Source organism: Hyperoodon ampullatus (assembly GCF_949752795.1).
Source record: "Hyperoodon ampullatus genome assembly, chromosome: 12".
In the NCBI taxonomy this organism is placed as follows: domain Eukaryota; kingdom Metazoa; phylum Chordata; class Mammalia; order Artiodactyla; family Ziphiidae; genus Hyperoodon; species Hyperoodon ampullatus.
Window position 1 is genome coordinate 34,163,865 of NC_136925.1, and position 72,089 is coordinate 34,235,953.

Consider the following 72,089-nt stretch of genomic DNA (forward strand, 5'->3'; position numbering starts at 1 on the left):
CTCTCTGACCATGGCAATGTCCTGTGTTACACTGGGATATTTCTCCAGATGTGGAGATCATGGAGTATCCCATTTCTCATTTATTCCTAGCTTCTTATTGTTGGTCACAAGCTATTTCATATATGGACGTTGTGTTCAGTGGAGGAAAATAGGGCTTTGGTTAAAGATTGAAAGTGAAGAAGAAAAACTATCTTAGTTTTAGAGGTAACATGATGATATATATCAAAAATCCTAAACAACCTATATAATTATTAGAATTAGTATGTAAATTTAGCAATATTTTATAATGGAGGGAAACATTTAAAACTGTAAATTTATATGTACTCTCATAAACAATTGAATGTAGAATTATTATATTAGAATACCATCTAACCCAAAAATAAATTTAATGGGATGTTCACAGTTTCTACACTGAAAGGTACAAAACATTTTTGCTGAGAAAAGCTGGGTAAAATCTAAACAAATAAATGGAAAGAGATATCATGATCACAGACCAGAAGGCTCAATATTGTTAAGATATCAGTTTTCCTGAAATTGGTTTACAGATTCATTGTATTCTGAATCAAAATTTCAAGGGGTTTTTTTAAGGAACTGACATGCTAAACCTAAATTTTATGTGGAATGTAAAGGAAATAGAAGAGATAAACAATATTTTAAAAGAAACAAAGTTGGATGAGTTTACTGCCTGATTTCAAGACTTACCATAAAGCGATAGTCAACAAAACATGGTTTTGGCATAAGGAATGACAAATGTATCAATGGAATAAATGAGAGAGGCCATAAATAGATCAACATTTACATAGTTATTTCAGTTTTATCAGAAGCACCAGGGCAATCCACATATAAAATGATTGGGATCACATTTTTATTTGAATTTCTTCTATTTGGAAAAATATTTAAAATTTGACAGTATCAAATGTTGTAAGCATATGGTGAAATAATTTCTGTAACAACCTGATGGCAGAGTGAATTAGTATAGTCATTTTGGAGAACAGCTGGTATTACTGAGGAAAAAGAATAGAACTATCTGGCAAGACAGACTCTAAGCATGTGACAGTGATTTCTTCTGAAGGTGAAGAAGTGAAAGGGCACTTGTCAGCTGTGAGGGAAATGTTCCAAGGGGACTTGCTTTATCTGTTCTATACAACTGTAAAGGAGAAAGTATGCATATATTAGAATATTTAAAATGCATGTATGGTAAAGATAGACTGGAAATAAATATTAAGTTGTTTATTCTATTGAAATATGTGTATATATTGACTGTTGGTAGTTTTCTGTATTTAGTTTAATTATTACACCACCCCCAAGACCTGCAATTGCTGCAGTCAAGCCTCAAAAAGAATGCATTCCGGGCTTCCCCAGTGTCGCAGTGGTTGAGAGTCCGCCTGCCAATGCAGGCGACACGGGTTCGTGCCCCGGTCCGGGAAGATCCCACATGCCGCGGAGCGGCTGGGCCCGTGAGCCATGGCCGCTGAGCCTGCGCATCTGGAGCCTGTGCTCCGCAACAGGAGAGGCCACAACAGTGAGAGGCCTGCGTACCGCAAAAAAAAAAAAAAAAAAAAAAAAAAATGCATTCCATCTTGTTCCTAACTTCATTGGTCTTATTCCATTCCTCAGAGGCAGGAGCTTTGCCCAAGCCTCAACTCTCAATACTTGACTCTCAGGTCTCTCTCCATGTAAACATTCTAATCCTATAACAAAAATGGACTTACCTTAATCCTCTTATTATCAGGCATTCAATAACCTAGAATATCCCTCCATAGGAGTTTCTTTCAGCAAAAGGCTTGCTCTAGAGCCAGCAGTTATTCAAGGACAGTCATCTTCTCTTTTTCGTTTATTTTGCACAACACCCAAAGAGTGGGGTCCTTTTATCCCTCCATGATGGCTAATGATTTATCACTTACTGTGTCGGCACAATCCTGTGATAACTAAACTCCAGTGTGTTTTATCCAAACTACATAGGATCCACAGATAGGATCAGCCCGCCTTTGGTAACTGGCTATCCCTTGACTAAATACTGAGCTTTAGGCATGTGGTTGTATATTGGCTGCACTGTTGCTTCTGGTTGCTTGTTGTAAGCATTCGGGACAGCATTTTCCTGTGGATGGGACCCAGTCTTGGGTCTCATTGACTGAAGTCTCCATCCCGCTTTATCATCTTACACATGGACCTTTCTCCTTTTTTCAAGATCAATAATTTTTACTATGCCAAATATTTGTTGAGACTTTCTTAACCTACACATTGGAATAAACTGCAATTTTCTTGCATCGTTAAAAAATCTAATTAAAATATTATGCTATGCTCATAATTAGACACTTAACAAACATGGTTAGGAAAAATGGCTTTGTCCCCTCAGTCATGGTGCTACGTTACCACCTGTGTTTAGGCCTAATGCTGTCTGTATCACACCCTGCTGTGTGGCAGAATTGTCACTTTACATGTATCAGAGATTCTGTAATGATTGCAGAGACTTCTCAGCTTCTATAGCTGCAAATACTCAGTATTAGCATTTCCTCTATCTTCTTTTTCAAGGTATTTTTATACATAAAACTATTTTTGCTAACAGGGACTGAATCCCTATGCAGTACATGAGCAAAGCTGCTATCTTTCTAATGATTTTCAAAAATGCCTGCGCCTATTATTTCAGAAATAACTTTTCCTTCTGTATTCTCTGTGGCACTGTTCTAATGATTTTCTTTTCTCCAAGTTCTGCTGTGGGTTGGAAAGGTTATCCAAGAACTGGTTATATTTTAGTTGGAAAACAAAAAATTCCACTTTTAGAAATGTCAGAGTTGCCACTGTTGAATGAAATGTTATTGATTATATGATAACAGTGTTTGTTACAGAATTAAACATACTTTTCTTGGCTTAAGCAGCCAACAGTTTTATAGTTTAACATGATTTGTTAAGTTTAATATGTTCTGTTAAGCAAATCATACCAATGCCTTCTACTTATTGAAATTCTAACCATCCTTTCACTTACAACTTTAAATTATACCCCTTGGAACTTTTCTTGATCTCTCTTTGGAATTAATTGATCTTTCCTCTGTATTCTCATAAAATGTTATTTTTTATTTCAATAAAAGTACTTGCTTCTGTATATATGGAACTAATAGTTTGTTGTTCACGTATTTAAAAAAAAAATCTAACTCCCTCTCCCAAATATGAGATCCGTTTATGACAGGAACTTTCATGTCATCTCTCTGAGGATGTAACACACTTAAAATAGTTGATATTCAAAATCTATTTGGAAATTCATGTTTTACATATTTAAAAGGTAAGTATAAAATAAAGTTCAGACATTTTAAGTGTACAGCTAGATTAACAAGGTGAGGACTAAAGTCATTTTTATTTTCCTCCCTTTTACCCTTTCTGCTATTATTTTCAAATATTTTAATTCTACATAAATTTAAAACCACAATGTAGCCTTCTTATTATTGTTTTTTAGCAGTATACATTTAGATTTTCACACATAGCTATATTTTCCAAGAGTTTTCATTTATTCCTACATTTCCTTCCTTGCACATGGATTAATTTTGTTTTTGTCTGGAGAGCATCCATTAGTGCTCCTTTTACTATAGTTTTTCTGGTCTGGTGATAATTTATATTCTCTCATTTTTTTCAGTTGAAATTCCAGTTTTCTCTCCTATTTTTAAGGCATTTTTCACTGGGTGTAGAATTCCAAGTCAGCAGTTATTTCTTTCAAAGATCTAATTTGACTTTTATATTTCTAACACTGTTTCTGTTGAAAAATCTACCATCAGTCACAAGATTATTTCATTAGAAATACTGTATGTGTGTGTGTGTTTAATCACTGCTTTTAAGGTTTTCACTTTGTTTTCAAGTTTCAAGAATTTTATTATAGTATGACTATTTTGTAGTTTTCTTTCATTTTATGCTGCTTTGGGGTCCACTGAACTTGAATCCAGGACCTGTTGTCTCTCATCAGATGTAGAGAAATCTAAGTCAGTATTTCTTCAAATATCACCTCTGTGCCTTTTGCTGCTTAGATCACAATAATATGTAAATATTTCATTGTGACAATATTTCACTTTTGCTTTTTCATATTTTTCTTTATTTCTTTGTGTTCTTCAATTTGGATATTTTTTAACTGATGGATATGACAGTTGTCTAAGTCTTCTCTTCTGTTGTTTTTAATTTGCTGCAAACCTGTCTGCTGAATATGTAATTAAGTTTTAAATACTTGTATTTTTAGAATTTCTACTTAATTCTCCCTTGAAAAGATTCAGGGAGTAATCTGTCTCTTGGTAGATTAAATAAAATTATTAATCTTCAATTTCCCATACTGTAATTTATAGAAATTATTAATCATAGTTATTTTAAGTGTCTGTTCATAACTGCAATTTCTGGAAAATCTGTGTAGCCACACTTTTTTGTGTGTTTCACTGTTTGCTCTTTATTTCTTTCCCTAGTTTTAAGTCATGGAATACCAATTGTTGGCATACTTGCTGATTTTTTATTGAATTACAGACAATGCATATGAAAAATCTGTGAAAGCTCTAGATGATATTTTTCTCCAGTGAGTGTTTTCTCTGGCAGCAAGATATATTAGAGAAGATTTGATTCAGTCTTCTCCAACTTAATAATTCAGGTGACATGAGACCACCCCATTTGTTTTCTGCTTAGTTTCTTTGTCTCTCTACCAGTGTATAGGAGGCTTAAGAGCCGACATGTTATTGGGAGGAAACTGTAGACAGAAATTTTGGCTCTCATTTCTGAGGTTTCATTTCTCCTTGGTTCTTCAATTCAAGCCTCTTCTGCCATTTCCAAAATCCAACCTCTGTCTCCCCTACCCAGTGATACTTTCAGATGTCCCACAGTGCCACTTTATACTTGATCTCTATCAGCAGATGTGGGTATTGGCAACTGTCCTGCAATTGTCACTTAGTTTGAGTGGTCCTAGGCTAAAGTGGACAATTAAACTCAAACCATTATAATAGACTACTCCTGGTACTGGTTTTATTTTATATACAGTGCAGGAGACCCAGATTACCAGGGAAGTTGCCACAAACATACCTTTCAAGGTGGATTCCAAATGAAGACTCAGGTGTGAGAGAATGAGACCTCTTGAGTGGGTACTACATGCGACACACTTTTAGGGACTATTCTCTCTTATAATAGTTCCATGGGCAAAGCTTTATGCACCCAGCAACGTGAAAACCTAGTTACAAGTTACACTCCACTTTTGGAAGCCCAAATGTGTGACTTCCCAGTAGTTATTTATAACTGGTTCAACTATCCCAAGTCAAGATGCAATTTCCAATTGGAAGTCATTTTTACCATAAGCAGTTTGCCTAGTAACAAGGTGATATTCCATTTTTATCAAATTTGTAGTAAAATGTAGAAGTTTAACCAAAATTCAGTCTCCCACAGAGAAGGAGAAAGAGATCTTGAAATCCTTTATCCACATAAACTGGTGGAACATTAGAAGCTTATTTAGGCCTTCACCTCAGTGTGCCACCCTTCTCTCTGGACGTCAAAGGTCTTGATGTCATTGGTCATGGTTGTTCTCAGTGTCTTCAAGAAGTTGGTTTATATATTTTATGCAACGGTTGGTGTTCTTATTCTACCACCTCCAGAGGTAGAAGTGAGGCAAAAAGTTAAGGTTGTATATAGTTTTCATCATTTCCTTTTTTGGCTTCAAATTGATCATGGCCCAGTGGCTGTTAGCTATTCACATTTAGTGGAATTTATGAACATGTTTTAAATTGTAAAACAGTTTTCTATATACATTAGAAGATATTTCAATGTGAGTCATAGAGGAAAGCTTCTAAAGAGACAGAAAATTAATAGTGTTCTTCCTTACCCTCTAGAGCCCACTTTATGCAAAAAAAATACCACCTCTTATGTATAAGTTCTGTTAAAACCAAATTATTAGAGTGTTCTCTATATCTGTCAAAAGTTCACATCAGGAACTTAGAAAATCAATCGTTACAGTAAATTTGGTACAGTTTTTCATATGTTTTTATTTATCCCCAGGAAGAGACAGATAAGCAAAAATAAAAACTAAAATAAGGGAGTAAAATGTATAAACCATTTAAAAAACAAACTTATAATATTTTAAGAACACCCAAAATCAGAGAGGTAGAAGCATCTACCATAATTCCCTGCTAAAGCCCATAAATTGGGAGTTGGTGGTAGTTCAAGAACAGAAGTTTGCCTTTCTTTAGTCTACATCATAGTATTGCTTAAGAATTCAACAGTGTAAACAGTTCCAGATTGTTCAAATTTCTTATGGAAAAAATACTTATGTGACTTAAAATAGTTTATCTGAAAGTAACAGATTTTTACTGATTCCTACTCTCATGAGAAATGATGCTCCTATTAATTACATAGAAACATTAAAATGTTGGAAAATATGTATGATCCATATATAGGAAGTTTTAGTATCAAAAATATAATAAAAATGAACACATCAGTTTTCACCTTAAACAATGGAAAGAGGAATAATTAAACTGTGAATATTTTGATTTTTTATAGTAAAAATGGCTTTCTTAAAGTGACTAAAATGTTATTTTTCTAGTGTGTAGTAATTATCATTTACTTGTGGTCTATATTTATTGACTTCACTACACACTCACACACACACATCTATCTATCTATCTATCTATCTCTACCATCTATCTGTCATCTGTCATTTTAAAAATTCTACTTATTCCTATGTGAGAGGCTGTAACCAAAATTGGAAAAATAAAAAGATTCTGCACATTCGAACACTGTCTTTCCTCTGGTGTTGTCACTTTTTTCTCTTTATTTTATTTTTCAAGAAGCTCTACCTCTTTGACCTTTATATTTTCTGGTTTCGTCTCATGATAACACTAGTCCTGTTTACTCTAGAATGTAGTTGGCATCTGCACATGCTGATTTTGACTGATAATCTGGTATAATTGTAATGTTTTACTGGGACCAGCTAAATTTCAATTTCTCTCACCATTGTTCCTTAAGAGGCCACTAAATTATCTTAATTCAGAGTTTTACTGATTCAAGTTCATTACCATAGTCATTTTCTTCTGGTTTTATTTATTTCTATTAACTCCTTAAAAATATCACTCTTGTTCTCTCTCTTTCTCTTTGACAGTCTTATACACACATTCTGTTTCTCTGCATATAAAACCAAATAAATGTAAAACACTATTAACAGCTATTAACAGTGAATGACTGAGAATGCAATAACTTCAGTGAACTCAAAATGAGATTTTAAATTGCTTCAAAAATTATTGTTATAATGTCATATGTATCATTTTAAAACTAAGCTAGTTATATCTATAAAAATGTAAATTGTGTCAATATGATAATTCTTGATTTACATTAATGTCTGTGTATCATATTTTAGCAGGAAAAAACCATCTTACCATAATATTGTTTCAAATGTTTAATGTGAAGCACAAACTCAGTTATGGTGACATTATCATTATGTCCATAAGCATTTTTAAATTCCTCCAAGAAAAACAATGTTAAGCAAAAGTGGAATAATCGAATGATATGTCTCACTGTGCTTTACCTTTTTTTTTTTTTTTTTTTGCGGTACGCGGGCCTCTCACTGTTGTGGCCTCTCCCGTTGCAGAGCACAGGCTCCGGACGCTCAGGCTCAGCGGCCATGGCTCATGGGCCCAGCCGCTCTGCAGCATGTGGGATCCCCCCCGGACTGGGGCATGAACCCGCGTCCCCTGCATCGGCAGGCGGACTATTAACCACTGCGCCACCACGGAAGCCCGAAGCAAAACATTTTAAAACAAATTGCGTTAGAATGAAACAAAAAAGAGGGAGAAAACAATACTTAATAGGATATATTAGAAATGTATTGAGAGAGTAAATAGATTATTCAAGAAAGAATAAAATTAATAAATGTCAGTAAACTTTATCATTTTATTTGTCCCACTAATGGATAGAAAAGCATGAGTTGGGCCTCTCACTGTTGCGGCCTCTCCCGTTCCGGAGAACAGGCTCCGTCCAGCTCAGCGGCCATGGCTCACGGGTCTAGCCGCTCCACGGCATGTGGGATCTTCCCGGACCGGGGCACGAACCCGTGTCCCCTGCATCGACAGGCGGACTCTCAACCACTGCGCCACCAGAGAAGCCCTGTGCTTTAACTTTGAGAAAAGATTCCTCACATGTACAGCGAGGAATAAGATATTTTTCCTTTACTAAACAATTAATCTTCAGATTATTTCATTTCAGTGACTAAAATCCATGACATATTTGGATATTTTTTCTTATATGCATGACACTGTTTTTACTTCAAATTTAGCTCCCACATTTATCATCATAATTTCACTTCCAAATACCTAGGAATAGGAAATGCATAAGACGTTCCCATTTTATATCTTGGGAGACAAAGACATTGAACTTAATTCACTTGTCTGAGGAGAAAAAGCAGGAGTGGATCCAATTTGCTTCTTTCCAGAATACAAAGGAACAAATTAATTTCTGGGCTTTGCTTTGTTTTAACTCTTCTTACTAGTTGAATTTCCAGCAGATGTGCATAATTGTATTTAGTAATCAATAAACTTGCCAAATAAATCAGAATGTGCAATAAAAGGATGTGCTCATATTTCAAGCATTATATTTGAAGATTTGTGAGCTCCTGTAATATACTGCCACCTATAAAGGCATTTTGCTTGGCATATTTTAAATGGAAAACAAAAGCAGCCTGGTGGTCTTATTTGAAGCTTTCAGTAGTTTTCCACATCTGAGAACCACTTACAATTCTGCCTGACCATGAAAGTAATAGCTATTAAAATAGTCAGAGTGTTTTAAGTTAGGATTGGGGCCAGCGTTGCCAGATTAAATGTAGGATGCCAAATTAAATGTTACTTTCAATTAAACAATGATTTTTAAAAAATAAATATGCCACATTCATATATTTGGGACATACCTATACTAAAAAATATTTATACTTTATATGAGATTAAAATTTAGCTGGATGCCCTATATTTTTGTCTTCTAAATCTGGCAACCCTAACTGCAGTGCACTGACATGTGTAAAGATACTATTTGTAGAAAGCCCTGTGCCTATATTTACGAAGGCCAGGCAATTTCATTCTTAATCACTAAAGTCTCCTGGAGTTAAGTTGAGAGAGAAATAAATATGACCATCTAACTATATAAGACTTAATTATATAATTCATGTATTTTAATAAGTTGAACTAAAATATCAAAATATTTTGATATGGACTCCATCAAGTTTATTTTGGGAAAACTGAAATATTAACACAAAATTTTTATTTCTTATATTTGATCCCTGTAATTTGGATTTCTTTTTATTAAACACAAACACAAATAAATACTACAAAAATGTCTGCAGTTATAAAGAATATTCAATATTTTTTTCAATTCTTTTCCTTTGGCCTTGTGGAGGCATAAAAAATTAAAATGCATAATGATGGTGAGACAAACATGAAGGTACAAATTTTTTTAAGATTAACGATGTCTCATAGTTTGGGAACATTTCATAGATGGCAGGAGAACATCATTCCTTTTTTTATTGTGGTAACATGTACATAACAGAAAATTTACTATAGTAAGCATTTTTAGGTGTACAAATCAGTGGTATTAAGTGTAGTTAAATTGTGCAAACATCACTACCATTCAACTCCAGAAGTCTTTTCATCTTGAAAACTGAAGCTCTGTATCCATGGAACAATAACTCCCCATGACTCCCTATCCCTAGGACCTGGCAACCATTTTTTACTTTTATTCTTTCTTTATTTTTTTAATCCTCCCATGACCCAGCCCCTGGTAACCACCATTTCTGTTACTATGAGTTTAGTGTTGTGTTTTGTTTATTAGATTCGACATATATGTGAGATCATGTAATATTTATCTTTCTGAGTCTGGCTTGTTTCACTTCAGTTTCATTCATATTGTCACAAATGGCAGAATTTTCTTCTTGTTTTAAGGGTAAATAATATTCCATTGCAGCAAGCAGCCTAAATATCCACTGACAGGTGAATGGATAAAATAGGCTCTCTCTCTCTCTCTCTCTCTTTATATATATATATATATAAAATATATATATATATGTGTGTGTGTGTATACACACACATATGTACATATACATGTATAAATATATAACCTTTCTTTATTTAAGGAGAGGAAGAATAGTTGACTATAGAGAAACTCAGGTTGCATTATAAATCCTAAAAAAAGCCACATGAGTGTTTTATTTATATAATACTAAAAGTATGCTTATTTCTATCACCCAAACGCTGTGAATTTTTTACATGGATTCATTTGCTGTATACTCATGAAGAAAAACATGCTCACAAATAAAAATCTGCTGATTTTATAAATAAAATATAGGAATAATTAAAGAGAAAAGGTATTCACATTTTTCATATTTCTGTTTTCTTCTTTTATCATGGAACTTGGAAATAGATTTCTCACATAGAATGCTAGTTATATCCAGGCTTTGTCTGTTCATTCATTCATTTATTCTAAAATCTATATATTCACTCCTAAGTTTAAAGAAATGAAGGAAACAAATCAGATTATTTTTTCCACTCATTAAATGACTAATCATTTACATTCATAACTGTAATTACACCTGCATTGATTGCAGTTATAAATGTATGAAATTCTTGGTTAGAAATTCCCTTAGACTACTATAGCAATGTATAAAATCTAAAGAACACTATCACCAAAAGTTGGAAGCAAATAAGATGTCCTTCAATACTCCCTCTTGCAAGAGCACCAGAATCACAACTAACTGCTGAACAGTCATTGACAGGAAGACACTGGAAGTCACCAAAAAAGATACCCTACATCCAAAGACAAAGGAGAAGCTGCAATGAGAGAGTAGTAGGGGCGCAATCACAATAAAATCAAATCCCATAACTGCTGGGTGGGTGACTCACAAACTGGAGAACAATTATACCACAGAAGACCACCCACTTCAGTGAAGGTTCTGAGCCCCATAATAGGCTTCCCAACCTGGGAGTCCAGCAATGGGAGGAGGAATTCCTAGAGAATCAGACTTTGAAGGCTAGCAGGATTTGATTGCAGAACTTCAGCAGGATTGGGGGAAACAGGGATTCCACTCTTGGAGGGCACACAAAGTAGTGTGTGTATTAGGACCCAGGGGAAGGAAGAGTGACCCCATAGGAGACTGAACCAGACCTATCTGCTATTGTTGGAGGGTCTCCTGCAGAAGCAGGGGTGGCTATGGCTCACTGCGGGGACAAGGACACTGGCAGAAGAAGTTCCGGGAAGTACTCCTTGGCATGAGCCCTCCAGGAGTCCGCCATTAACCCCACCAAAGAGCCTGTAGCCTCCAGTGATGGGTCACCTCAGGCCAAATAACCAACATAGAGGGAACTCAGCCCCACCCATCAGTAGACATGGAGATTAAAATTTTACTGAGCTCTGCCCAGCAGAGCAACACCTGGCTCTACCCACCACCAGTCCCTCCCATCAGGAAGCTTGCACAAGCCTCTTAGATAGCCTCGTCCACCAGAGGGCAGAGAGCAGAAGCAAGAAGAACTACAATCCTGAAGCCTGTGGAATGAAAACCACATTCACAGAAAGATAAACAACATGAAAAGGCAGAGGGCTATGTACCAGATGAAGGAACAAGATAAAACCCCAGAAAAACAATTAAATGAAATGGAGATAGGCAATCTTCTAGAAAAATAATTCAGAATAATGATAGTGAAGATGATCCAGGACCTCAGAAAGAGAATGGAGGCAAAGATCAGGAAGATGCAAGAAATGTTTCACAAAGACCTAGAAGAATTAAAGAACAAACAAACAGAGATGAACAGTGCAATAAGTGAAATGAAAAATACACTAGAAGGAATCAATAGCAGAATAACTAAGTCCAGGACCAGATGGCTTCACAGGTGAATTCTATCAAACACTTAGAGAAGAGCTAACATCCATCCTTCTCAAATTCTTCCAAAAAATTGCACAGGGGGGGAACATTCCCAAACTCATTCTATGAGGCCACCATCACCCTGATACCAAAACCAGACAAAGCTACTACAAAAAAAGAAAATTACAGACCAATATCACTGATGAATATAGATGCAAAAATCCTCAACAGAATACTAGCAAACAGAATCCAACAACACATTAAAAGGATCATACACCATGATCAACTGAAATTTATCCTAGGCATGCAACGATTCTTCAATATACACAAATCAATCAATGTGATACACCATATTAATGAATTGAAGAATAAAAAACATAAGATCATTTCAGTAGATGCAGAAAAAGCTTTTGACAAAATTCAACACCGATTTATTATAAAAACGCTTCAGAAAGTGGGCATAGAGGCAACCTACCTCAACATAATAAAGGCCATATACGACAAACATCATTCTCAATGGTGAAAAACTGAAAGCATTTCTTCTGAGATCAGGAATAAGACAGGATGTCCACTCTCGCCACTACTATTCAACATAGTTTTGGAAATCCTAGCCACGGCAATCAGAGGAGAAAAAGAAATAAAAGGAATACAAATTGGAAAAGAAGAAGTAAAACTGTCACTGTTTGCAGATGACATGATACTATACATAGAGAATCCTAAAGATGCTACCAGAAAACTACTAGAGCTAATCAATGAATTTGGTAGAGTACCAGGATACAATATCAACACACAAAAACCTCTTGCATTCTTACACACTAACAACGAAAGATCAGAAAGAGAAGTTAAGGAAATAATCCCGTTCAGCATTGCAACAAAAAGAATAAAATACCTAGGAATAAACCTACCTAAGGAGGTGAGACCTGTACTCAGAAAACTCTAAGACACTGATGAAAGAAATCAAAGATGACACAAACAGATGGAGACATATACCATGTTCTTGGATGGGAATAATCAATATTGTGAAAATGACTATCCTACCCAAAGCAATCTACAGATTCAATGTAATCCCTATCAAATTACCAATGGCATTTTTTACAGAACTAGAACAGAAAGTCCTAAAATTTGTATGGAGACACAAGAAACCCTGAATAGCCAAAGCAGTCTTGAGGGAAAAAAAACGGAGCTGGAGGAATCAGACTCCCTGAGTTCAGACTATACTAGAAAGCTACAGTAATCAAGACAATATGGTACTGGCACAAAAACAGAAATATAGATCAATGTAACAGGATAGAAAGCCCAAAGATAAACCCACATGTATGGTCAACTAATCCATGACAAAGGAGACAAGGATATACAATGGAGAAAAGACAGTCTCTTCAATAGTGGTTCTGGGAAAACTGGACAGCTACATGTAAGAGAATGAAATTAGAACATTCCCTAACACCAAACACAAAAATAAACTCAAAATGGATTAAAGACCTAAATGTAAGACCAGACGCTATAAAACTCTTAGAGGAAAACATAGGAAGAACACTGTCTGACATAAATCACAGCAAGATCTTTTTTGACCCACCTCCTAGAGTAATGGAAATAAAAAAAATAAATTAAAAAATGGGACCTAATGAAACTTAAAAGCTTTTGCACAGCAAAGGAAACTATAAACAAGAGGAAAAGACAACCCTCAGAATGGGATAAAATATTTGCAAACGAATCAACGGACAAAGGATTAATCTCCAAAATATATTAACAGCTTATTCAGCTCAATATTGAAAAAGCAAACCACCCAATTAAAAAAAATGGGCAGAAGAACCAAAATAGACATTTCTCCAAAGAAGATATACAGATGGCCGAGAGGCACATGAAAAGCTGCTCCACCTCACTAATTATTAGAGAAATGAAAATCAAAACTACAGTGAGGTGTCACCTCATACCAGTCAGAATGGCTATCACAAAAAAAATCTACAAACACTAAATTCTCGAGAAGGAGTGGAGAAAAGGGAACCCTCTTGCACTGTTGGTGGGAATGTAAATTGATACAGCCACTATGGAGAACAGTATGGAGGTTCCTTAAAAAACTAAAAATAGAACTACCATATGACCCAGCAATCCCACTACTGGGCATATACCCAGAGAAAACCATAATTCAAAAAGACACATGCACCCCAATATTAATTGCAGCAATATTTACAATAGTCAGGTCATGGAAGCAACCTAAATGCCCATCGACAGACAAATGGATAAAGAATATCTGGTACTTATATACAATGGAATATTACTCAGCCATAAAAGGAATGAAATTGGGTCATTTGTAGAGACATGGATGGACCTACAGACTGTCATACACAGTGAAATAAGTCAGAAAGAGAAAAACAAATATAGTATATTAATGCATATAGGTGGAATCTAGAAAAATGGTGCAGATCAACTGGTTTACAAGGAAGAAATAGAGACACAGATGTAGAAAACAAACATATGGACACCAGGAGGGGAAAGCAGGAGTGGGGTGGTGGTGGTGAGATGATTTGGGAGACTGGGATTGACATATACACACTAATATGTATAAAATAGATAAGTAATAAGAACTTGCTCTATAAAAAAAAAACAAAATTCAAAAAAATCTAAAGAACAAAGGAGAAAATAGGAGTTTATGAATCTTTATGGATTAAATATCTAAATTTCCTTCTCTGAATTCACCACCTAATATTATAATAAAAATGTATGTGTTTACATTTAGGAGCTTTTTTTTTGGTAAACACCTATATGTATAGGGTATTTAATTTTTGTGGTCTCATTTTTTCCTCAATTTTAATGTTTTATATCTATATGTATGTATATGTATATATGTGTGTGTATGTGTGTGCAGTGTGTGTATGTCTGTATATAAGATATGTGTGTGTGTGTGTGTGTGTGTACAAACTTTAGAAACTGTTAATTATACCTGCAAGATTATTCATATCTATTATCTATCTAGTTATCTAGTTGAATGTTCTGGATAGTGCCCAATTCAGGCTTCTAGGCCTTATATGCTCTGATGATATGATGAGTATACTGTCAAGGTATTTCTGAATGTCTTGCTTACTTTTGTCCCAGTATAATTTGTGGGCATGAAATATATATTGCTAAGCTTTTCAACATAATAGATATAGAAAAATTCCATTAGGCACTTTATAACACTGAATAAATTTATTAGATGTTACATAAAATCTGTTCTGTTTTGTCTCGTGTTTGTTTTACTGAAACCAATATAAGATCTATTATCTTATGTATAAGAAATATCAGTATGGCCCTATCCTGTGATTTGTATCTATAAAGCCAAGCACTTACTGCATTAATATTCAAGTCTGGTATAAGTTTTAGTGAAGTTTTCAATCCATATCATTATTTTGTCATACCTATACTCTTGAAATGGACTTGACAGATAAGGCTAAGAAAGACAAAAGAATAGATTTGTTTACGTAGAGATTATTTTAAGCCTTTGGAAGCAGCAGAAAAATCTCAGGGGAAGGAAATAAGAAGCAGAGAGGCAATCTGTGTGTCTCTCATCTTCTAGTAGTTCCTAGAGCTTACATGTAAGAAGATTAGGAAGCAAAACAGAATTACAATTGAAAACCTTTCTAATGAAAACAAATTTACCACGTCTGATTGTTTATATTTTTCATCACTTTTTGACAACAGCATAATATTGAGAGATGATTCAATACAACAGAATTATTTCCTATATAAACAATTTGTTTGGGACAGTTTGGGCACTGAAACACAACTGACATTTGCATCACTGTTTTAAATGACTATTTTAGTGCTCAGACCTAATTTTAAAAAGAAAGGAAAATAAATAAAACATTGTTTCTACTTAACGGAGACTATTGTTAGATACTTAGTTTTCTATGAGTATTTGACATAAAAATACACATTGCCTAAGCTTATATATGTTAAGCATCAAGGACTGGTTTTTTCTGTATACTTACATTACAGGCTGCACAATAATATGTTTTCCAAAATATTTCTTATTTCCATTTCATAGGACAAATAAGTATGTGGGCAATCAATAAGGGTATAAATAGTGAATGCAAATGTCTATTACTCTTAGGTGGAGTGGGGACTCAGAGATATAACTATTTAATTTGTTGTGCTAAATTCCATTGTCAATTTAGTAAATCCGAGAATCTCCTTTCCTGTATTATGCTAGAGTAAAGATGGCCAGAAAATAATTTGTATGAGATTTGGAAGGTAAACTAAAATAGTGACCTTAAATCTCTGTTGCAGTCAGATGGCAATGACGGGTAGGGGGATGGGCTCTAGCCTGTCCTTTTGCTTTTCTGCTCCTCGTCCAGCTTTTCTTCTGGTTGTAGGTCATCTCTGCTGTACAACAGCAGCCCCACGTCCATCGGCAGACTGCACAGAAGCGACATATTCCCATTCAAGACTGCACAAGCTCCCGTTTTGCAGTCTGACTTTGACAGCTCTGTGTAGTTGGCTTCCATCATGTCCCAGTCTTTTCACCCCAGCGGGTGCTTCAGAAGGACTAGTTGACGACTTGTCAGTTTCCCTAACTCTGTGCCCTCCTCTCCCCCTCCCCAACTCTTTTAGGCCTTCACTTCCTGAGCTCTTCCTATATTTGCATAAGGCCACGTCTCTGTAATACTTTTCCCCATAACATTCAAGTGTTTATGCTTCCCTGACTAAAAACATAGTTGATACATTAATGTTTGGTGGTTCAGTTCTGTTGCAGTGTCACAACTGGCACAATTAGTAACAAGGCAACATTGATTGAGAGCAAAATTCAATGATCCTTTATAAAAGATAACATTAGGAGAAGTCAATGAGGTTTTGAATAGTCATGGAAGGCTGAAAGAAGAAAGTGGTATTTTATTGAAATACCACTTTCTTCTTTCAGCCTTCCATGACTATTCATGGGTATTTAACAGTAGAGAGTAGAGGGAGAGTAGAGGGAAAGAGTCAAAATAGGGCATTATTACATATATACAGATACAGAGTCAGGGAATTAGAAGACTTGGTGTGCTGTGCACAGGGCACATAGGGATGGGAAAGAACAGGAACCTGGTTAAATAGGTGCCTGACTTTAAATAATATTGTAGCATAGTTAAGAGTGTGGTCATTGGAGTTGGATCTAAGGAGAGTCCCAACACTGCTTGTTATCTCAGGAAAGTTACTTAAATCTTCATAAAGAATTTATCCTCTATAGAATGGGAGAACCATAATGTTTTCTTCATGTGATTTTTGGAAGATTAAATAACATAATATTGTCAAAGAATTTAGCACAGTGTCCAGGCTATGACTAGTGGTTGTTGTAATATTATTACTGTCATACATTATGCATTCTGTTCATCATAGGACTGAATTTGAGATAGTAAGCAATTCTGAGTTCTTGTATCTAATATTTTGAACTTTGATCACACATTCAAACTAATGCTTAAAATTTTAAATTCAGTAAACAATTTATTAAACACTAAATACCATCCCAATAATAAAATATCTACCTGAATTGAATTTCCTTTTAATAGAGAATGTAAACGCAGCTACACTTCAACAGTATCATTGGTTTAAGGTGAAGCAAGTCTCATAAACTTTTTTAATCGACATATACTTTATTTTTTTTAAATTTGACAAGCACATGTGATACATAGAAACAGAGCCACATAAGTATTTATTTACCCAGTCTCCTATATTTTCACTCATTTTTTCCCCCTTTTTGACATCAACTTCTCAGCAAGATGGTTGCAGTAGCTATGGGGCCTGTATAAACTCAGTACAATGCAACAATCTCAATATACAGATTCATATCCATAGGCAGAAATTTGGAGGTAACTACTGTGTCATAGCATGTGAAACATTCTTTTACAACACAGTGATACACATCAATCTCTTTTTAAATAGCCAACAATAAACACTAAAAACAGTATGCAAGGGCTTCCCTGGTGGCGCAGTGGTTGAGAGTCCGCCTGCCGATGCCGGGGACACGGGTTCGTGCCCCGGTCCGGAAAGATCCCACATGCCGTGGAGCGGCTGGGCCCGTGAGCCATGGCCGCTGAGCCTGTGCGTGTGGAGCCTGTGCCGCAGCGGGAGAGGCCATAACAGTGAGAGGCCCGCATACCGCAAAAAAACAAACAAAAAAACCCCCCCAAAAACCCCAGTATGCAGTCATTCTCTGAAATTTTCCTTGGACACAAAAGTGTCTTGGTTTCTTCTGACTTAACATCCTCATTACATTCTAGTACTATAGGTTGTGCACCAACACAATTTCTTTTTTGATTTTTAAATCAGGTAACCAAGGTCTAATTTACTAATGATTCTGGAATGCCTTCTTTATTTCTGGTTTGGGGCTATTTGCATGACAGTCATTTAGCAAATTAATGTAGATGAAAAGCAATAATTTTACAGATGTCTGTTGTAAGCATGCTGTCATCCCATACTTACTATGCTAATCTATTGACATCTACTCATTAGAGATGAGCTCCACTTACTTTGTGACATTAATATTTTATAACCTGGAGTGTTTTGAAGTAGGCCGAAAGTCAAATTTTTAACCATCCCACTCAGAATGTATTTTTAAAGGGTAAATGCATTTTATTCTTGTTTTCTTTAAAACTATTTCTCCCCAAGCCAACATTACACAATCTTCAATTAACTCTTTGCATACTGCCTGATACAGACCAGGTGTTTATATTAATTTTGTGTTTCAAGTGGCAGAAATCTGACTAGCATCAGAAAATGGGCCCTCAACTGACTGACAAAATCCTCAAAGTGTTCAGCAGTCAAACCAGGTAAAGGACAGATATGTAGTGGGACCCAGAATGGACTATGATAAAGATTGAATGTCACCAGGATCTCTCTGTCCCTGGCTGGGATTTCTCTAAGTCAGGTTTTGTTTTTTCTCCCTGGGGTTTTGATGTTGCTATAGTTGTCAAGGGACTTATCACTCTTAGGAAGTGACTCTTTAGTCCAGGCTAGATCAAATGCAAACCCCTGGACCAATCAAACGGGACAGGGAGCAAGATGACATAAAATCTGGAGTTCCCACTGAAGCACTGAGAATGCAGTGAGGGTGCAGGTGGGCACACTTCCCTGAAAGGCTGTGCTGCCAGAAAATGCACAGAACTCACCAAATGTGAGAGACTACTTGTATGGAGAAGGTTTTCATTTTCATGTATGATGCTTGAGATATAAATGTGTCAGAATGTTGTATAGTTTCAAAATGAATTTTCTGATTTTAAAACTAATACATGATAAATATTATTAAATGTACTGTCTGTGCATTTTCTGTCAGGCATTATCATATATATTCCAAATTCCATTTATATTCCAAATACACACATATGTATTCATAGACTAATATAAATTAGTTAGAGAATAAATGTGTTTTAACCAGTACCCTTTCAGTGCTTTAAATAAGGTATTTAAATTTATGGATTTGCTTAAAATATGAAATATATTTACATTTAATTAATTGGATTTACCTTTACATTGTTAAGTTTACTCACATTGAGTCTGGCTCATTAAGGACTATGTAGATCGACATGGGGGAAGGTGGTGAAGATGATGAATTTAGAAATCAGGCAAATTGATATGAATAAAAATTTAATTCTTAGGTTAGGCAAAAAAAAAAAATCCCTACATTGAGCCTTTTGACTATCTATCATCTTTTACTTAACATTTGTTTATTTCTTTCTTTTCCAACAGCTATTGTGTACAGATTCCTAGAGTAACACAAAACTATGATAACTGGTCTCTCCACTCTCTTTTTTTCTGACTGAATTTCCTGAAACTCCTGTTTGCGTGTTACCTTATCTCAACCCTGGAACCTTTAGCAGTTCTATAAGTTAAAACCCAGAACTCAATTAGCTTGACTTTATATAACCTGTACAAACTTATTTATCTTCTATATCCTCTATTACTCATTACCTATCCACAATTTCAGGCCAAAAAAACCCCTGTTTTTCTCCAACTGCACAGCGCACATTATTGATTTTATAGATGCAGTAATGCCCAGTGGTTAAAATTCTGGGTATTGTTTTAGTCCAGAGTTCGTCGGGCTTGGGCACTTATTAACTATGAAAATGTTGACAATTTTTTTGACCTCTCTATATACCTATCCCTCCCTTATCTGTAATAAAAATGGAAATAATAAAAGCATCTTGGGCTTCCCTGGTGGTGCAGTGGTTGAGAGTCCGCCTGCCGATGCAGGGGACACGGGTTCGTGCCCCGGTCCGGGAAGATCCCATATGCCGCGGAGCGGCTGGGCCCGTGAGCCATGGCTGCTGAGCCTGCGCGTCTGGAGCCTGTGCTCCGCAGCGGGAGAGGCCACAACAGTGAGAGGCCCGCGTACCGCAAAAAAAAAAAAAAAAAAAAGCATCTACTTAATGAGGTTGGGAAGATTAAATAGAAGAATCAGACAAAATGCTGAGCACAGCTCTACCTCCTCCTCCTTCTCTTTCCCCTTCTGCTTTTTCTATTTTTTTAACCATTATATGTCTGCTGACCTCTTCTGGGGAAAACCATGCAGTAGAATGAATTAGAACCTCTCTGAATTTATCATAAGAAATCTTAATTTGATGCTCAACACTCCATTACCTTTTCCTGTTATTTTTGGTACAGTCACTACACCTTCCCTGAAATAGCAATTACACATTTTCTCCTCTCCTCTTAAAAATACCTGCATTACTTCTGACTCTTTCACTCTTAGTGATTGACCTTGTTTTTATAACACACTGAAGAAACAGAACTTTCAAAATATCATGTCCCCAAATCTGCAAACAAGCAAGCAAACAAAAGCCATCTTTACCTGTTTAAATGGAGAAAATGTCTCTCTTCCCATCAATGCCTCACCTGTTCTCTGGATCCCACTCAACAGCCCCAAATTCAAAGGGAACGCAATGCGCTGTCTTCTTCTCATCAGCATAGGAGGTTGTCCTACTTCTTCTTGTTTAATAAAAGTGAAAAACATAAATTACCATAAATAAGTCTTAAGTATTCTAAGTTCCCTAGTAATATCACCTTAATTTTCCCTTTCAGAACAATACTAGAAATATTTCTCCACAATTCTTGCACACATTAATACTTTTTAAGCTTCTCCTCAAACCATTGTGATCTGGCTTCTGCCTACACTCTCTACTGAAATGGTTCTTATTAGGTTGGTTAATAATGACTGCATTTCTACATTGTGTAGGTAGTGATCGTCCTTATCTTATTGTCAGTAGCAATCAACACAGATGAGTACTTCCTCCTTGAAATAACTGCTTTCTGTAATATCATACTTTCCTAGGTTTCTCCTCCCTCTTTCATCCCAACTCAGTCTTCATTTTGAACATTTCTAAAACATTTCAAAGATTTTGCCCTTTAGAGATATAACCTACTTTGTTTGTTAGCAGATACTTATGATTGTAAGTAAGATAACATGCTGATAGTTTTATACCAAACTTATTTCCATACCCCTACACACAACTGATAATTAACATATTTTAATAATAATCGGTATGTGTGGAAAGAAGAAAGTACTAAAGGTTAAAATTGTTAAAAACATATAGGAATAAATATATTTTAAGGACCCCATAATAGAAAGGCTGAAAGTTATTTTACTTATGGAAAAGTTAAATGCTTATTTATTTGGATGAAAAGTAGCCCTGTATTTACATTATAATGGGATGTTTGAAGGTGGGTCTCTATGTTCCATACTTTTGGAGTTGTTATAAGTTACTATCATCATTTTTTCAATATTGTATTTTAAGAGTAAAGTAAAAGAAATATCCTGTACCATCAAACTATATATATATTTAAAAACTTTATACAATTAAAAAATGCATAAAATCAATCCTTGCTGGTTCTTTGAAAATTTTAATTCCTTTGTATTAAAATTATGTTGCATCTAATCATTCAGAGAAGTATATTTTAATGCATACCTAATTATTTAAATTTAATGTGTATGAAATGAGAATTTAAAGCCATACTCATAGTGGCCATTAGATTCCATATCTCTCAATATTTAAAAAAATTTTATGTGTCTGTTAACAAAAACAACCTATTTGTAGTACTACTCTTTAACTAGCTTCAAATTTTTCAATTAATAATACCTTGTGTTAAGGTAGAGACTGGTTAGCCAGAGGATATTTCTCAGTCCCTGCTCCACTTTCTGTTACAGTTCTCTCCTGTGTTCAGCTCTGAACTCTTGATGTGGTATTTCACTTTTACTTATTGCTCTTTGCTTGTTAGCCCGGGTGAGAGTGAGGGTGCAGTGGAGTCCTATGTTGTTCTGGTTAAGCCTCAGTCTTGGGTGAGTACTGTATCCTTGGGTCTTGGACATTTGTCCTTCTCCACGCTCTTGCTCTTAACACAGCCGTAGTTTTGGGTCCAGCACATATTTTTACCTTTTTTTTTTCCTGTTCCTTTTCTATAACTACCTTTGTTGTTTACTATCACCCTAGGGTGACCATTTATGTAGCCATACCACCCCTCTTCCATATTTTTAGCCTTTTGCTCAATAGGATAGATATGGGAGAAGGATCTTTGTGGGGCTTTACGCCTTTCTCACAGTGACTACTAGTCCCATCCCCCAGGACAGCACCAAAGTGATGCTTGCTCAGGATTTTCAAAAATCTTTTTTGTGAGCTTAAGAGGTCCCCGGAGAAGCATCTTCAAATGACTTCATACCACCACCATCATCAATATTTGAACCCACCAAAGAGTTCCAAACTCTTTCACCAGCCCACACCCAGCCTCCACTAATTCATTAATAATTCTAGCTCAGTTATTCTTATCAGTGTTTGGGACATCTAGAAAGCAAAAGCTTTCTTCCTGTTTTTCTTTACAGGACCTTCTGAAACAATATTATTAGGGGTGGCAACAGTATTATCGTCAGTAACTGTGTTGGTGATGGCAGCAGATTTTCATGGAAGTATTAGCAACAGTTAAATTCCTGATAGTGACTTTGGAAATAGCAACAAAGTTGTAATGATTTTACATATTATTATAACTGAGATATAATTGACATATAAATTATATTAGTTTCAGGTGTATGATATGATGATTCGATATATGTGAGTATTGTAAAATGATCATCACAATATGTCTAATTAACATTCATCACCACACATGGTTACACATTTTTTTCCTTGTGATGAGAACTTTCAAAATTTACTCTTTTAGCAACTTTCAAATATACAGTACAGCATTATTAACTATAGTCATCATACTCTATGTACATTACATGCCTAGGATTTACTTATTTTATGTCTGGAAGTTTGTACCTTTTGACCACCTTCACCCATTTAACCCATCCACCACTCCTGTTGTTTTTGTTTTTATTTTTGTTTTTTCCCCTCTTTTCTTGGGAGAAAAAGGTGCTTGATCATTCCCTAAAGTCAGCTGAAGGAATAAGTTCCAAAGAGGGTCACTAGTAGACATTGTGGATGGTGCCACAAATAGCTGACTGGCTTTCAGTCTCCCATTCTCAGGTTGCTTTTCTGCATTGGAGTAGCTTGCCAGTCTCTGATTCTGTCTAAATAAATAAGAAAAATAGAATAGGAAGGAAATTTTAGAGAGCTGAGAGTGGGAGGGAGAGAGGAGTTGAAGCAGACAGCATTCATTTTATTTGGAAGGCAAAAATGTGTGAGTGTCCTCTGGAACAAGTAAATAACTTGTCAAGTAAATAACTAAGAGAGCTGATCACATAGCAAAATAACCCCAAGGAAAGTGTTTATGCAGCACACTGTCTCTGCCTCATCTCATCTCCAGAGATTAGCTGTATAGGATGACCAATACTTCTCAGTTTTCCCAAGAATGAGGGCTTTGCCGGGTTGTGAGACTTGCAGTGCTGTGAGACTTGCAGTGCTAAAACCAAGAAAGCCCCCAGCAAAGCAGGCTGAGTGGGCTGTGTTAACAGCTAATCAGTTTTTAGCCAAAGAAGCTGTGACCAACAGAGGGAAAACTGAAGTCAGTAAAAAGAAATCTGGGGCTTCCCTGGTGGCGCAGTGGTTGAGAGTCCGCCTGTCGATGCAGGGGACACGGGGTCGTGCCCTGGTCCAGGAAGATCCCACATGCCGCGGAGCGGCTGGGCCCGTGAGCCATGGCCGCTGGGCCTGTGCGTCCGGAGCCTGTGCTCTGCAATGGGAGAAGCCACAACAGTGAGAGGCCCGCATACCGCAAAAAAAAAAAAAAAAAAAAAAAAAAAGATAAAAGAAATCTGTAGGGAGGAAAAAGAAGGTCATAACTTAATTTCTACTTCGAATTCACTGACTGAACAGAATTTATGGATAAAAAACCTTGGAATCAGATATAAGATTAAGTATTTAAACTAGTCTGGAATGTTGAATATACTTCAGTAACAGAAAGTTGTAGAATGTGCCCAAACGATAAAAGAACAGCAAAGAGGGATTTGAGAGACCATGTTATAGGCAGTAACTGCTAATTTGCAACTAATTATTAAATGAGTTAACCATCATTAAATGGTTATCTTTGATTTAAAATCCATTTATTTTTACTTTAAAATATTTTAAAGATGAATCTGCCATGGGCACAGAACCCTAAATTCAAAATTAATAATTATTGGTATATTTAATCAGTTAAACCAACTTAAATAATTGGAAAGTTTTTCTGTAGGAAATAATCTTAATTCAATTTCTAATTCCCTATAACAAATGGTACTGCAGGACTTCAGTAACTTGGAATTCTCAAGATTCATCAGTATATATGTACATATTATATTTGTGATAATAAAAACCATCATCTTTTAGCTCATTTATTCCACATGTGTATTCAGGACATCCATCTTCCTTCAGTGACCATGAACAATATTTCTGAGATTTTCAGAAGTCATACTTGTGTTTACAAATAAGTCACACTCATCTTCTTCTGCTATATTGCCTGGGCATATTCCTGATACAAATTTCTGTCGAAAACATGCACTTTTCTTTCAAGCTGCATGATGCCTTCAGTTCTTGGTTAATGCTTCTCTGGTGCTCTTAGAGAGGAAAGCTGTTTTCCTGCTAAGGGAGATTTGTCTGAGGGTTATCACAGATTCAAAATCTGTGAATTCTGGATATGCCAAATGCCACTCATTTCTATTTTGTCCCCACTTCACCTGATCCCGGCTATATTCTAAAATAAACCTGGAAGAAAATCTCTTAAATATGCATCACATATTGTCATCTGGACCAGGGAGCACCATTGTTTGTACCTTACATGCCATATGTTCCTGACAGATTTTTCTGGATAAAACACAGAGTTATTTCTTTAGTCTTCCTTTTTCTGCACTCATTTCCTAACTAAGGTGCCAGTATGAGGATTGCATTTCATAGTATTCTTTCAATTTCCAGTTCTCTCACATTCTTGCCCCTGTGAGTTTCTGCACAAATTTTACTTTCTTCCAAAAAGTCTAAAAGTTTCTGGTACTGAGCCTTTTGGCTCTCAGGAGAGATTCAGCCAAGACCCTAGTTTGTGTAGGGTATTATTGCTTACTGAGTTGGAACATTGAGGGAGGAGGAGGATTGAAGTGAGAAAGGAATCAAAAGTGAGTATTACAGACACTGTCTGTCATCAAATGAATATCCAAGTGGCAATGTTAAGAAGGTATTGGTTATACTATGCTAGATCTTCAGGTCAAGGTTGAGGTTAGATTTCAAAGTCATTGGGTTGGCTGCTATCATTCGGGAATTATTTGGATACCTTGCTGTATCTCTAACAGTGAGAGTTGGAGTACATGAAAAAGATTGAATAAAGTAGTCTGAGAAGGAGCTGTAAACTAAGCCAGAGCAAAGGGAGCCAATTCAGAATAGATTATTGGGAACAGTGATGACTCAGATTTGATTTGCTGTTGCTTTCGTATCAGTTTACTCTTAAACCAGCAAACACTCAGTGTAAAAGAAATATAAAATAAGGATGTAGATTTGTGGATGAAGAATCTTATCAGTGATGCTCCAATTCCTCATAATAGCACATGTGTATTCAGACAGGCAGGGCACAGTTCGCAGGAAATGAGAAATGTCCCAGGTTAGAGGAGCTAAGGAACCAGAAGCTCTGGATTTTATAGCATTTTATAGCATGAGAAAGAGAATCACATTGGTGCCTAAGAATGTAACTCGTAATAAGAAAGGGAGATACTCAGAGCCTCACAGTTACACATTTTTATATTTCTGTAATCTTTTTCACACCAAGCTATTGAAGTTTCTTCAAGGCATGCTATTAGTGGCCACTGCCAAGAAGAAAATTCAGGAATATATGATATTCTAGAAACCAAGAATAGAAGAATATTTTCAAGAAAAAAGTATGATTGAATCTCCCAAGGAATATGGGGATATACATCTGACCATTTGAGTTGACAAAGTGGAGGAAAATATTAGGAATCTTCTGAATTCACAGTATTTTTATCACTTGATAGAAAGATATTTTCATTAAGAAACTAGAATTAAACTGATGTCACAGACTTGCATGCATGTATGTGCACACACAGTTTAAAACTCTGTTGGGGGCTTCCCTGGTGGTGCAGTGGTTGAGAGTCTGCCTGCCGATGCAGGGGACGCTGGTTCGTGCCCCGGTCTGGGAAGATCCCACATGCTGCGGAGCGGCTGGGCCCGTGAGCCATGGCCGCTGAGCCTGCGCGTCCGGAGCCTGTGCTCCGCAACGGGAGAGGCCACAACAGTGAGAGGCCGCGTATGGCAAAAAAAAAAAAAAAAAAAAAAAAACTCTGTTGGGATGAATTAACTTGTGAAAGAAACTAGGTGGAAAATGGCAAAGATGAAGTAATTTGGATACAATTATAATTTCTAAAATTATCGAAAACAGTTAATTGTTAATTTGTTAAATGATCAGTTTGATGTAATTTTTTAGCCATCAATTATCAAACATAAAACCAATATAAGGATATGGAATATAAAATAGTAAATTCAAAAAACTTCGTCTTGGAAATAAAATACATATTTTTTTATAAAAAGGTATAAGCAGTAAATATAATAGTTGATATTTAGTTGAAACTAATACAAAAATAACATAACAAATTTCTCTGTAGTACTGGCCTTAGCAACAGATTGATCAACCCATAACTGAGCCATTAATTATGATACATTTGTGGCAGAATAAAATGAACATTTTAATCACTTATCTGTAATTTGTTTTAATGAGTCAAACAAATATTTTAATTAAACAAACTTAAGTAACATGATGAAACTGAACTCAATAAAAGTTAATTACAGAAATAATTTGATAAAATTAAAGTGCTTGTATTAAATTTAAAAATGTCCAAAGGAGATACATGGCTTTGTAGTTACAAAGTAAAATTGATGTTGTAATGGCATTATGACCTTTTTAACAACCATAGGGCTTTAAAGAAAAACAATTAAACTCTTATAAAAGCCAGGTGAATAACAAATATATAAGATGCTCTTTAAATTCTAGTTAAGTAGTTACACACATCTCTTATACAAGTGTAAGAGATTTGTACAAATTTATGATCAAATTTTCAAAGAAGTTAGGCATTTCCATCAGGTTTCTCACTGATGTATCCCAGGTGTCTAGAACAGTTACTGGCACATAATAGTGGTGCTTAATAAACATGTAGAATTAAAAAAATATGTTTCAGACAATAAATATAAAATGAAATAAACTTCTAAATTTTCTAATAATGCTTAATGAATTTTCGATGTATCTTTTAGCTTGTTGGTCTGCATGTTTAGAATTTTAGAGTAAATCATACTAAATAAAAGTGTTATTAAGAATATTGTTCCAAAAATTAAATATATTCAATTTATTGCCTCTAAGTCTTTGAAGGTTTATAATTCAGTGAAATTTCAGCAATCAAATAAACTGCCCCCAAAAGGAAGAATGCAATTTCGGGAAAAATAATCTTCAATGAAATATTTAAAAATTAGTCATAGATATCTATGTTTTAGTGACATATCACTATAAATATATTAAATATATTTTCCTTTGAGTTTATGTTGAAGAAAGAGTCAATATTGTATGATACTGCAGAAACCAGTCAACCTTTGAGAGGAAGAACCTGGACAAAATATTTTTGTGTGTCTTCTTTATGTATTTATTTACTACTGTTTAAAATGTTTGCTATGTAAGAGTCATATAGATAGAATCTCCCTGTAACACTAGTTTGTAAGAGTCAGGCGTCTTCTCCAGTAATACTCAGTGGTTAACATTACTTCTCAAGGAAAATGTTTGCAACTTGTATTCGAAATAAAATTAAGAACTGTGTTACTATAAGTTCTATTGTACGGCACACAAAATACATTCATTTGAGGTTGCTTTTTATTTTGAAAATTGTGAATATATTTAAATACATATTTAATATATGTTAAATATGTATTTAAATATGAACAAGTATATCTGTATTATATGCATTACACATTTTATATTTATATTACATATTACTGTATATTTATATTTTTAATGATTAGTTTGTGCTGCTACAGCACTTCATTTTAAAATAAACAACATTGCATAGTAAAAATATATTAAACACAAAGTTAGTATCATAGGTATCTGAAAGGGTATCCTCTCAGAGTCCACAATCCTAACAAAATGTGAAACCTCAGTGATGTCTTCTCAGGAAGACATCAGTGAAGGCTATTTCAATAATTATATGATCATATTTATTTTCCAAGTGTTCTATAATACATTTGTATTACTTCCTTTGCCTGAAAAATTCTTATTTAAAATTGAAATTTCAAACTGAAAACTGAAATTTATGGCTGTGCTAGGAAGTTCTACTTTATGGTTAACTGTTTTTACAAGAGATATTTTCTTATTCACATAATTCACACATTTAAATTCCTTTGAAAAACAACACTTTCTTTTATATCTCGGGAGGTTAAATAAAAATTTAGGTACAATGGCTATCTACTTCGCACATGAGTGTACTCGGAAAAAAGAGAAATGTTATTAGGGCTACTAATATGTTATTAGGGCTATCAATATGTTATTAGGGCTATCATATTAATGTCACATCAATAACTGTATTAATTACTTTAATTCATATATTGCACCACCATATATAAAATGCGTTGTCACCAGAAATTAAAACAGTAACTCTATAGATGTTCATTATGATGTTGCAATCCAAACATTTAGGATGTTATATCTTCTTTTCTCCTAATTCATTTACCTGCCTTCAGTACTGATGCCCCTCTCTTTATTTTATTCAGCCTCCACACAGTTGTCAGAGAGATTTGTAGATTTAAGAGATTTGCAGATTTCACTTTAGAAATCCTTCAAAGTCACTGTTTGCATCCTTTTCAAATGCATTAGCATGAGATTTATAGCTTATTATTTATTCTGGTCTCTCTCCCACACTATCCCCTGTTTTAACCCTAGATACATCCTTCATCAGCACCATATCAACATATTTATACTTTTCCATAACTTGCCACTTTAAATCTCCATCATTTTAACAACGCTTTCACTTTAATAAACATAATTTCTTCACTAACATAGCAGTTAATGCCTTTTTTCTCTTCAAAATTCAGCCCTAGTGTCACCTTTTCCTGATGGCATAGTTTCCCAAGATGGCATAAGATACTGATTTTTCTAGGTGTCTATAAAAGCGTATACATAATTTTTATATGTGTTATTACATTTATTATACTAATAATATTACAGTAAATCTTATTGTGTTTGTTTTCATATATCTAATATGTTGGTCTATCAGAAGAGTCCTCAAAATGTTTGCTGTTCCTGAAGAGAAAATACAGAATTTTCCAAAGAAAAATATCTGTAAGGTAAAGAAGAGATCCAACAAAGAAATAAAATGGGCTTGGATGAAAATAGGACTATTAATATACGTAATCATTCTGAGATTTTTTATAAACCTAAAAAAAAAATAAAAACATTGGCAATTCCTAATCATTAACCAACACAAAATCCAGAGAATTGGCACATTTTTCCAGCCGAATCCTGCAATGCAGCTGTGTATACTGGGTCACAATAAGAAAATAGTGTGTGCATCCTTTTTATGATTAATTTTCTTCTTCTTTCAGATCCCCTAATGTACCTTCTGCTGAAGTAAATAAAACACTTTGCTTTTAATATGCCCCATAAGGGAAAACATCTCTTCTAATTAAGCTTACAGAGCTAGGTAATCTCATTTACCTAGGAGGTATAGCAGCTATGTAAGTAGCTTGACTGTAGTGATATAACCAACACTTTCATTTTATCAAATGACATTAAATTTGGAACATAAGTGTACATTTTAATTGGAATGCAGATTTAGATAAAATTTTGATATTAACATAATAATGAGAAATTTCTATCTCTATTTTGAATGTCTTTTCAAAAGTTAAGTGTTGCAGTTTTGATAATTTAATTATGGGTATTTTGGCTTCCTTACACAAATCATGAATAGTCTTCCAGAAAACAAGCCAACTCTATGGACGTGTGATTTCCTACACGTCCTGGAGTGCAATTAACTCTACTTCTAGCCATGCTGTGGCACCTGCAGACAATGAAGAAATCTGTTACAAGAACTATTTCCATAGCATGAATATGCAAGCACGAGAATTAGTGTAATTCATTCAGCTGCAGATTATCTAGACTCCAGACACAATACATTTTATTGCCATGTGTCAGTTCTCTGACAGCTTCATAAATCCTCCTCAATAAACATTAAGTGTTTACTTTTACTGTCTCACAAATAGAGAAAACTAGGGAAAGTTTTCCAGGATAGAGCTATGTAGTTTCCAGTTCATACAACAATTCTCATCTAAAGCTGGAGGCACTATGTAGGGGTATAGATTTTCAATGTTTGACAAGTATTGTTATATGAGACAACAAACTTCTAGCTGGATATAAATTGCCCCCTCAGACAGAAAAGTAGTATTATTTATTTTTTCCCTAAAATATGCATTTGAGGTCTGGACTGTAATACAATGCACATGTGATGATACATAAAAGAGATGAAAATAGCTAAGTATTAGCGTGTTTGATTTAAAGATTATCCAAGGGCTTCCCTGGTGGCGCAGTGGTTAATAGTCCGCCTGCCGATGCAGGGGACACGGGTTTGTGCCCTGGTCCGGAAAGATCCCACATGCTGCGGAGCGGCTAGGCCCGTGAGCCATGGCCGCTGAGCCTGCGCGTCCAGAGCCTGTGCTCCACAACGGGAGAGGCCACAACAGTGAGAGGCCCGCGTACCACACACACACACACACAAAAAGATTATCCAAGGCTCAATTTCAGCTCAGGATGTTAAAACTGATTTGCTTAGAATTGCCACCCCCCACACAATGGCTTTATTGAGTAAATATTATAAACTAATATATTGAAAATAGATGTGAATGGAATTTGTTTAAAAATACCTCAAAATCAAATATAATCTAGTCTCCTCCATTAATTCCTTCCAACATGAGGAATGAATCCAGACATTGCTAGCTCCAGCTTTGACGCTGCCACGCAAACACTGGCTTTTTCATGGATTTATGGTTGTTAGTTTCTTGCAAGGTTTAGTGTGAATGTATGGGAACATTTAATGAGGCCTTTTCTCATTGTCTTCTTTCAGATCTTGGTTTGTGTTTTGCACAATGTTTCTTGGGTTTCATTCACCTAGAACATAACTCTTTTTGTGAGCATATGCAGGATAATTTAAGACTTAACTTGTTCATTTGACTCTTGGGGGGGAAAAAACTATACATTACAAAACTGGGGACAGAGAAATATAGTCTTCTATTGGTCCCCTGGTGGTCCCTAATTAACTACACTGTGTCTCCCCTGCACTGGTTCTTTTTCCAAAGCAAAGAAGCATTCTTCCAAGCCACTGATTATCCCACTTTTAGACAAGGGCATTTACCAGTCCCTAACTTGGTAGAAACTATTGTGAGAAGGGGGTCATAGGTGGGGGCAGATGAATGTGTCTACACTGCTTCACGCTCAGAGAAGATTCTCCTTCTTTCCCCTTGTATACTACCTTGGGCTATGAGAGTTAGAAGGAAAGAGTTTTGAGGCATAGAAGTGAGTTTTTAATGCTAGTTCTGCTAAAATGGACTCTATCTGAAAGGCCCATGAGAAAGTGATTGGACCCACAGACTTAAATTTTCTGAACTGATAATGTAAGGCAATTAGCACAACTAAAGTTAAATTGACAATCTAACGGACTCTGGTGATCATTTCTAGAAAAAAAGAACTTGCAAGCACGCATTCCAGTCACTAACTCACATTAAAACAGGTATGTTAAAGCAGTGGACCTAGGGAATGCATTCATAAGTAGGGAAATGCCAACTAAACTTCTAGCTTAAGGTTTAATAGGAGTATTTTAACAGCAGTTGGTGAAAGTTAGGAGAACTCTACCAGCTAGAGTTCTTTGAATGCAAGACAACAAAACTTGTTAACATAAACAAAAAACAGTCATTAGAAGAATTTGAATAAACTCATAATAAGAGATAGCAGGGAAACTTGATTCACAATGAAAATATGTATAAGGAAGAAACAGCAGGCCAACAAAACAAAGTTGAAATACAGTAATCATGCTGAAGAGAAACTTAAGATAGATAAACAAAAGAGATTTGCTTCATAAGAAACAAGAAAATCTCACAGAAACTCTTCCCTGGAAAATACAGTCCCAATGAACTCTGAAGCACTAAAGGATAAGTAGATAAAAATAAAATAAAAGAGCACCAATAACATTTGAGTGGTTCTTCATAAAGATTCTACCATTTAGAACACTGCAGTCAATTTAGAGAATATAAGTATGAAAATAATCCCAGAAGGAAGCATACAATATATTTAAATTCTGATGGAATTAATATATAAAATAAATAAAAACCTTGTAATAGTATGAAAGAACCCAGATGATTAAAACAAAATAATTTGCAAAACATTTCTTAAATGACACAAAACAATGATTGGGAAGAAAGACTGAAAATATCAAAACAAAATTTTTTAAAAATCTGCATGGCAAATAAACATAAAACATACTTGAAAATATTTGTAACAAATGTATTGCACAAAAGAGTAGCTGTTAAATATAAAAATAAATCTTAATATGTGTCATAAAAATTCCAATTCAAAGACCCACTCCAAGACATATTATAATTAAAATGTCAAAAATTAAAGACTAGGAGAAAATATTAAAGGCAACTGTGCTGGTCAAAGTGTTGAGAGAAGAAAAAAACAACAACAAAAAAGAAACCTACCAGCCCAGAATACTCTACCCAGGAAAGTTATCATTCAGAATTGAAAGGGAAATGAAGAGTTTTCCAGATAAGCAAAAGCAAAGGAGTTCATCACCATTAAACTGTCCTTACAAGAAATGTTAAAGGGACTTCTTAAAGCTGAAAAGAAAGGCCACTGATTAGTAAAAAGAAAACATATCAAAGAATAAATCTCATTGGAAAGGTAAAATATAGTAAAGGTAGTGGATTAATTACTTATAAAGCTCATCTGAAGGTTAAAAAACAAAAGTAGTAAAATAACATGATTACAGTAATTAAATAAGGGATACACAAGATAAAAATGTACAATAAAATTTGAAATTGAAAACATAGAATGTGAGGGTGATCAGCAAATATGTTGGGCATTGGAATGGGATAAAACTTTAGTTACGATCAACTTAAAATACACTTATATATATATTGAATATATATATCACTTTTTCTTTAGTATACTACTAAGGAAATTCATCACATATCAATGAAGAGAGCAAGAGAAGAAGAAAGGAAGAGAGAACATTAAAAACAGCTGGAAAATAAGTACAACATGGCAATAAGTAAATACCTGTCAATGATTACTTTAAATGTAAATGGACTAAATTCTCCAATCAAAAGACATAGAGTGGCTGAATGGATAAAAAAAACCAGGACCCATCTATATGCTGCCTACAAGAGAATCACTTCAACTGTAAAGACACACACAGGCTGAAAGTGAAAGGATGAAAAAAGATATTCCATGCAAATGGAAACCAAGAGGAAAATGGAGTAACTATACTTAGACAAAATACACTTTAATAGAAAGACTGTAAAAAAAAAGTGGATATATGTATATGTATAACTGATTCACTTTGCTGTACATCTGAAACTTACACAACATTGTAAATCAACTGTACTCCAATAAAATTATTTTAAAAATTAAAAACATAAAACAAAACTGTAATAGGAAATAGATGGTTGTTACATAAAGATAAAAGGCTCAGTCCAACAGGATGATATAACATTTCTAAATATTTATGCACCCGATATAGGAACACCTAAATATATAAAGCACATATACAGACCTAAAGGGAGAAATAGACAGCAGTAAATAATAGCAGGGAACTTGCACCAATGGATAGATCATCCTGACAGAAAATTATAAGGAAACACGATTATCATATAGATGAAGAGATAAATAATTGATTATAAGACATGAGAGAGTAAGATGTGACGTTATAAACAGAAGCACCCATTTTAGCGAGCAATTTGAAAATATCTGTAAAAATTAAAATTACATATATGACTCGACTAATCATATCTGCTCATAAAATTTTATCCTGAAAATATATTTTCAAAGTATATATAGTTTCAAAGGATGTTTCTTGTTAATTTAACAGGAAAACAGCAGAAACAAACTAAAAGTCTAACCCTACAACATTGATTAGTCATATCATAATGCATACATTCATGTGTTTGTACTCATATCAAACATTTAGAAGCATTACACAAGCATTTTATGATTATTTCTGAAAACTGACTATGGAGGAAAAGCCTTTTTATGTAATTCTGGAGATACTTGCTTTTTTTAAAAGAATAATTTATTATAAAATTACAATGAAAAATAATATGTCCCATATTTTCAATAAATTTATATATATGTATACACACAGTTTATATAAAGTAAGGTAAAAACCTTAAACAAAGAGATAAATGGCTGAAAGTCATACAGAAATAAAAAAGGAAAAAGAATTCAGGATTTTCCCTATAAGAGAAGAACTAGAATAATAATACAGTTATCAAGCTTAGGAATAAGAAACAACCAGAAGGTCATGATAATTTAAATGCAGTAATTTTTTTTAATGGAGTCAATAGATATTGTCCATAGACATTACATAGAGCTTAAGAGTTTAAACATCAAAAGAATAAAACTAGAAATATTTGAAGGTAATTGCCTTAGAGGAATGGCCTTGGAGGTGAGGAATGTGTATTGAGAGTCTGTTTATCTGGATCACGAGCTCTTGGGTATATATTACTTTGACATTATTTTTAATAAAAATAAAGCAGTTGCCTCATACCACTAAGCCTGCAATTAGTCCTTTCTTTCTAAGGTTTAGATACTTCTTCTATAGGTATGTACCTCCATATCTAACAGAGGCTCATTGTCTTGGAATCATATGCTTGCTTTCATCAATGTTAAATGGGAGAAAAGAATATGCCCAGACAGATGGATAGATACATAGATAATATGGGTGTATATAAAGATCATATTTCTAGAAAAAAATGAAAAAGAAACATTGGTTGTCTGTTGAAAGACAGAAAATAATGACATTTTACTAAAAAAATTATTTAAAAAATGTCTTTATGCCTTTTAAATATACCTGTTTAAAATAATTAAAAGAATACATAAAATACAACCTTATCTAGAGATGTGATACTGAATTCCTCTAATATTATTTACTAGCTTTTGATTTGTTATATGATCTTCAAAAAACTACCATGTAAATATTAAAACTGCCAATTTTAAACTCTGCCGTTTTCCTGAAACTTTATAGTAGCTTTATAAAGGGGAAGGACAAATACTTGGTTTTCCCATCTAGTTTGTTCTTTAATCACACAACATAACCTCAAGCATAAAGCATAAATAAGTGTGGCTACATTTCAAATCTACAATTTAAGAATAAAGTAACAGGGAAATGGATATGGATATCAGAGAAATGGGGATATGAGGCAGTTTTTCTCTACTTCAAGCTTTGGGTTTGTTAACAGAGAGAAAATCCATTAGCAAAATACAAAGCATGATCCTTCCTTCCTCATTTGACAGATGAAGAAAGTGCTTATCAAGAGTACACAGACATTCAACATTTCATTCCCAGTGCTTTCATATGTGGTACCTATTCTGTCATTAAACCAGGTATCTTTCTTAGCAAATCTTATTCTAAACTTCATAGGATTTCTAAACATCAATCAGTAAAACATACTTACACTTGCCTCTAAGGCTTTGAGGAGGCTTGCAAAACAAAGGGAGTTTCAAAAGTTGCTGTGACTAACACTAAAAAAAAAAAAAAAAAAAAGTTGCTGTGAGCCAGGGAGGTGAGGATTTTTATAAAATTACCTGTGAAATTATACGTGACACACAAAACGATATTCAGCAATAAGTAAAAGTTCTGATTTATTATTGTTTGTAGGCTATACTGTAGCGTCGCATACTTTCTACTATATCAATGTGTAAATCCTCATATTGTTTCATATTTCATGTACCTAATTTTAAGAATACATATTTATAGTGATAAATTATATAGCATATAGTGTCTCCTAACTGGTTATATTTCAAATCATAGTTTGTGCACTGTGAGTGTTATAAGGGATGGTATACATTTCTTTTTGTGAACACTGATTTTCTCTGATCAATACAATATAGATAATGTATGTAAAAACAATGAAACAAATTTACTTAAAAATAATCCTGGGGCCTCCCTGGTGGCGCAGTGGTTGAGAGTCCGCCTGCCGATGCAGGGGATACGGGTTCGTGCCCCGGTACGGGAGGATCCCATATGCTGCAGAGCTGGGCCCGTGAGCCATGGCCGCTGAGCCTGCGCATCCGGAGCCTGTGCTCCGCAACGGGAGAGGCCACAACAGTGAGAGGCCCGCGTACCGCAAAAAAAAAAAAAAAAAAAAAAAAATAATCCTGAATTGACAATCCAAAAAATAATAATGAAGAAGAATATTATTATAGTGGATGCTGTGGTGCATTGATGGGATTCCCCTTCAGGACACAGGCACTGACTCCCTCAGCTCACTGCTCACAAATTGGTCCCTCCCCAGCAATTCCCAGGGAAATGCCTAGTTCATTTGAGGTACAGAGGACAGTCCCCCTTCCACATTTTATGGCAACTCTGAATGTAACCAATGGAATTGATTATTTGATACATACATACATACATCTAATTTCTACACCGGTTACACACCTGACAATATATTGATATAGTTTTGACTTTAAACAGCCAAATTTGTTTTATTTTTAATTTTTAAAAATTTACTCATGCATTTACCATTTCTGCTACTGTTCATTTCTTTTAGTATATCCAAATTTCTATCTGGTGTGCCCTTTTCATTTTACTGAATAACTTTCAGTAACATTTCTTTCAGTGCAGGTTTACTGACAATCCCTTTTTCAACACTTTTTCTCGAAAAATGTTTATTTTGGGCTTCATTTTATTATAACTTTATTAAATTTTAATTGATGTATAATAAACTGCACATGTTTAAATTCTATGATTTGACCAATTTTGACATTTGTATAGAGACGTGAAACCATCACCACAATCAATACAGTAAACATTTCTATCATTCCCCCCAAAGTTTCCTTGTGCTTTTTTCAATTCCTGCACAGCTCTCTGATAATCTCTGAATTACTTATTACTACATTTTAGCTTGCATTTTCTAGAATTTGATAAAATAGAATTATACGTGGGTCCTATTGTTTGCTTGGCTTATTTTACTCAGCACAATGACTTTTAGATTTGTTTAGACTGTTATCAGTAGTCTGTTCCTTTTTTTTTCTTTCTGAAAAAGTTTTATTGTGCACAGCGGGGAAAGGCTCACCTCTTCTTGGCTGCTGCCTTCCTCGTGGCGGCCAGGACGTTGCTCAGCTTCTCTCTCTTCCTCTTGGCATGGATGTGTGTCCCACCGTTTTCTTGATGAACTTGAGGGCCCACTTGTCCTTGGAGACCTTGAGCAGCTCCATGGCCCTCAGCTCATAAGGGGTGAAGCCACACACCTCCCGGATCATGTCCTGCCAAACTTGGTGTGCTTGGTGAGGCGTCTGTGTCGGTGGCTGTGCCTCGGCTTGCTCACTTCTTGGTCACCTTGTGGCCCTTGTTGAGGCCCACAGCCATGGGGTAGCACAGAGCTATGGCTGCTGCTCTTCAATGGCTGCCAGGGTGGAAGAGCCAGTAGTCTGTTCCTTTTATATTGCTGAGTAGCATTCCATTATATAGATATTCCACAGTTGACAAACAGATACCGGTGGGTGAAAAGCAAGAGAATCTTAGAACATCTTTTTTTTTTAATTAATTAATTTACTTATTTTAACATCTTTATTGGAGTATAATTGCTTTACAATGGTGTGTTAGTTTCTACTTTATGACAAATCAGCTATACATATACATATATCCCCATATCTCTTCCCTCTTGCATCTCCCTCCCTCCCACCCTCCCTATCCCTCCCTTCTAGGTGGTCACAAAGCACTGAGCTGAGCTGATCTCCCCATGCTATGCGGCTGCTTCCCACTAGCTATCAATTTTGCATTTGGTAGTGTATATATGTCCATGCCTCTCTCTCACTTTGTCCCAGCTTACCCTTCCCTCTCCCCATGTCCTCAAGTCCCTTCTCTAGTAGGTCTGTGTCTTTATTCCCTTCCTGCCCCTAGGTTCTTCATAGCCATTTTTTTTCTTTTTAGATTCCATATATATGTGTTAACATATGTTATTTTTCTCTTTCTGACTTACTTCACTCTGTATGACAGACTCTAGGTCGATCCACCTCACTACAGATAACTCAATTTCATTTCTTTTTATGGCTGAGTAATATTCCATTGTATATATCTGCCACATCTTCTTTATCTATTGATCTGTCGATGGACACTTAGGTTGCTTCCATGTCCTGGCTATTGTAAATAGAGCTGCAATGAACATTGTGGTACATGATTTTGAATTACGGTTTTCTCAGAGTATGTGCCCAGTAGTGGGATTGCTATGTTGTATGGTAGTTCTATTTTTCATTTTTTAAGGAACCTCCATACTGTTCTCCATAGTGGCTGTATCAATTTACATTCCCACCAACAGTGTAAGAGGGTTCCCTTTTCTCCACACCCTCTCCAGCATTTATTGTTTGTAGATTTTTGGATGAAGGCCATTCTGACTGGTGTGAGGTGATACCTCATTGTGGGTTTGATTTGCATTTCTCTCATGATTAGTGATGTTGAGCATTCTTTCATGTGTTTGTTGGCAATCTGTATATCTTCTTTGGAGAAATGTCTATTTAGGTCTTCTGCCCATTTTTGGATTGGTTGTTTTTTTGATATTGAGTTGCATGAGCTGTTTGTAAATTTTGGAGATTAATCCTTTGTCAGTTGCTTCATTTGCAAATATTTTCTCCCATTCTGAGTGTTGTCTTTTTCTCTTGTTTATGGTTTCCTTTACTGTGCAAAAGCTTTTAAGTTTCATAGGTCCCATTTGATTATTTTTATTTCCATTTCTCTAGGAAGTGGGTCAAAAAGGATATTGCTGTGATTTATGTCATAGAGTATTCTGCCTATGTTTTCCTCGAAGAGTTTTATAGTGTCTGGACTTACATTTAGGTCTTTAATATATTTTGAGTTTATTTTTGTGGGTGTTAGGGAGTGTTCTAATTTCATTCTTTTACATGTAGCTGTTCAGTTTTCCAAGCACCACTTTTTTTTTTAAACATCTTTATTGGAGTATAATTGCTTTACAATGGTGTGTTAGTTTCTGCTTTAAAACAAAGTGAATCAGCTATACATATACATATGTCCCCATATCTCTTCCCTCTTGCATCTCCCTCCCTCCCACCCTCCCTATCCTACCCCTCTAGGTGGTCACAAAGCACTGAGCTGATTTCCCTATCCCAGCACCACTTATTGAAGAGGTTGTCTTTTCTACATTGTATATTCCTTCCTACTTTATCAAAGATAAGGTGCCCATATGTTCATGGGTTTATCTCTGTGCTTTCTATCCTGTTCCATTGATCTATATTGGCTCCAAGGTCTTGCCACTGGTATGCACATGCAGTGAAGGTCAGTGACAGGAGCCAGGCAAATGACAGGAAGTGCACAGTTGTAGAGGCTATTCCCCAATGCAATCACAGCAGTGTAGGTCAGCCACAGGGGTCTAGAATGGCATCTTTCACTTGTGCAGCCACAGAGGCTGGGGTTGGTTGCCAGTATGGATCCTGGGCTCCAGCATGAGGTGAGGGGAGAGAGTGAGGAGGAACTGAGGTGGCTAGTGTCTGCAAACACAAAATCTCATTGGGGACCACCTCAGTGTTAAAATCTCCAAGAGTTCCACGATGGCTATACTGGCCCTTGGTTTCTTAGGCAGTGAGAGGAGACCATTGGAAACTGCAGTTACTCCTGCTGGTGGCTGATACTATTTGACCCTGCCCTTCTTTTCTTCCTTATTCCAAGTCATCTTTATTATATCTCAGCTTTGCAGTTTCTGGGTGAAGTAAAAGTTGAAGCAAGTTCTTTGTGCAGTGCCCCCAAAAGCTACAGATGTTTGTTGCTCACCCCACTCTCGCTTTCCTGGCTTGGGGAACTCTTTTGAGACATGGAGTTCCCTCTTGGCATTGAGCAGTACTGGCCGGGGTAAAGAAATGATGCAGGCAAAATGAAGCTGCTCTTCTTTTCCTTTTAGTGCAATTATTCTCAGTTTTTTTGTTCCACTGTGTTGCTGAAGTTTCTTAATTGGGCTCCTGAGCACTGCTGGAGCTATTTCTTTTCATATATAGCTGTCTAATTGTTGATCTTTGGGCAGGGATGGAGGCTGGGGTCTTCTATCTTTGGTGATATTCTCAAAAAATGATCTTCTTATTCATAAATGAAAATACGGCTGGGCATTCCAATTATTTGCATTTAATACAAAATAGTTCTCATTTACAGTACCAAATTTTATAATATTTTATAAACATTCCTACTCAAACTACAAAAGCACATAAGGAGGAACAGAACCTAACATAATAAAACAGCATAATCCTGTACTTTAGAGTCTCTAAAATATATATTAAACTAGATAAAAAGTTTAAAGTTCTCCTACTTCACAATCGTTATGAAATCTCATCATTGTCTGAATCTTAAATAGATAGCAGCCAGCTATTATGTAGCATATGGGATTGCTATGGAAGTCCATATGCTTTGTAACAGTTGGTGTTCAAATGAAAATGTGTGAAGTCAAATAAAAATGTGGCCCAGACAACAAAACCTAATTACCAGCAGCATCAAACTGCAGGCTTTCTTTCAAACTACCTATATAACTTTTTCTGGTGCTTTATAGATCTTTGGTAAAATCATTTTTGACAGACTTATAGATTATAATAATATAACCTTTTTTGAAAAACTAAAATTAAAGATTACAAGTATAACTTTTATTCTAGTTTTAATCAACTGATTAATAAAGATGATGGTTTCCTTCTCCTCTAAAAACTATCCAAAAGCCAAAAGCAACAAGATAACTAGAAAAAAAAAAAAAGAGCCATCATCTGTGAGACTAGGAGATATCTATATTTGAAATGCATGCGTGTATTTATGTGTACATTCATGTATCTTTGCAAGTATGCGTGTAGCTCAAGACTGCGGGAAGACAGAGGGAGTATTCATCGTTAACTACATAAATTAAGTCAAACAAAAACATTATTCTTTAAATTAATAGCAGAATCCGAAATTAAAATCTAATACTACCTCTTTGGAAACATGAAAACATATATGCAGGCTAGATGGCTATACTTCCTGAATCAGATTTTGGTATCAATTCTTGAGAAGGAGGAAAGGCAGGGTTATACAGGGAATCTTATAAACAATATATACATATATATATATATATATTTTTTTTTTCCAAGAAGCTTCTGACTGGAGAGGAGTGAAGATGAAGAGACATTCTCCATTGTGACTTGTCTTTGTGAGTAATATTTGCTGACCATGAAGACATAAAACTTAAAAGAGCCCACACTAAAGAGTAGGTCAGAAGAAGAAATTCTTTCATTCTGGAAGTTATCTTTATTCCTATTCAGATATGAATATCCAGAAAATAATTTGTTCAGAAATCATTAATATCCTTGCAATAAAATAGGAATTAGTTATAATAATACATGTATTACAAGATAAAAGAAAAGAAGAGGAAAATATCATGGCAGTGGAAGAATATAAGTAAGTGTGGCATAGGGGAAATGAAAATTGTGACTTAATATATTACCATCAATTAAAAATTTTTTGAAACAATCTCCTTTATAAAATAAGGTTGTAAAGATGAAATAGCAGAATATTCTGAAAAGTGTGTGTGTGTGTGTGTGTGTGTGAGAGAGAGAGAGGATTGTGAGATGGCAGAGTTGCAAAAAAAAGATGCCTACAAAGAATGAAAGCAAGGTTAAAAGCTGCACAGGGACTTCGTGGTGGCACAGTGGTTAAGAATCCCCCTGCCAATGCAGGGGACACGGGTTCGAGCTCTGGTCCAGGAAGATCCCACATGTCGTGGAGCAACTAATCCTGTGCACCACAACTACTGAGCCTGTGCTCTAGAGCCCACGAGCCACAACTACTGAGCTCACGTGCCACCACTACTGAAGCCCGCATGCCTAGAGCCCATGCTCCACAACAAAGAGAAGCCACCGCAACGAGAAGCCTGCATCAGGTATATAAATTCTCCATACTAATACGTATATTTTTCAAGAAAATAAAGTGTGATGAACATTAGTTAGATCCAATTTAGATATTAACCTTCCTGGTATTTCACAATGGACGAGAAATGTTTTCATGCACCCATGAAACCTGCATATAACACTGATCATTATTTAGGCTACAAAGTAAACCTTCATAAATTACAAAAAATGTTTTAAATTACAGGTAATACTCATGTCATAATGATATCAGATATGAAATTAATCTAGGTGAAAAAGGGGACTTGCCTGGCCGTCCAGAGGTTAAGACTTCACCTTCTAATGCTGGGGGTGGGGTTCGGCTGGTCGGGGAGCTAAGATTCCACATGCCTTGAGGCTAAAACACCAAAACATAAAACAGAAACAATATTGCAAGAAATTCAATAAAGACTTAAAAAAAAAATCTAGGGCCTCCCTGGTGGCGCAGTGGTTGAGAGTCCGCCTGCCGATGCAGGGGATACGGGTTCGTGCCCCGGTCTGGGAGGATCCCATATGCCGCGGAGCGGCTGGGCCCGTGAGCCATGGCTGCTGAGCCTGTGCATCCGGAGCCTGTGCTCCGCAACGGGAGAGGCCACAACAGTGAGAGGCCCGCGTACCACAAAAAAAAAAAAAAAAAAAATCTAGGTGGAAAAAATGCTGGAAGTTGAAAAACCTAACACCTAGAAATTAAATATGTTAATTAATGCACACAAAAAAACATACATTCTACGTTTCAAGATAAACTTAAAACTCAAATAGCAGAAAATGTAAGGAAAAGAAAAAAAAAAGGAAAAAAATGTAACCAGAACCTTTAAATGTATCATTTAAAGCTTGTGTTTCCTTATTTATTTTCATTTTGGATGATCAGTCCATTGGTGAACGTGGGGTGTTAAAGTCCCCTACTATGATTGTGTTACTGTCCATTTCCCCTTTTATGGCTGTTAGCATTTGCCTTATGTATTGAGGTGCTCCTATGTTGGGTGCATAAATATTTAAAATTGTTATATCTTTTTCATAGGTTGATCCCTTGATCACTATGTAGTGTCCTTTTTTGTCTCTTGTAATAATCTTTATATTAAAGTCTATTTTGTCTGATAATGAGAATTGCTACTCCAGCTTTCTTTCGATTTCCATTTGCATGGAATATCTTTTTCCTTCCTCTCACTTTCATTTTGTATGTGTCCCTAGGTCCGAAGTGGGTCTCTTGTAGACAGCATATATACAGGTCTTGTTTTTGTATCCATTCAGCCAGAATATGTCTATCTTTTGTTTGGAGCATTTAATCCATTCACATTTAAGGTAGTTATCAATATGTATGTTCCTATTACCATTTTCTTAATTGTTTTGGGTTTGTTATTGTAGGTCTTTTCCTTCTCTTGTGTTTCCTGCCTAAAGAAGTTCCTTTAGCATTTGTTGTAAAGCTGTTTTGGTGGTGCTGAATTCTCTTAGTTTTTGCTTGTCTGTATAGGTTTTAATTTCTCCATTGAATCTGAATTAGATCCTTGCTGGGTAGAGTAATCTTGGTTGTAGGTTTTCCCCTTTCATCACTTTAAATATGTCCTGCCACTCTCTTCTGGCTTGCAGAGTTTCTGCTGAAAGATCAGCTGTTAACATACAAGGGGATGCCCTTGTATGTTATTTGCTGTTTTTCCCTTGCTGCTTTTAATATTTTTTCTTTGTATTTAATTTTTGATAGTTTGATTAATATGTGTGTTAGCGTGTTTCTCCTTGGATTTATCCTGTATGGGACTCTCTGTGCTTCCTGGACTTGATTGACTATTTCCTTTCCCACATTAGGGAAGTTTTCAACTATAATCTCTTCAAATATTTTCTCAGTCCCTTTCTTTTTCTCTTCTTCTTTTGGGACCCCTATAATTCGAATGTTGGTGTGCTTAATGTTCTCCCAAATGTCTCTAAGACTGTCCTCAATGCTTTTCATTCTTTTTTCTTTATTCTGCTCTGCGGTAGTTATTTCCACTATTTTACCATACAGGTCACTTATCTGTTCTTCTGCCTCAGTTATTTTGCTATTGATTCCTTCTAGAAAATTTTTAATTTCATTTATTGTGTTGTTCATCATTGTTTGTTTGCTCTTAATTCTTCTAGGTCCTGTTAAACGTATCTTATATTTTCTCCATTCTATTTCCAAGATTTTGGATCATCTTTAGTATTATTACTCTCAATTCTTTTTCAGGTAGACTACCTATTTCCTCTTCATTTGTTTGGTCTGGTGGGTTTTTACCTTGCTCCTTCATCTGCTGTGTGTTTCTCTGTCTTCTCATTTTGCTTAATTTACTGTGTTTGGGGTCTCCTTTGCACAGGCTGCAGGTTTGTAGTTCCCATTGTTTTTGGTGTCTGCCCCCAGTGGCTAAGGTTGGTTCAGTGTGTTGTGTAGGCTTCCTTGTGGAGGGGACTGGTGCCTGTGTTCTGGTGGATGAGGCGGGATCTTGTCTTTCTGGTGGGCAGGACCGCATCTGGTGGTGTGTTTTGGGGTGTCTGTGACCTTATTATGATTTTAGGCAGCCTCTCTGCTAATGGGTGGGGTTGTGTTCCTGTCTTGCTAGTTGTTTGGCATAGGGTGTCCAGCACTGTAGCTTGCTGGTCGTTGAGTGGAGCTGGGTCTTAGCATTGAGATGGAGATCTCTGGGAGAGCTTTTGCCATTTGATATTATGTGGAGCTGGGAGGTCTCTGGTGGACCAATGTCCTGAACTCAGCCTTCCCAACTCAGGCCTGACACCCGACCAGAGCACCAAGACCGTGTCAGCCACATGGCTCAGAACAAAAGGAAGAAAAAATGAAAGAAAGAAAGAAAAATAAATAAAGTTATTAAAATTTAAAAAATTATTAAAAATTAAAAAAAGTAAAAATTAAAAAAACACAAAAAAATGGTCAGACAGAACCCTAGGAAAATGGTAAAAGCAAAGCTATACAGACAAAATCACACAAAGAAGCATATACATACACACTCACAGAAAGAGAAAAAGGGAAAAAAATATGTCTATATATTAAAAAAAAGGAAGAAAGCAACAAAATCAATAAACAAATCTACCAATGATAATAAACTCTAAATACTAAACTAAGATAAACATAAGGCCAAAAACAAATTAGATGCAGAAAGCAAACCCCAAGTCTACAGTTGCTCCCAAAGTCCATCACCTCAGTTTTGGGATGATTCGTTGTCTATTCAGATATTCCACAGATGCAGGGTACGTCAAGTTGACTGTGGAGATTTAATCCGCTGCTCCTGAGGCTGCTGGGAGAGATTTCCCTTTCTCTTCTTTATTCACACAGCTCCCGGGGTTCAGCTTTGGATTTGGACCCACCTCTGCATGTAGGTCGCCTGTGGGCGTCTGTTCTTCCCTCAAACAGGACGGAGTTAAAGGAGCCGCTGATTCGGCGGCTCTGGCTCACTCAGGCCAGGGGGAAGGGAGGGGCACGGAGGCGGGGCGAGCCTGCAGCGGCAGAGGCCGGCGTGACGTTGCACCAGTCTGAGGCGCGCCGTGCGTTCTCCCGGGGAAGCTGTCCCTGGATCCCGGAACCCTGGCAGTGGCCGGGTGCACAGGCTCCCCGGAAGGGAGGTATGGATAGTGACCTGTGCTCGCACACAGGCTTCTTGTTGTCTGCAGCAGCAAGCCTTAGCGTCCCATGCCCGTCTCTGGGTCCACGCTGATAGCCGCGGCTCGCACCTGTCTCCGGAGCTCGTTAAAGCGGCGCTCTTAATCCCCTCTCCTCCCGCACCAGGAAACAAAGAGGCAAGAAAAAGTCTCTTGCCTCTTCGGCAGCTCCAGACCTTTTCCCGGACTCCCTCCCGGCCAGCCGTGGCTCACTAACTCCTTCAGGCTGTGTTCACGCCGCCAACCCCAGTCCTCTCCCTGCGATCTGACCTCCGAAGCCCGAGCCTCAGCTCCCAGCCCCCGCCCGCCCCGGCGGGTGAGCAGACAAGCCTCTCGGGCTGGTGAGTGCCGGTCGGCACAGATCCTCTGTGCGGGAATCTCTCCGCCTTGCCCTCCGCAGCCCTGTTGCTGCGCTCTCCTCCACGGCTCCGAAGCTTCCCCCCTCCGCCACCAGCAGTCTCCGCCCGCGAAGGGGCTTCTAGTGTGTGGAAACCTTTCCTCCTTCACAGCTCCTCCCAGAGGTGCAGGTCCCGGCCCTATTCTTTTGTCTCTGTTTTTTCTTTTTTCTTTTGCCCTACCCAGGTACGTGGGGAATTTCTTGCCTTTTGGGAGGTCTGAGGTCTTCTGCCAGCGTTCAGTAGGTGTTCTGTAGGAGTTGTTCCACATGGAGATGTATTTCTGATGTATTTGTGGGGAGGAAGGTGACCTCCGCGACTTACTCCTCCGCCATCTTGAAGGTCTCCCCCTAGGGCAAAGTTCTGACTAGGGTGCTGTTGAACATAACAAAATGCAACAACTAGATCAGAATCTATGAACTTTTTGAGGCAATAGCATTGTCAATACTCAGCAGACTGAAAATGCTTTAATTGTACAAGAAATAAAATAAGGGTCTCTTACTCTACTGGAGCAGGAACATGTTGTTGAACTATGCTGACCTTCAGGAATGGCCTAATCCCCAGCCTCCAATAAGGTAAGTAGGTACATAGATAGATAAACATTTATTGTAGAATTTTTGTAATATGAAAATATTGGAAACAAACTGGTTAAATAAAATATGGGGTATGGTTCAATATTGAATGTTAGGAGTGGCTGAAAAAATGAGACATCTTTATAAGAAAGGACATAAAAATTTACCAAAATAAAATTTTCAATAAGAAATCAAGATGCCATATTTGTGTGCTAAATGTAATTCCTTGCTTTCTTCTGTAACCTGCTCCTGAAAATATGTTGCATAGCAAATTTTCAAATAACACGAGCCTGTAACCCATGATTAATGAGTAAATAATAATGTACTATAGCACATTCAAAAATTACATTAGTACATTTCTTACTTTTGAGATCCATTTCACTTCATTCTTTTTGATCTATATACATATATCATTAAACTGTGAGCCTGTAGTATATTATATAAACTTTTCATCTATAAAAACAGTGATTTAAATCCAGAAGAGTTCTTGATAAATCAAAGTTAACAACCATTTTTAGTATTTGAATGAGGCCAATGTGACTAAATCTCATCTTTTTATTCCCCCACAGCCTGTTACTCTCATGGGTTTAGAAGAGTAAGCTTTTAGCCTGAGACAGCTATTAAATAATCCAAAATAGAAATACTGCTACACAGACATTAGAATTTTATGCTACTACTATTTTTTTTATGCTAGGGATATGACCTCATCCCCATGTAGATACTAAATTTTTCAACCTAAATAAAAATGTTGAAAAATCTTATCAGGCCCATGATTATGGGGTGTCTTTCTTCTTTCATCTAGTTAATGAACAAGTATAATCATTGTGCTAGCAAACCTGTTTCCCTTTATCATTGACCCACAACTATACTGATTTCCAGCCTCATTTTAGTAAAATGCAGGAACAAGTTGGAATTCTAGATGATGCAGTGAGTATAAGCAGAAATCATGTATGCCACTTCATAAGATTCTCCTATCTGTGATCTTTATACTCTTATTTTTTTTCACAATCTTCATGCAGAGCAGCATGGGAAACTTAGAAGGCACTTCTTGAAATGGCAGAACTACAAAATGAAGGGAGCTTGGGTGCTCAAATGATTGCTTGCACGAGGGACAGTCACGGATACAGAACACCAATTTTGGACTTCATTTGAGTGTGTGATAAACTTTTATCATTTCTGATTGATTATACGTTTTGAGGCTTGTTACAGTTGCCAGCTTGAACTAAACCATCACTGAATTGGGAAGCATACAAATCCACGTGATAGAATTCTGTTCTTTGGTTTTATTCCTTACTAACTGACATGCAATTACAAATTAAAGCAGTATCTGAAGCTGGCACTTAGATAACCAGTAGAGTCTTTTATCTGAATTACCTTCAGAATTTTCTTTTTTAGTCTACAACCACAAAAGAGTTATTATTTCCTGTAAAGTGTTCTGTTATGCTGTGACTTTAGAGACAAGTTTTAACATGCCATTGTTTTTGTCTATTAAGACAAGAAGGTGTTATTTCATATGCAAGCTCAGGGATAAAGTTTAGATAGCATTTAGAGGAAAAAGTTATAGAATTTTAAATGATTAAAAATGGGTCAGTGGAAGAAATGTGTTTAGTCTCATTTAGAGTTTCAGAACTCTTATATACTAACTTAAATATGTAGTTCTCACTTTTAATAGGCAAATCTGTTATTTCCTTCCTCTTTTCTCAAAGTTTTTATGTAACCCCCATACCAAACTCAAGTCATGTGATTCAGGATGAGTAGAGACCATACCCAATAACAGAAAAACAGTTGCAAACAATATGCATAACAATAACGGCTAATTCGTTTTCTTTTTAAAAAGCACTCATATATATATGCCTGGCATACTCCTCTTATAGCAACTTGAGAGTAGGCATTATTACTGTCACTAAACTAACTGTCCAAGGTAAGCTGCAGAGTAAAGTTTTGTACTGAGGTAGTTTTGTACTAGATCTTTTCAACTTTGCAGTGAACTGGCCATTCAGAATAATGTGGTTCCTCTTCACCATAATCTAGTAATTTATTTGGGTGGTTTTTGTCATACTTTTGGATCTCAGGACACTGTTACACAATAATTGGTGTGGACCCCGAATAGCTTTTGTTTATTTGGCTCATATCTATCAAGATGTATCATATTAGAAGATAACACTTAAAAAACAAATGTTGGGCCTCCCTGGTGGCGCAGTGGTTGAGAGTCCGCCTGCCGATGCAGGGGATACGGGTTCGTGCCCCGGTCTGGGAGGATCCCATGTGCCGCGGAGCGGCTGGGCCCGTGGGCCATGGCTGCTGGGCCTGCGCGTCCGGAGCCTGTGCTCCGCAACGGGAGAGGCCACAACAGTGAGAGGCCCGCATACCACAAAAAAAAAAAAAAAAAACAAATGTTTCGGGCTTCCCTGGTGGCGCAGTGGTTGAGAATCTGCCTGCCGATGCAGGGGATACGGGTTCGTGCCCCGGTCCGGGAGGATCCCACGTGCCGCGGAGGGGCTGGGCCCGTGAGCCATGGCCGCTGAGCCTGCGCGTCCGAAGCCTGTGCTCCGCAATGGGAGAGGCCACAGCGGTGAGAGGCCCGTGTATGGCAAAAAACAAACAAACAAACAAACAAAAAAAACAAATGTTTCATAATTCATTTAAAATAGCAAAAGAAATTATTAATGGAAATGGAAATATCTTATTTTTTATAAAAATCCTACATTTTGCAAAACAAAAATTAATGAGAAAGGTGGCAATTGTTTATAATGCTTCAGATCTCTTTAATACCTAGTTTATTAGAACACAGCAGGATTCTCAAATCTGCTTCTGTATTCAGTCTGTTGGAATATGTTGTTTTGTGTATGAAGAAAACCTGGCCCCACTCAAATATGCACTTAGAAAAGGGAGGCATATTTATTAGTTTTCAGATGCTTGTGACATTCTTCTTGTATACTACCCCATAATTTGATAAGCGGTATTTCCTTAAAAGTTAGTTGCAAAATGAAATCAGAAGCCATATCAATGACAATTTTATAATCTGTTATATTATAATCCATTGGTCTGTTTTGCACTTTGAATTGGTCTTTTACTCATGTGTGATTTTGTAACATTGTATTTTTGTCAGTTGGAAAATATTAGTTCTTGCAGTTATGTAGATCTGTCAAAGTTGATATATTTTATGGTAAATAATTAAAAAACCCATTAATTAACATTACCATCAGTTTTGTCAGGATAGTCCTTAAGTATCCAGAGCTCTTAAGTTCACTGTAGCAGTTTTTCAAAAATTTTCAACTCAAGTTTTACCTTGGCAACAACCTACCATCATCATTTGTTTTCCTTAAAGTAACCATTTATTTGGAAGAAAATTATTGTATAATACCCAATTCTGAATAATAAGTGTTTTCTTCTGTCAGTAATTCTTTAAATTAAAAATAATATTTCGTGAGAGAGGCAGCTGGTTCTTTTCCCAACTAAAGCAATCACAATAGTACTTTTCCTGCAGACACTGTGGCATTTTGGCATGCAGCAGAAGTGCTATATGCAAACTTCTCATTACATCAAACAATATTTTAATACGTGTGTCCATTTTTGCATCTAAAAAAAATCTCCTAATTCCTGGATATATAATGGAATATTACTCAGCCATAGAAAAGAGTGAAATTCTGCCATTTGCAACAACATGGACAGACAGACCTGAAGAGTATTTTTCTTAGTGAAATAATTCAGACAGAGAAAGATATATACTCTGTTATCACTTATATGTGGAAACTTAAAAATAAAACAAACAAATATATGTAACAAAACAGAAACAAACTCACAGATACAGAGATCAACCTTAGTGGTTAACAGTGGTAAGGGGGGGGCTTCCCTGGTGGCGCAGTGATTGAGAGTCTGCCTGCCGATGCAGGGGACATGGGTTCGTGCCCCGGTCCAGGAAGATCCCACATGCTGAGGAGCAGCTGGGCCCGTGAGCCATGGCCGCTGAGCCTGCGCGTCTGGAGCCAGTGCTCCTCAATGGGAGAGGCCACAACAGTGAGAGGCCTGCATACAGCAAAAAAAAAAAAAAAAAAAACCAGTGGTAAGAGGGAAGGGAGTGAGGTGAGAGTGAGGTACTAAACTAATAGACACAAACTACTATGTATAAAATAAATAAGCAACAAGCATATATTGTACAGCAGAGAGAAATATAGCCATTATTTTGTAATTACTTTAAATGGATTACAATCGATAAAAATATTGAATATTGTACACCTGAAAATGATATAATATTGTAGATCAACTATACTTTATTAAAAATACTTCCACAGAATGTAAAAAAGAAAAGAAAAATATTTAAATAACACAAATAGTCAAAGAAATACAAAATGACATAAAACTGGTAAAATGTTTTAACTTAATTTTTAAAAATTTAAACATAGTTACATGTTTGTCAAGGGTGGAAGATTAATAAATATATATTAAGAATATAGAACTATACAACATTTCTTTTCCTTACACATTGAGACATAATTGACATGGACAGAGATTTACTTATACGTGTGTAAAATTCCAAAATATCTTCTATATATTAAGATGTATAATATTTATGTGTATAACCACTTAACCATAAATAAATAATTATATGTTTATTGCCAAAAATAAAACTACAATATTATCAAAAATCAAAATTATTAAAATTAATTATCTTCCCTTTTTTCATGTTTTATCTTTTCCTTTGCTTTTTGACACTTTCCATCTCCAATTACATTTTGTTTAATATATTTATTTTATTTTTATTTTATTTTTGGCTGCGTTGGGTCTTTGTTGCTGCATGCAGGCCCTCTCTAGTTGCACCGAGTGGGGGCCACTCTTCGTTGCGGTGCATGGGCTTCTCATTGCGGTGGCCTCTCTTGTTGTGGAGCACAGGCTGTAGGCGCATGGGCTTCAGTAGTTGTGGCACGCGGGCTCAGTAGTTGTGGCTCATGGGTTCCAGAGCGCAGCCTCAGTAGTTGTGGTGCATGGGCTCAGTTGCTCCACAGCATGTGGGATCTTCCCAGACCAGGGCTTGAACCTGTGTCCCCTGCATTGGCATGCAGATTCCCAACAACTGTGCCACAGGGGAAGCCCTCTCCCATCATTTTTATGTTCTGTATTTTTGGTAAGTTTCCCATGACTATGGTTTTGAGAAAATCATTTAGTCTCAAACTGTTGTCTCTGCCATGAGTTTTCAAAAGTTTATCTTCAAAGTAAAAAGGTCATATTCAAATAATTTGTCATCTATTCTGTGTAGTGACATCCTTTCTTGTGGCATGCAGTTTGGAATTCCTTACACACAGTTTAAGGGGAGGACTTTAAGTTAATAGAAAAAATTGGCTTAATGTTTCAGATATTGCCTATTTTACTGGTTACAACAAAATCCAAGTTGTAATGCTCTAATTTGGCATTAAATTCAACTGGGATTTCAAGCATCTGCTACAAAGTCATTTTACAATTATGTCATTTTTATAAAAAATAAAGAAAATTCTATCAATTAATATGCTATCAAAATCTTTGTCTTAAGATCTAAAAGGTCTTGGGACACCTGGATAACAATATAAAGAAGCAAGTAGACTCATATTTCATACTTTTTTCATAAATATGTAGTCTAGACAAAAAGAAGTGTAAATATTCACTAGAAAATAAATCAAATTTTAATATAACAGAAAAATAAGAGGGAACACTTACATAGTTATGTTACATAGTTGTGATGATAAAGTCTTTGAAGGCTCAAATTCTAGATGCCATTAAATTAAATATTAATAAATTGGTCCATATTTTAAAAAATAAATATTGTTTTAGGGAAAAAGAGCCAGTGCCAACTTAAAATAAAAAAAAATATTTTCAAAGAACTGAGCCAAAAAGAAAAAAATTATGTAACTGCTTTTTAGGTAATGATAAAATATTTAGTATTTTATTATTAACATTTATTAAGTGCTTCTGTTCTGCCAATCTTTATTCTAAGTGGGTTGAATATATTAATTCATTTAATCTTTTATAGAGGAGAAAAGTAGGCACAAAGGGTTAATTCTTACTTCCAAGATCTTAAAATATTATTTGGAGGTTAATAGGAATAAATTCAAGATTGGATTCTTCTTCGGTAAATTTGAAGAATATTGTGTGTGTGTGTGTGTGTGTGTGTGTATACATATATATATATATATATATATACACACATATATGCATATATGTGTGTATATATATGTGTATATATATATTTGATTGTAAGGACTCTTACCTGAAGCACTCTTTGAAATAAATAAGTTAAAAAATATATATATAAAAAAGCAATTCACAGGAAAAGTATGAACAATTGTTTGAACCATTGTAGTAAGATAAATGTAACAGAATGGCAAGTAGTTGACATTTTCCACATAATCACACATTTTTAAAAAGTCAATAATATTTATTTTAACACTAAAGATATGGCCTAAAAGGAAACTGTCATGGTTATTTTTGGGATCATAAAATGAGGCAACCTTTTAGAAGGCAGTTGATAATTACACTCAAAGTATTTGTACATTTATATTCCTTTCTCCAGAAGTCCTACATCTATAAATATCCCCTTCTTATAAAGAGAGAGATAGTAAATGTAAAGTTCTTTGAAGTTGTATGGATATGGAGTCAAGACTAGATAAATATGTTTAATTTTGATAAAAAGAGGTAAAGTTGTTTCTTTGTGCCCAGGGGGGGAAAAAGAAGAGTAGGTATAGGTATTGACTTTGAGACAGCTAAGACATCTTCCTTCTGGGAAGGCCTTTTCTCTTTTACTTTTTATAAATTAAGTATAATAGTATGAAAATTTTGCACTGAGAATAATGTCATCTACTTTTAACATGTGTGTGTGTGTATATGGGTGTATCCGTGTGTTTTGTGCATATTTTTCAAAATCTCAGATACAAACTATGAAAAAAAATACAAATATGTTAGTAGTGCTATTACCCAAAAGGTTATCACTTTTGCAAAAATCTCTTGTGCCCAATGTTCATTGAACCAAGATAAGAAAATTTCGATGATGATGACTATTTAAACCTACAGTCTTCAGGGAGTGATTCTGTGTTATGCCTGCATGAAGGGTTAGAGGCAAAGCCATTCGTCTCTGCTGCCCTCTCGGATAAAAACAATAGACTAATATTCACTATGTTACTCATCTCTACCAATGAAGGTTCTTCGAGAACGCTTGCCAGCAGCAAGGAATGTTATCCTCTCTATTAACCATCTTTGATAAAGCACTGCTTCAGGGCCATAGTAATCATCAGTAAATGATGATCAAGTCTTCCAACTATACTGAGGTACAAACCCATTAGATACCTTTATGAAAGAACTGCAGCTGGTTCTCTTTCTGTAAAATTATTAAATATAATGCTTTCATTTTTTAACTAGTTTAATATGGGGTTCAACAAGTATGCAACAATAGCTGGATATTGCACATACAGACCATTTCACATCTCTGTTAATTGAGAACTTAGTGTTATATAGAACTTATATGTTGTTGTTGGACTACTTTTGCCACTTAATTGCCATTAAGTAAATTTAACTGTTTGCAATTTGATTTCTCATATTAAAACATGCTTTATACTGTTTCCAAGATACCTATAAAATATAACTATAACTAAAGCATATAAAATCTTCCTATTTTTTCTTGTTTTTCCTTATCATTGCTGAATTTCACCTCAAATTTCATGGTGCATTGAATTACCAAGGGACTAGAAAAAATAATTTTTGGAGTCATAGATTTATGCAAGTATGCCACTTTTCACTTTCTCTTCAGATATCCAACTTCTTTATTCTTAATACACCAATCAAATAATAATATAAATTATATATTTTGTATATTATGTTATCAGATCATACACCTAGCCTATAGTCTCCTTGTCTTGAGAGTGTGTGTTAAGACTCTCTCCTCCTTTATACCTGTTCAGATTATCTCCTGTTTTCCTAGATCACAGCTTCAACCATGACTATCTCTACCTCTACTCTCCATGCTTTGCTTTGCTAAGATTACATACTTTATTATTCTAGGGAAGAAAACAAAGTTATACCTCCTATATAAAAATAATTAATTTTCTTAGGCAACAGTTACTAAATCTAGAGAATACAATGTATAATATCATAACAACTATGTTTGAATCATCAGTTATCTCTTCTTTTATTGTTTCCCTATGCAGAGATATGTCACAAATAATATATATTAAACTTTGGAATCTGGAAATTAAATCATCTTTATAATTTGCTAAAACAAGAGTACTCCACAGGCACAAACATATCTAAGGTAATAAATGTGTAATGCCATATGCGAGCATACTATTAATTGCTGCTACAATATTTAGTCATTGTAACTCAATTATGTTTAAATCATTATAATAAGATAAATAGAAATCAAACAAGTACTTGTTTATCTTTAGGAATTTTTACATCTAATCAGAAATAATTACCTCATTTTTTCTGCTGGGTGTTTTTTTTTTTTTTTTCCTATCTCTTACATTGAATTTGCTTTCTTCTTTTGAATGTTCCTGTTTATTCATACCACATCATGTAAATGTACATGTGAATTGCTGTCTGTGTAGTTTCACATGCTCATACTACAAGTGATAGACATTGCCTTAATCACTGTACCACTCTACCGCCCAACCCCTGTTCTAATCAGGTAGCGTTCAGATACCTGATCTCTCCAATTTATAGTGAACCAGTGTTTCTTATTTCCAGAAAATTTCATCACCCTATCCTTTTTTATAGTGTTCTTATTCATATAATTGTGTCTTAAGTTTTAAGGTACATACACATATTGATTTTAATTTTTCAAAATATGTACAGGTTGTTCTAAGTTAAAATGACCTGTAGCTGTAGCTTTATGTTACATTGTGTATTTGCTCCCATTTACTTTAAGAGTTCAGGAAGAATTGTGAACTGTGAAATGAGTCTTTGAAGAGAAGTGTTCTGCCTATTTAGATTACCCTATATACAAATGTCTCCTAGGTTTGGGTGATGATTATTAACAAATAATTAGAAGCAAGGAAACCATGACGAATTTAGAGAATACAGGGTTTATAAACATTGCATAACAACAATGTATTGTTGGTTTACAAACTTCAGAATATATGAAGTATAGTGTAAATCCAAAGGTAAATGAACAATAAATTAGAATTCATAATATTATACCAGGAAATAAATCAGAGGAATATAAGGGAATCATTTTTATTAAAATTCCAATAAAATTTGAAGCCCTCAAGATTTCTTCATAGTGCTTTGTAGGAAGGAATAAGTGCTTGATTTCTTTCTGTTGATTGAGCAATTGCATTCCTCATAAATGCCTTATGATCTTTTGATAAATGTCCTCATATAAAAGATGATTTCATTAATCACACATTTCATTATTTGCTCCTTATTTGCACCTTATAGCTGACTTTTCCTGACCATATATTTATATTTAATTATCTCATGAGCACTATTCCATACTTGATAAGATTTTTTTGCAAAATTAATAAACAAATACATCAATATACGGAACAGTTTCTTAATATCAGACTCTGAAAGGAGAGTTCACACATTCAAAGTGTTTTCTTCCCAGCATTAACTAGGCTCATTTTCAGATTTTACCTCCTTAGTGATGCACTAAGTTCCCTGCTAATATGTAGTTGTTTTTATTATCTGACTTTCTTGGTGTACCAATTACTGAAAATTGTGGAGAAAGTCCAGAAACAAAATGTTGTTTCAGCTAATCCTGGCATAAGCACCAACAATGCTTGGGTCTAATGCTCTGAAACTTAAGCATATCTGTGTCCAGAAGCTCTGAGATATACTTTATCAATCCGTCCTGTGGGTTGTAATAGAAATGTGTCTGGAATACTACCTATCATTTAGTCCTTCCAAGTCATTCTGTTTCTAGTTCTTGAACTGGATAAGAAAAGAGGTGCTTGCTTTATTCTGCCTTTGGTCTTGTGTAACTGTGTTAGTATTCTATTGTTGCAATAACAAGTTACCAAATTTAGTGGCTTAAAAAAACCCATATTTATTATCTTCATTTCTGTAGGTCAGAAGTCTATCACGTGTCTTGCTAAACTAAAATCAAGATGTTAGCAGGGCTTGTTTCTTTGTTTTCCTGGGAGCTTTGAGATTGAACCCAATCCCAAACCCACTCAGATTGTTAGCAGAATCTTCTCCTTGTGGTTGTAGGGCTGAGGTCCTTGTTTCCTTACTAAATGTCAGCTGAGGGCCACTCCTAGCTCCTTGAGGCCTCTGTCCGTTCTTTCTACAATGTCCCCTTCATCTTAGGGCCCATTATTGAGTTCTCACACTTGGAATCACTCTGATTTTGCCTTCTATGCATCTCACTAACTTCTGCCACATCTCTCTGTTTTTGAAGGGTCATGTACCTAGATTGGGACCCCTTGATAATACAGTATAATCTTCCTATTATAAAATCTTTAATCTTAGTGACATCTTAAAAACTTCTCTTATTACTTAGAAGATTTTATTCTTTTTAAATTCAAATATAGAAAAGCAAACAGGAGAATTCCTGCTTTTGTTACTACAAGTCTTTTATAACATAAATTTGAAGTTTTCAATTTTTAAGAGCACACTATATGAAATACTGCAAACTTTGTTATGCATCAGTGGCAAAATGTTAAATCTGATTAGCCTCAGTTAAAAGTCAAATTTCACCCTACTCTTATTTATCTGACCTAAATATTATATACCCAAAATATATGTTCAAAACAAGCCTAGAAAGTACAGTAACAATAAAATTGCAAGGAGATTTGGTGTGATGAGAAGAGAGAGAAGAAGAGAAGAAGGAAAAAGTGATTTTCTTCCTTCTTACTATAGGAAAAAAATCATTACAGTATGAAATTGATCAAATCAGGATAATGGCAAAGGATGAAGTTTAATACCTACTTTGATAAACCAGTGAACAAGTAGAGATTTTTAAGATTATTCTTATTAAATTTTCTATCTTCCACTGTTTATTCATTTAGTCAACCATCATATGCTGTATATTTTGAGGCTACAATGTGCCAGATACAGTGATAGGCTTTGAGGAAAAAGATGAGAAAACAGACAATCTTCCGCTCATTAATGTGGAGCATGCATTCTAGTCTGGGACTGTCCATTAGGAGATATTTAGAGATAGCAGTAGAAACTTGGGGGAAAAAAATTTTATATACCTAAAGATATTGACATGATGCAGAGTGCAGAGTAGTAAAACAATAGCACCATGGATAAAATCTTGAGGTAAACATCCCATTTTAAAGACATCCAGAAGAAAGGGGCACTCTAGAAAACAAGGGGAATACAGATAAGCAGGAAGAGAATCAGGGACAGTATTGATTGCAGAAGCTAAGTGTGGAAAGCATTTTACAAAGTAGACTACGTGAGCATCAGATTTAATACATGAAAATATTTTAAAACTCAAATTTATCAGAAAAGTTATGGTTAAATGGATGATCTCATATACTTTTGGATGTATAGCCTCTTTGAAAGGCAACCTGCTGATATTTATTATTCAAATTTTCAAATATCAATCTTTTATAAATCTATAATTCTACTTTTGGTATGTGCCCTGGTGAAATGCTCATACATGGGTACAAATTCTTGTACAAAGATGATTCTTCAAGTATTTTTTGTCATAGTAATTACTCATTGTAAATGCTTGCCCAGCAAAAAAGGAATATCAAAATTAGCACTATCCAATGAAACTTTCTATGTTAGTGGATATATTCTATATCTGCTATCGAATACCTAAAGCTGCTAAGCATCAATATTTTTAATGTAAGTAGGTTAAAATATGACTTGAAAAAAGTATCATATATACATACATATACATACATGTATTACTGGTTTAAAGCTTTAAGTACAGAATAATGCACATGTTGCGATATATGTAGTACATTTCTGTATGTGTGTATATGCATACATGTAAATTTTTAAAATATGTACTTAATAAATAAATTTGATTAAAGTAATCAAATTACTTTATTAAAGTATTTAATATTAAATACGTTTGTATTTAATATTAAAGTATTAAATTTTTGTATTAAAGTAATTAATGGATAAAAATATTCTTTAGTAAATGTTTCATGTCATTAGTTTAGATTTTTTAAAATATCACATAAGTAAAACTTTACAATAAAGTTGATACAGCTTTACAAATATTCTCATAATTCAATTAGAACAATCATGATCTAAAATTATACTATGATGAATGTGATTCTTATGAATATGCCAGCCTTTATTGCTTTTAAAAACAATAAGCACAGTTCCTATACTTATCTTATAAACCAACTTTTATTAGAATTTATACTTTTCTGTTGCTAAGAGAGTAGATCTTAAAAGTTCTCACCACAAAAAATGAAGTGATAATTACGTGAGGTGATGAAAGTACTAGCTAATGCTAAGGTCGTCATCATATTGCAATGTATATGCATCAAATCAACACATTATACACCTTAAACTTACACAATGTTATATGTCAATTATATCTCAATATAATTGAGAAAAAATTATTATTCCAAAGCTGGAAAAAAGGAATCTATAATTTCCCACCTTCCTATGTGAGTCTTGTTTTAATTCATTTTGAGGTAATCACTTCATATGGTTTCATATTTCATCATTTTTACATACCAAATTCATACCATTCAAAGCCAATTCACATTTCTTCCAGATAGCATGGTAATTCTGTAATAAAATTCAGTGTAACTTCCACTGGATGAATTATCAGAATCTTTTCTCTAAAATGACTTGTGATTTCAAAATATTTTTCTATTTGTTTTCTGACTAATCAGTCACTAGATAAAAACAATTAATATTTTAATCATATTCCTCAATAGCTGAGTTATATTGTCTGATTACATAGTATTTTTCATGAAAATCCTTATATTCACATTATTTGCTGAAAATATTTTTATATTTATTGAACATTTTCCAATTGGTTAAATATATGGCACAACTTTTAAACAAAAACTTAAAACCAATAAAATTTTGAGCATCATTTGCCATTTTGAAAGTTCTAAACATATGCAGTTTACTCAGATCTTATTCAAAGACTGAGAGGGCTGAAAAATTTCAGGTTATATTATTGAATATTACATATTGTAAGATATATATTTTTTGTAAATATTCTAAAGTATTCTTTTATGAGTAGTTTGAGCTATCAAGTGGTACTTAAATCATCCCAAGTTATTATACTTTCTGTTAATACTTGGAAATACTGCTTTAATTAAATTTGCAGAATGTACAAAATTACCTAGATTCTCAATAAAAAATTGATGTTTATGCTATCATCCCAAATTTGCAAATAAAAATAGAAAACACTCTCCTAAATATTTTTATTAGATTTTAATTGTACAGCTAAAAATGAGGGGAGAAGTCACCTTTTAAAATCATTACAATTATGTAATAAAAATATACCAAGAAAGAGCAACAAAAAATCCTCCTCAATCCTAATTGTAAAATAATTTCATTTCTGATTATTCAAGGGAAATGTAAAACTTTCAGCATATTTATATTTTCTTAATAATTTTGAAGCTATTATTGCCAGTTTTATAATGAGAATATGAAATGTTTAATATGTTGGTTTGATTCATAAGGGACAGAAATAAATATATATATATGGATGGTATCCAATGTATGTTTATTTTCTTTCTATAAATCAAGAGTACAGAAGAATATTACTTTATGTAGATTATTATTTTAATTTTTAGAAATTTTCTTTGCATAACAAGCTTAATACAAAGAAATAGGAAATGCATTAAATGCCATAAAATGTAGTTTTTAATTCCCATAAACATACAAACGGACCAAACCACCCTTAATTCCCTATACATCTAATCTTCTGTACCAGCCCCGCTGTACTTCTCCTTCAAAGACAAACAGCTAAAAAGGATGCTAAATAAACAAAAATTACTTTGTAATTCTTTATATAAAGTATTATACTTAACAGGGTATTTTTTTTTGACTGACTGCTTCTCCAGCTCCTACAGACAAAAGGATGTAGACTCTTACAATTTACTTAAACGATGTAGCCATTACTAAAATGTGCAAATTCAGTTAGGAATGAAAGGAAGAAATAAACTGTCTTCATCTATAGCTGATATTGTCATGTATTTATAAAATCCTTAGGGAGAAAAAAGGTACTACTAAATAAGATGAGTAATATCCCAGACATAGGCATAAACACACTCTCTCTCTCTCTCTCTCTCTCTCTCTCTCTCTCTCTCTCTCCCCGTTTCTCCCTCCCTCTCCCTCTCCCTCTCTCTCTCTCAGAATATCAGTTTTCAACCCACATTCAAATGCATGGAAGTTTTGTTTTTGTCTTGTTTGGTTTGGTTTTTCATTTTAGTTGAGGATAAATAGTTTATCTGGCATAAAAAATTTTGTGAGGCAAAAAATATACAGATAAGAAGGATGGAGATGATGGGATATATTCTATCCTCAGTTGGCCCCTGTGTCTTGGGTAAGCCCCTATTGTTAAATGATGAGAAAGGATAATCATCTTAAGATCTCTGTCCTAGAGATAAGTGTGATATATGAAGCGTGAGCAGAAAACAGTTTTCTGATGCTATCTTGTTCAGAGTCTTCTATTTCTTATATCTCAAATAGACTTTGATAAAATTATTCTTAGACCTATGTCATGACCAAAAGTTGTTGACTTAACTAGAATTTATGCATAAGAAGGGATATCATCCATTCTTCAATTTTTTCTTAATCTAAATTCTTATTTACTAGCGCTGCGATTTGAAAGTCTCTCTCGCTCTTGCTCTCACTCTCTCCCCACATGCATTTAATTTCCATAAACCTATCATTTAAGCTGTTATATTACCTAATTCAACCAATATTCCTATTTTGGAAAATTGGAAAATGGGAGTACAGATTCAATTTGATTAGTAAAATAGATTAATCTTTAGTTCTTTTAGATAAATGCAATAATTTCTTTTTTTATTTGACTGTATTCCTCATTTTGCTGAGCTGGGCTGGAAGGTCCTTGAAGACTTTATTTGCCTGTCTGACACCTTGGTGCTCTTCCATTTAATAGTGTAGCTGTGTTTATTTGCAGCATAGCAGCAGGATCCCCAGAGAGAAAGTGGGAGCTGCTAGGTTTCTTAACATCCAAGTCCATAACAGTCACAGCATCATTTTCACAACATTTCACATTTTATGAACTGTAGGATTTACTGGAAATAAAAAAGTATAGAACAGTGATTAAAAGCATTGGTACTGGAACCAGACAAAATGTTGTTCCCTGATTTTTTATGGCTAGTGGGGTAATCTCTAAAATCTCTAAGACTTATTTTCCTCTCATAAAATGAGATTTTAAATAGTTCACTTTAAAAGGAATTTGGATTGATTTATCAATAATAGTTCATAGCAAATATATCTTTATGTAATTAATATATTTCATTTTTAAAGCCCTAAAGTTAGCCAACACTATCAACAACAATTCAGTTAGCAGTTGAACATTTTTTTCAATTAGTTGGGCTAAACTGAATAATCTGATTCCCTATATGTTCCAGTCCTCTTTAAAAGATGAGAACCATGGTCATTTCTCTGCATTCCCAACATCTAATGTTATTTAAGTAATGAAATGGTCAGGGCTACCTAAACTATTATTACTGTAACTCATAACTTTAAAAAGTCAGTGTTTAGCACTGTTATTTTATCTTGTGTGATTAAACTGAAAAGTCATACTAAATATCATTCATTTAACCCTCTGAATACTTTCACTATTGCTTAATTTTGAGCCAGAAAATCAGTACTTGAGGGCACACATAGTACTGTGTTTCAGTTCAATTATGTGGGTGAGCATGGGTCATGAATGTATCAGATAGATAGGTAGATAGATATATAGATAGATAGAGATTTAATATCGTGCTGCTAACATTCTATACCTTTACCCTTAAATGTTTCAGAATACATCTCCTAAGAATCTGTAACCATAGTACAATTATCAAAATCATTAATTAGAACATTGATACAGTAATTTTATTAACTCAGTTGTACATATTCAAATTTCATTGATTTTTCTATTAATGTATTTATTAGCTATTTTTTCCCAGTGCTGGTTCCAGTTCAGACAATCTATATTAGTTTGCTGTGTTTCTTTAAGTCTCCTTTATTCTATAAGAATTCATTAGCCTTTTTTTTAGATTTCATGAACTTGACATTATTTTAAAAATTACAGACCAGTTATTTTGTAGGCTGTCCCTCAATTTCATTTTGATTCACACTTGCTAACGATTCCATTCAAATAATGCATTTTTGACAGCAGTATCATAGAAGTGATGCTGTGTCCTTCTCAGTGACTGATAAGGGGGCACATGCTGTCACCTTGTCCCATTACTGATGATGTTAACTTTGATGATTTGCCTAAGGTGATATCAGCTAGGTTCATCCACTGTAAAATTGCTAGTTCCTCCTTGTTAAAAAAAAAAAAAAGTACTTTGGCGGGAACTACTTTGAGAATATGTAAATATCCTGCTCCTCATTAAACTTTTACCCATTAGGTTAGCTCCCACTCATGATTTTGTCTTATTCAATTATTATGATAGTTGCTAAGTGGTGTTATTTTTAACTCTATCATTCCTTCTTTATATCAGTTTTCTGTATAAATTATTTTCAGTTGGTCTAAGACAGCTCAGTGCTTATCTCCAGGTATGCCTGGAAGTTTCAAACTGATTCTTGGCTAAGAGAAGATTGAGAGTGCTAACTAATGATTTATAATGTGCTATTTAAAGTTTGAAACTTTCCAGGTGTCACCAAGCCAGTTTGCATATTGATCACTTACACATGATGTAACATGTTACATGGCTTGGCTTGGCTGTATAACGATATAAGGGCATAAAAGATCCCACTGGGAACATTTGGGAAGCTCTTCTAAAACCACATGCCTCAAACAGGTTATAAAGGTTTATACTCCAGAGATGAATACATCATGTGTGAATAAGAATAATTCTGGGGAACTGTGCCTGGAAGTCTCTCAGGCTATTGATTCTTGCCTGCACACTCTTTCTGTATCCTTTGACTTTATAAAGATCTTTGTGAATATGCTCTCCAAAGTCTTGTGGGTCCTTTCAATTATCTGCTCATATGAAATCATTATAGCATTAAATGGTAAGAGAGATCTTTCCCTTTTCTCCCATTCATTTCTATCAGTACACATTTATAGATTCTTGTTTTTTCAGAAAAGTTTTTACAATTATTTTTTCTTTTGATGCTCAAATTTTCTACGCTTTGACTACTGGGAGGTCCTTTAAGTTGGTTTCATTGTCTCATTGACATGCTATCATTATTTTATGTGCATTTCCCTGCTTTTTTTTTTTTTGCATGGTAGCAAGGTGCCCATATTTATGTGTATATGAGTATATGTATGTGTATATACACAAACAGTGAATATAAAACTGTGTATATATGTATAAATAGGTTTTTAATGTCACAATGCAGCATGAAACAGCTCATTCTAAAATTCCTTCTTTCTCATATTCTAACTCTGTTTTCTAACTCTCTTTTCTAAACTAGTTAATATTTTATATCTTTCCTCAACTGACTGTACAATAGTTACCTAAACACCATTTATTAAGAAGTAAATTTAGTCAGATGTAATATTTATAATATATCAAATGTCCCTTAATAACTAGCTCTGTTTTTGGACATTCTATTCTATGTCATTGGTCTATTTTTATGTTTTTTCACCAACACCACACTACTTTGAGGAGCATGGCTTTAGAGAATGTTTAAACTTGAGTATGTCTTGCCCCCATGTTTCTAATTATATGTTATTATTACACAGTTGTAATCAGCTTGTCTAGATCCATGAAAGTTTGTAGGCATGTTTATCATGATTGTGTTAAATTCATAAAATTACTTAGAGAGGAGTCACCTTTATGATGCTGAGTCATTCTGTTAAAGAATAATATATATTTTTTTGTTTGTTCAAGCCTGGTTTGTGTCTTTCATAAGTATTTTAAAGTTTTCTTCATATACAGTTTGCATATTTCTCTTTACATATATTTCTATGTTTTCTCATCTTTGGTGTGCTATAATTAATAGAGATTTTTTTGCTCCCATTATGTCTTTGAACTGGTTGTTGTTTATAAGTCAGAAGGCTTTTGATTTCTGTATGTTCATGTTATTCTCCTACTCTAGTAAATTATTTTATTTTTGAGACAATGTATTATCGATTCTTTGAGCTTTCCAAGAATACTATCCTATCATGTACAAATAGAGTTGTAGTTCCTATTTTACAATTTGAGGCACTAATTTATTTATTGTTTCTAATTGGATTGGCAGATATTTCCAATACAGTTTTTTAATTTTATTTATTTATATTTTTTGTATACCTATATCCCCTCCCTTTTGGACCTCCCTCCCAACCCCCCATCCCACCCATCTAGGTTGTCACAGAGCACGAACTAAGCTCCCTGTGTTATACAGCAGGTTCCCACTAGCTATCTATTTTACACATGATAGTGTATTTATGTCAAACCTAATCTCCTAGTTTGTCCCACCCTCCTCTTCCCCCGCTGTGTCCTCATGTCCTTTCTCTATGTCTACTTTTCTATTCCTGCCCTACAAATAAGTTCATCTGTACCATTTTTCTAGATTCCATAGATTTCTGTATTACCAATACAGTTTTAAATACTAAAGTCTTAGTTGGCAGCTTTGTTTCTGATCTTAGTTGTAATACCTCTTTTTCCCTGTTAAGTAAAATACTGGTTTTATAACTAATTTTTCTTGCTTTTATCTTGTTAAGGAAATATGTATCAATTTGTATCTTCCTAGCTATATTTTTATGAGGAGCAAGTATTTAATTTTGTCAAAGACTTCATCATCTTTAGAGATAATCATATGATTTTTCCCCTTAGATACATTAATGGCATGTTGGCTTAATAGATTTTCAGATATTAAACCAAGCTTGTGTTACTGGAATAAATGTCAGTTGTTCGTGATGTATTACTTTCTTAAAGTTGTTGAATAAACTTAAAGTTGTTGAATAAACATTTCTTTAGGATTTTAAATTAATATTGTTAATGGTTAATTTTATGAGCCAACTTGACTTGGCTAAGAGAAGCCCAGAGACCTGGTGAAATATTATTTATGGGTGTGTTTGTGAAGATGTTTCTAAAGAGTTAGTAGACTGAGTAAAGAAGATTCATACTTAACAGTATTGAGAATCATCATCCAATCTGTTGAAGGCTCAAATAGAACAAGAAGGTGGAGGAAGGATAAATTCTCACTATCTCTTCTTGAGCTGGGACATCCATCTTTTCCTGCTCTCTTATATCAGGGCTCCTGATTCTCGGGCCTTTAGACTCTAGGATGTACACCAATGTTCCTCCAGTTTCTTAGGTGTTTGGCTTTGGACTAGGAGTTACATCAGTGGCTCCCCTGGTTCTCAGGCCTTCATACTCAGACTGAATTATAGTACCTGCTTTTCTGCTTCTCTAGCTTGAAGAAAGCATAAGTCAGCTTCCATAATTGTGTGAGCTAATTCTCATAATAAATCTCTTCATCTATCTGTCTATCAATCATCTATTGGTATCTCATTGGTTCTGTTTCTCTAGAGAGCCCTAACTGATACGAATGTTAAATCATTCATTGTAATTTTCTTTTTTGTGCTTATTTTTGCTATTTGGAAGAGGTGTTGTGCCAACTCTGGTATTTTCATTATTTTTTTGCCATCTTTTCCTGTAAAACCCTAAACTTCACTCTTTGTCTCTTATTTCCATTACCAGTTAATATGGAAACAGATGTCTTTTCTTGCCCAGCCATGATGACTTGCAAAGCTTAAGCCCAAGAACTGTGCTCACTTTTAATTTGTTCCCCCATGTTCAGTCCTCTGAAAAACCACGTTTCTTTTCACAATTTTCACAGTTAAGGTGGAATTTTTCTTTCTGGCAGTGATTTTAGGTCAATCCTCTGATATATATATGTATATGTATATGTGTGTATACACACACACACACACATATATGCTTTTACTCAGAAAAATGCATAGCAATAGATTTATATACGGCTTAAAACAAAGCTTATGAAATGTTTTCTTGAAATCTTACCATCTTACTATGTTTCTTATCTGTTTGTTTGTTGACCTCATTGGTGGGAATAGAAGACTCAATCCAGTCTGTATGGGAACATTTGCCACCCCCCCAAAAAAAAGTAATTTTTATTTTGTCTATAGCCATCCTGGCTAATGTGATCTCATGAACACTGAATTATTATCATATAACCTAAAAGAGTCCCAAAACATAGATGCTGAGAACAGTTATAGCAATCTTAAACAGTGAACATTTTTACTGTTGTGTTGAAATAAGGGGCAGACAATTAAATTACTAGAACACAGCTTGAGTTCTTTCTTAGAAAAATGTTCCAATGCATGTTTATTGAGGTTGCCTCTGGGACTTCTCCCAGATGTGCACTAAAATGCTATTTATAGAGGAAATATCTTTCATAAAATCAGTTTCCCCTCTCCAAATTTTCTGTTTTTGTTAAGATGACTACTACATTGAATGTAGACATCAAATTCTTTGAGCCTTGTACATTTATTAATTTTTATTTCTCATTTGAACCATTATTCTGCCTCATCTACCCACTTATTCATATATGGCACTCAAATGTTTAGAGCAACGATGAGTGTATTCATGAATTCCATCCATGTATAAATGCATAAATAACCATTTAACCTTTAAATATCTTGATAATCATTCAGCAAGTCAAAGGCATAGATGTCACCAGTTTTAATGCACACACTGATTTGCTCTTAGATTTTATCACTTACAACCATTAAGAATTGAAAGGATAATTTATCTTGAAGGTTGAAGCATGTGTCTTTTAACTAAGTGTTATCAGGGGACAAAAAAAGGAACCATAAACAGATGGATTAGTTCTCTGTGCACTAAATCTAAAGGATACCGAGCTGCATGATATGTTCTCTTTTGTTTTTGTCCCTAGCTCAAGGTCACAAGTGGAAAATAGTAATTCTTCTCTGAAAGCCTCATATTACATTGTTTTTTCTGCAGTTATGCAGAAAATTGTATTAATTATATTTATATTAGGTTATTGCTTTTCCCATGCTTTATGTATTTTTAAAGGGTTACTTTTATTGAAATAATATCCAATAAAATCAGGCAAATGCATAATGCTAGGGTAGAATAAAGAGCAAAAAGAAATAACACTTATTGGGAACATATATTAACTGTTATTTACTTTTAAAAAGCTAACTCATTTAACACTTACATCATTCCTATAATTTGGATAATGTATGACAATGTTAAAGATGAGGAAATGGAGATTATATCCTCTATATAACTTATACAAAGTCATAGTTTCTCTATTAAGTAGAATAGCCCAGATTAAATGCCAGGTTTATGTGATGTTTTCTATAATTTAATACCTAGTAGAATATTAAAGCATACATGCAAAATTTATGCACAAACTCAGGATTTATAAAATACAGTTGTAATGCACTGTAAACTATTATGAGTATGCTATTGGCAAAGGATAGATACATAGATCAATGGAACAAAAAAAGAGAATGAAAAGGTAGACGCACACACATATGGCCAAAATATTTTGACAGAGAGGTAAAGGCAATTCAATGGATAAAGAATATCCTTTAAACAATTGATGATGGAATAAGTGGAATCCATAAGCTAATAACTAAACTCAACCTAAACCTCCCACCTTACACTATAAGTCAAAGTAGATTATAAATGTAAATGTAAAAAGTAAACTTACAAAACATTGGAGGGAAAAAATAAGATAAAAATCTTTGTGGCCTGGTGTTAGACAATGAATTCTTAAACGTGACAGGGAGCAACAGACTGGGAGAGAATATTTGCCATCACACATCTGACAAAAGAATTTTAACTGGAATATATAAAGAACTCTCAATACTCAACAGAAATAAAACAAAAACCCCAATTAGCAAAAGTGGGTACAAGATTTGAACAGATACTTTATCAAAGAAGATATATAAAAGTTAAAAAAGCACATAAAATTCATTCAACATTATTAGTGAGGTGGGAAATGCAAATGAAAACCGTAATGAGAGCCACTATAACACCTTTCAGGATGGCTAAGATAAAAATTATTGATAATCCCAAGCGATAACAAAGATGTAGAACAACTGGAACTCTCATGTATTGCCCTTGGTTATGGAAAATGATACAGCTACTCTGAAAAGAGTATGGCAGTTTCTAATAAAGATAAACACATAGTTACCTATATGACCCAGTAATCACACTACTGTGTATTAACCTAAAGAAAGAAAAACTTATCTTCAAGCAAAAACCTGTACATGACTATTCATATAAGTCATAATTAAAAAAAACTAGAAACAACCTTAACATTCTTCACCATGGATGAATCACAGAAGCATTATGCAAGTGAGATAAGCCAATCTCAAAAGTTCATATACTGTTTGATTCCATTTGTATGACATTTACAAGAAGATACAGCTGTAATGACAAAGAGAGAGTAGGTAGCAGGATGGTAGGAGTTACCTACCTACCTACTCTTTTTTTTTTTTAATACAAAATGATTTATTAAAAAACCAGTAAGACACTACTACAACATGACACTGTCACACTGGGCTTTTAACATGAGACTGGGGTGGGGGGAGGCATAAAACACAAATTGATTCTGAAGCAGAGCAATTAAGAAATAAAACAATGAAAGCAAATTTCTTTTAATGAGAACTCAGAATTAAACTTCAGAGGGACCCAACGTCATACTTCCATTTGGGGACTTGACACGAAAAATTTAGTTTGAACTGCTATTAGCAGGTGGCAGGAGCCACCTTCAAATGAATCTTCAATTTGGAAAATACTGCTTCACCACCTGTTGGGGATAAGTTGCAGATGGAATAATTTAGTATGGTTTGTAGCTATTTTTTTTTTTTTTTTTTTTTTTTTTTTTTTGTGGTATGCGGGCCTCTCACTGTTGTGGCCTCTCCCGTTGCGGAGCACAGGCTCCGGATGCGCAGGCCCAGCAGCCATGGCTCACGGGCCCAGCCGCTCCGCGGCATATGGGATCCTCCCAGACCGGGGCACGAACCCGTATCCCCTGCATCGGCAGGCGGACTCTCAACCACTGCGCCACCAGGGAGGCCCCGGTTTGTAGCTATTTTGATGACCACCTCGCTGGATGCTTTCCCATAACCACTCTGCTGGTCACCATCTCTTCCATGAGCTCTTCCCGCAAATCCTCCTCTAGATCCCCACTGTTGCTGTTGCTGATACTGTTCCTTTGACATAGCTACTTTTATTCCACATTTACTAAGACCAACACTGTGGTATTTCTTTTACATTATCTTCTTCACTGGTTCTTCTTCCTTAAAGGTAATAAAGCAGAATCCACGCCTCTTATTGGTCTTGTTGTCCATGGGGAGCTCTATGGATTCAACCTCACCAAAACCACCAAAATACTCCCTTATTTTCTCTTCAGGTGTATCTGGAGAAAGGCCACCAACAAATTTTTTTTTTTTTTACATCTTTATTGGAGTATAATTGCTTTACATGGGGTGTTAGTTTCTGCTTTATAAAAAAGTGAATCAGTTATACATATACATATGTTCCCATATCTCTTCCCTCTTGCATCTCCCTCCCTCCCACCCTCCCTATCCCACCCCTCTAGGTGGTCACAAACACCGAGCTGATCTTCCTGTGCTATGCGGCTGCTTCCCACTAGCTATCTATTTTACGTTTGGTAGTGTATATATGTCCATGCCACTTATTTGTAGTGAGGTGGATGGACCTAGAGTCTGTCATACAGAGTGAAGTAAGTCAGAAAGAGAAAGACAAATACCGTATGCTAACACATATATATGGAATCTAAGAAAAAAAAATGTCAAGAAGAACCTAGGGGTAAGACAGGAATAAAGACACAGACCTACTAGAGAATGGACTTGAGGATATGGGGAGGGGGAAGGGTAAGCTGTAACAAAAATTTTTAACAGGCTCTTTTGTTTTCATGGCTTTGGCCCTCTTAGGATCAATCACCTTCCCATTCAGTTTCTGTTCTTTCTGATCCATGACCTTATCTACACTCTCCGACTCTTTAAATAGCACAAAGCCAAAACCCCTTGATCGCTCTGTGATAAGATCTAATTTCAGAGTGCAGTCTAGGACTTCACCAAATTTGGAGAAGTAGTCCTTTAGATCTTTCTATGTAGTATCCCAACTAAGGCCTCCTATAAACATTTTCCATTCTTCTTGCTGTGCCGTCGCTGCTTCAGAGTGTAGCAGGATGGTAGTAGTTAGGAGGATGGTGTGACTTAAAAAAGAATATCACAAGGTAGTGTTTTGGGATAATGTATCTGTTCTGTACCCAGATTGCTGTATGGTTACGTGTATCTATACATATGTTAAAATTCATAGAACTGTACACCAAAAATGTATTTAAAAAAACCTATTGCAGCCCTCAGAAAAAAATCTATAATTGTGTCAGTGGTGTCAAAGTTATAACCATAAGATGCAATTTTGAATAATATCCCCAGTTATTATATGAAAACATAATTCTGTAGTAAATAAATAATACCATCCTCTGAAGTATATAAGTCATAAAGCTTTGAGGACACACAAACCTAATTAAGTATGTAAACATAAACCAACAGTAATTACTACTGCTTGTGTTAATTTTAATGTTTATGTAATCAAAATAAAGAATATTGCAAGGTTCCTCTAAAGAATTTGATTTTCCCATAAAATACTGTTGACATTCAACCTTTTTTTTTTTGTTTTTTTTTTTTGACTGCCCCATGCGGCTTGTGGGATCTTAGTTCCCTGACCAGAGATTGAACTCTGGCCCTCAGCAGTGAAAGCCTAACCACTGGACCAGGGAATTCGATATTCAATCTTTTTAAACTTACCAGTTATTCATGTTTCACGGTGAATGTTTCTAACCTTTTACTTATCTTTTTCTTCTATGACTCATTCTTATATTCTGAAAGGAAGTTTAGTTTTGAAAATAATTTTAAATATACTATAAGTTTTTAAATAAGTTCAACATCATAATAAAATCAGTTTGGGGGACAATAAAAATTTTTTAAATAATATATTATTATAACTTCTTAGCACCCGCTTTCACTTTCCAGTGAATCTTGGTTTGGACAGCATATTATTTGTTTAAGTT

The 72,089-nt window shown here is 35.0% G+C and overlaps 2 pseudogenes across 2 annotated transcripts; both read right to left on the reverse strand.

The window, feature by feature from the left end:
* Positions 1–16,128: 16,128 nt before the first annotated feature.
* Positions 16,129–57,336, reverse strand: LOC307061529 (large ribosomal subunit protein eL36-like; annotated as a pseudogene). The gene is made up of 4 exons: positions 57,263–57,336; positions 37,564–37,884; positions 20,678–20,770; positions 16,129–16,225 (listed from the first exon to the last, which is right to left on the reverse strand). The product of its transcript is annotated as a large ribosomal subunit protein eL36-like (transcript).
* A 12,706-nt stretch (positions 57,337–70,042) lies between these two features.
* On the reverse strand, positions 70,043–71,837 carry LOC307061530 (heterogeneous nuclear ribonucleoprotein D0-like; annotated as a pseudogene). The gene is made up of 3 exons: positions 71,827–71,837; positions 70,913–71,231; positions 70,043–70,443 (listed from the first exon to the last, which is right to left on the reverse strand). The product of its transcript is annotated as a heterogeneous nuclear ribonucleoprotein D0-like (transcript).
* Between the last annotated feature and the right edge of the window lie 252 nt (positions 71,838–72,089).